This window comes from Triticum urartu, chromosome 3A (assembly GCF_056163025.1).
Source record: "Triticum urartu cultivar PI428250 chromosome 3A, HENAU_Tu73, whole genome shotgun sequence".
NCBI classification, from domain to species: domain Eukaryota; kingdom Viridiplantae; phylum Streptophyta; class Magnoliopsida; order Poales; family Poaceae; genus Triticum; species Triticum urartu.
In genome coordinates this window covers 368,962,448-369,034,536 of record NC_141875.1, presented here as the reverse complement: position 1 = coordinate 369,034,536, position 72,089 = coordinate 368,962,448, and the positions used below count along the sequence as shown (strand labels likewise).

Here is a 72,089-nt window from a genome sequence, read left to right as displayed (position 1 = left end):
CGGATAAGCTAAGCGTACGGGAGCCAACATAACCCTAGTTGCCAAGGGACGGCCCCGCACGGTGCTCTAGGTTGGACCAACACTCAGAGGAGCACTGGCCCAGGGGGGTTTTAAAATAAGATGACCCTTGAGTCCGCGAAACCCAAGGGAAAAGGCTAGGTGGCAAATTGTAACACCAAGGTTGGGCATTGCTGGAGGATTTTTATTCAAAACGGACTGTTAAGGGGTTCCCATTATAACCCAACCGCGTAAGGAACGCAAAATCCGGGAACATAACACCGATATGACGGAAACTAGGGCGGCAAGAGTGGAACAAAACACTAGGCGATAGGCCGAGCCTGCCACCCTTTACCAAGTATATAGATGCATTAAGATAACAAGATAATATAATGATATCCCAACAAGTAAATAAATGTTCCAACAAGGAACGGCCTCCAATCTTCACCTGCAACTAGCAACGCTATAAGAGGGGCTGAGCAAAGCGGTAACATAGCCATTCAACGGTTTGCTAGGACAAGGTGGGTTAGAGGTTTGACATGGCAATTTGGGAGGCTTGAAAGCAAATGGTAGGCGCCGTAGCATTGGCATAGCAAAAGAGCGAGCAAACTAGCATAGCAAAGATAGTAGTGATTTCGAGGGTATGATCATCTTGCCTACACAGTTGTCAGAGTTGACTAGATCCTCGAAAGCAAACTCAACGGGCTCCTCGTTAGCGAACTCGTCTCCCGGCTCTACCCAAACAAGACAAACAAGCAACAAGGACACAATCAACCACTTGCAAGGATCATACAAGATGATGCAAAGACGATATGCTATGCGGGATGCGATGCGGGATGCATATGCAAGATGTGACAAGGAAATGCATGAACCTGGACTTAACTTGGAAATCCAAGTGTGCCACTGGAAAGATGAGATGAAATCGCTTGAAAACGATATAAAGAACGTCGGAATCGGAGTTACGGTTTGGAAATGGCAAGAGATTCAAATATGACACCGGTATGCGATTTGCAGCAAGTAGACATCTAAATGCAATGAGATGAACATGCTACAGCACCCAAACATGACAACAAAATACATGGCAGGGATGCATTCAAGATGCTTAACAAAAGTCTAGCACTAAGCTATGGCCAATTCATCAATTAACAAGTTCAAACAAGCATGGCAAAAATGCATATGACAAACAGATTTCAGACTTAGTGAAATTAACACTTGTCTGGAATTTCAGATCAGGTAGCACTCTTCGGAGCAGCAAAACTACATGCTACAGGACCTGAACATGGAAAAGTAAAGCATGGCATGGATCTACTCAAAGATCTTAACAAAAGTCCATTAGTGACCTTGTGCCAAAAGGGATCAGAAAATACGATTGCAAGCATGTGAATCATAGCAAAAACATAATCAGTTTCCAGACAGTGAAAACTGGCACATGCTGAAACATAACTCAAGTAGGCATGTTTACGAGCTTGAAGCACTCACTACGGAGCAAGTCATGACCAACTAAGCATACATCTATCAAGAAAACACAAAATGCAAGCTAGACATGGCAAGAACAATAACATAGCATGCACGGATCAACTACAACATCATCGGCAAAATTGCAAACAAGTTGACAATCTGCCCAGATTCACAAAGTAGCAAAAATAGAGCTCGATTGACTCAAGCTAGGGTGCTCCATAATTGCAAACAAAGACATGGATGGATAGAGCACTACAAGATTAACAAAACATCCTTACTGATCATCCTCAAAAGAGGCATGGATCTCTAGGAAACAACATGAACATATGACAACATGAGATAAACAGATCAAGGACTTAGTGGAATTGCTAAGTCCCTGAAATCAGAATTAACAAGTGCACCACTTTGCAAGCTTGTACTAGTCACCACACACATCACAAAAATACCCGAGAAAATAAAATAACTTAACGCCTGAAGTGGCAAGAGTTGGAGTACAAATTGGGAAAGTTACATCCGGGGTGTTACACCTGCTTTCACAGAGGCTCATGAAGCTGAAGACTTTCCAGCAGCTGATCCCATCGCTGCTGAAGACGTTGGTCATCATGACCATGTTGAAGATGATGCAGCCCTTCCTCAGCTAGAACACCAACAGGTATCATCGCCTGTGCTAACGCACAGCGAACTCATCAGCATTGGTCGTCCACTGACGCCAATTGCACAGGATGCTTCATGGGCGGATCGCCCACAAGAGGAAGAAGACTTTGAGGCCCAGCCAACTCCAACTACACAGGCGTCGCCTACGTTGCGCAGGCTTCGCAAAGGACCAAGGCCTCCAGTCTCTGCGTCTGAAGCTAAAACTGCTGAAGACATTCCGGCTGCATCAGCCGCGGAAGAAGAAGTCCCACAATTGCCACTCCCCTGTCCCACCAAGAAGCAGTTCTCGAGGAGAACGTGATCGTGACCGATCCTCCTGCTCGTCAAGTGGAGGTTGAACATCTTGAGGCTGCCACCACCAACACCACTGAAGCCACTGACGCTGTCATGGCTGAAGCTAATGTGGAGCCCTCACCAACAAAAGCACCAGAAGTCAGCGAAGCCACTGATCCCGCCACTTCTGTTCCTGAGTCTGCTGCCGGTCCCCGGTTTGACTATCATGTTGAGCATAGGCCTCAGGTACAGAAGCCAATCCCAAGATTGCCAAGGTTCCCAGGTCCTGCATCAGCACCTGGCTCCTTCAATATCAATAGCTTCAGAGCAGACAACACATTCTTCAACAGCTCCAGGAACCCCTACTCCAGGGAAAGAATATCATCTGATCGGTTCTGGAGTTATCCGCAGCGAAGCTATTACTCATGCGTTCTTTACAACCAAGGTCGCATCTTCCCACACAAGCGCCTTGACATTGTAGCAATAGCTGGTCTGCCCTGTCTGGAAGAAGCTCTGGATTGCTTCAAAGAGGTTGGACTGCTGCCGTTCGTGACTGACCAAGAGCATTGGAATGAAGAGTTGCTGCTCCAATTCTATGCCACACTTCACATCCGCGGGTATAGCAGAGATCCGAAGACTTGGGTCCTGGAGTGGATGACAGGAAACGTTCATCACGAAGCCAAAGCCTTTGACATCATCGAGCTCACTGGTTTGCCCACTCCTGGCGATCTCTACGAGCATGGCTGTCAGCTTCATAGTGAAGCTATTGAGAGCATCTTTCAGAAGACTGAACCTAATATGAGTCAGATGCTCATTATGATGAAGCCATTGCCCCAAGATGCTTCTTATCCCACGGAGTTCTTCGTTGAAGACCTTGAGTATCTGCCAAGAACCATTTATCACATCATAAGGCGAACTCTCTGGCCAAGCAAAGGACATTCTCCCCATGCCAAGCTGGAAGGTGCAATGAAGACTTTGATCTTCTACATTCTTCACGGAAAATGCTTCAATACACAGGATTTCTTCATTCGCCAACTTGCTGCATCTGGCTCTGATCTGTTTGGTTTGAAGTTCTACGCCCCTTGGGTGATGCGACTGATCAAACTTCACTCCGCTATCTCATATCAGCCCTCGGCCCGCAACCATCGGATCTTTTTGCCTGATGTGGATATGTCTATTGAAGCCATCTATCCTGAGCCTGCCAAGGAACCTCTCAGTCTTCAGAATGTAGAGCATCAAAGTTTCACTCAGAACGTTGAAGGCGTTGAAGCCGTAACTCGTGTGTAGCCTTTGGCTGGCACTACACGTGCACCGCATCCTGCTCTCACTGAAGCCACTGACAGTACAACTGCTCCACGACCCAAGAAGCGCACTCGTGTTCTCAACGACCGAGAGCTTCTTGTGGCTCTTCATCAGAAACAAGATAGGCATCATGACTGGCTGAAGCGTGAGATGCAAAGCCTCTTGGTGGGTGTTAATCGCATTCGCAATCTTGCCACCAAGAATGCTTTTGTTTCCCATGAAACCTCTCGCCGCAGATGGAAAGGGCTAACGCTGATGTGTTCTGAAGATGATCTTCAAGAGGATGGCTTCACTGAGCGATTCAAGTTTGACTCCACACCTCCTCGAAGGGCAGTGCTGCGACGAACTCCATCCCTTGAAGACTCTGAGTTCTCTTCCTCTGCTGCAACTGTGAATGCCAGAGTAATCGAGGATGAAGACGATGCTACTTCAGCGCCACCTCCTTCAGCACGCTTCAACTCTGCTCCAAGCTCTTCAGCACCGCCAAACACAACCACCGACCCTGCTGCTTCACCTACTCCTCATGGGAACGAGTAGATGCTCTATGTCTTCAAACCTTTTTGGTCCTTACTGACAAAAGGGGGAGAAGCATATGAGGTTGATAGTCTTCAAGCGGGTCTATATGGGCGGGTGCTTTATATTTTGCTTCATGCTTACAACTCTCGTTTTGCTTTATATTTGGTTCTTTGAGTTGTAACACTTAAACTCGATGGTCGTCTGCTACTTATTTGCCACCTTGTGTTGCGATGATAAATTCCGCATGTGCGATGATAAATTCCGCACTTAGATCATTCTGCAGATGTCCATTTTCCCTTATGCATGTCATTATCTTCATATACTTTCACATGCATAGTGGATTGTCATCATAAGTTGAAGTGGATCTCCACAAGTACAACCTGCCATGTGCATTTGCATTCCAAAAGCAAATTACTTATATGCACATCTTCAGGGGGAGCCCTTGCAACTTATGAAGACAATTCCTTATCCTTTACAATTTCACATATTATATTCCCCGTTGAAAACCTCAACTAGTTTATCATCAATCACCAAAAATGGGGAGATTGTAAGTGCATCTAGTGCCACACCTAGTTGGTTTTGGAGTATTGACAACAAACCTAGTTGAGGGACTAATGTGTTTGTGAGAATTGCAGGATAACACAGGTAGAAGTCCCTCATTGATTCGGTTTTCCTACCAGAGATGACCCCTAAAAATGTATGAAGACATTGAAGTCAAAGGTGGTATATGAAGATATTCACATTGAAGACTATGACAAGAGAAGATACCACATGAAGCCTATGGAGCTCGAAGACTTAGATCTTTCGTACTTCTCTTTCTCCTGTGTTGAGTCATAGGAACCACCGTACTGTTAAGTGGGGTCCAAGAGAACGAGTCAGAATGATTGAAGTGATGCTTAAACAAAACCTATGTCTTCGAGTGAAGACTTTGAGAGCGAATCTTGTCCAGAGTCGGGCAAGTCAGCTTTGCTTGAAGCCCAAGTAAAGTTGCCGTGTGAGTTTGAAATCTGACCGTTGGAACACGTGTCAGTTCCTTAGTGACCCAGGGTCATTTCGGACAAATCAGGTCGGGTTGCCAAGTGGCTATAAATAGCCCACCCCCTACAACCATAAACGGTTGGCTGCTCAGATTGAAAGCACGGCTTTTGTCGTTTGAGAGCAACCCACCTCGAAGCCTTTGAGAGAGAATTCCTTGCGAGGATAAAGCCCTAACCACCCAGAGCCAAAGAGAATTAGGCATCACTTAAGTCTTCCTGTCTGTGTGATCTGAAGACTTATTACACTTGAGAACTATGCATCCTCCAACCGGTTAGGCGTCGCGTTCTAAGCATCCAAGAGACATTGTGGATTGCCGGTGAACGAAGTCTCTCAAGGTTTGGGAGTCTACCTTGAAGACTTACCAGAGTGATTGGGCGAGGTCTGTGTGACCTTAGCTCAAGGGGAATACGGTGAGGGCTGGGTGTCCTGAGCTGCGTGTTCAGGACTGGGTGTCCGGGACTGTGTGTCCTAAGGCTTAAATACCTAGCCGCCCTAACCAGACGTACAGTTGTCACAGCAACTGGAACTGGTCCAACAAATCATTGTCTTCAGCGAGTCACTGGTTTCATCTTCCCTTCTCTTTACTTACTGTTACTCCTTGTGAAGTCATTGTATGTTCGCACTATCTTTTGTCTTCACTGAGTGACTGCGTGTTCTGTGTGGCTTCACAATATCTTCCTACCTGATCCTTACTACATTGCTGCTATTAGTCATTGTGCTTTCACTCTATTGAATACTTGACTATGGCTTGCCTAGTGTAGTCTACCTTCCGCTGTAGGGTAATAGGTTTATTTCTATCGTTTGTCTTCATAACTTCCACGTTTTGAATACTTTCATAAAAATCGCCTATTCACCCCCCCTCTAGTCGATATAACGCACTTTTAGGTTGCTCATTTTTGGATAATAGCTTGGGATGCCTGGGCATCCCCAAGCTTAGGCTCTTCTAACCTTTATTCCTTCATCCATCGTAAGATAACCCAAAACTTGAAACTTGAATCACACAAAACTCAACAAACCTTCGTGAGATCCATCGGTATAAGAATAATAAATCACTACTATAAGTGTTGTATCAAACCAATTCATATTTTGTTCTTATATTATATCTACTGTATTCCAACTTTTCTATGGCAAAAACTCATCAAAGAAACCATAGAGCCATCAAAATAAACACACAACACAAAGAAAACAGAATCTGTCAAAACAGAACAGTCTGTAGAAATCTGACTATTTCAAATACTTCTGTAGCTCCAAAAATTCTGAAAAATTAGGATGGCCTGAGAAATTTCTATATTAATCTACTGCAGAAGGAATTAGTATTTTATCGCACTCTGGTTAAAAATGAAAATTATTTTCGCGAGTGCAAAAGATTCTGTTTTTTTAGCAAGATCAAACAACTATCACCCAAGAAGATCCTAAAGGCTTTACTTGGCACAAACACTAATTAAAGGCTTTACTCTATGTGCTTCACTTATATCTTTTAGAGCACGGCGGTGGATTTGTTTTATAGAAACTATTGATCTCTCATGCTTCACTTAGATTATTTTGAGAGTCTTAAATAGCATGGTAATTTGCTTAAATAATCCTAATATGCTAGGTATTCAAGATTAGTAAAAAAATTCTTACGAGTGTTTTGAATACTAAGAGAAGTTTGATGCTTGATGATTGTTTTGAGATATGGAGGTAATAATATCAAAGTCATGCTAGTTGAGTAGTTGTGAATTTGAGAAATGCTTGTGTTGAAGTTTGCAAGTTCCGTAGCATGCACGTATGGTAAACATTATGTAACAAATTTGAAACATGAGGTGTTCTTTGATTGTCCTCCTTATTAGTGGCGGTAGGGGACGAGCGATGGTCTTTTCCTACCAATCTATCCCCCTAGGAGCATGCGCGTAGTGCTTGGTTTTTGATGACTTGTTGATTTTTGCAATAAGTATGTGAGTTCTTTATGACTAATGTTGAGTCCATGGATTATACGCACTCTCACCCTTCCATCCTTGCTAGCCTCTTCAGTACCGTGCATTGCCCTTTCTCACATTGAGAGTTTGTGCAAACTTCGTCCGTGCATCCAAACATCGTGATATGATACGCTCTTTCACACATAAACCTCCTTATATCTTCCACAAAACAGCCACCATACCTACCTATTATGGCATTTCCATAGCCATTTCGAGATATATTGCCGTGCAACTTTCCACCATTCCTTTTATCATGACACATTCATCATTGTCATATTGCTTAGCATGATCATGTAGTTGACATAGTATTTGTGGCAAAGCCACCGTTCATAATTCTTTCATACATGTCACTCTTGGTTCATTGCATATCTCGGTACACCGCCGGAGACATTCATATAGAGTTCTTTATGACTAATGTTGAGTCCTTGGATTATACGCACTCTCACCCTTCCATCATTGCTAGCCTCTTCGGTACCGTGCATTGCCCTTTCTCACATTGAGAGTTGGTGCAAACTTCGCCGGTGCATCCAAACACCGTGATATGATACACTCTTTCACACATAAACCTCCTTATATCTTCCACAAAACAGCCACCATACCTACCTATTATGGCATTTCCATAGCCATTCCGAGATATATTGCCATGCAACTTTCCACCATTCCTTTTATCATGACACATTCATCATTGTCATATTGCTTAGCATGATCATGTAGTTGACATAGTATTTGTGGCAAAGCCACTGTTCATAATTCTTTCATAAATGTCACTCTTGGTTCATTGCATATCCCGGTACACCACCGGAGGCATTCATATAGAGTCATCTTTTGTTCTAGCATCGAGTTGTAATCATTGAGCTGTAAATAAATAGAAGTGTGATGATCATCATTTTCTAGAGCATTGTCCCAAGTGAGAAATTAAAAAAAGAGAAAGGCCATAAAAAAAGAAGGCCCAGAAAAAAATGAGAGACAAAGAGAGAAGGGACAATGCTACTATCCTTTGCCACAATTGTGCTTCAAAGTAGCACCATAATCTTCATAATAGAGAGTCTTTTGTTTTGTCACCTTCATATACTAGTGGGAATTTTTCATTATAGAACTTGGCTTGCATATTCCAACAATGGGCCTCCTCAAGTGCCCTAGGTCTTCATGAGCAAGCAAGTTGGATGCACACCCACTTAGTTTCTTTTGTTGAGCTTTCATACATTTATAGCTCTAGTGCATCCGTTGCATGGCAATCCCTACTCCTTGCATTAACATCAATCGATGGGCATCTCCATAGCCCATTGATTAGCCTCGTTGATGTGAGACTTTCTCCTTTTTTGTTTTCTCCATATAACCCCCATCATCATATTCTATTCCACCCATAGTGCTATGTCCATGGCTCGCGCTCATATATTGTGTAAAAGTTTATAGGTTTGAGATTACTAAAGTATGAAACAATTGCTTGGCTTGTCATCGGGGTTGTGCATGATGAGAGCATTCTTGTGTGACGAAAATGGAGCATGACTAAACTATATGATTTTGTAGGGATGAACTTTCTTTGGCCATGTTATTTTGAGAAGACATAATTGCTTAGTTAGTATGCTTGAAGTATTATTATTTTTATGTTAATATGAACTTTTATCTTGAATCTTTCGAATCGGAATATTCATGCCACAGTTAAGAAGAATTACATTGAAATTATGCCAAGTAGCATTCCACATCAAAAATTCTGTTTTGATCATTTACCTAGTCGAGGACGAGCAGTAATTAAGCTTGGGGATGCTTGATACGTCTCCAACATATCTATAGTTTTTGATTGCTCCATGCTATATTATCTACTGTTTTGGACATTACTAGGCTTTATTATCCACTTTTATATTATTTTGGGACTAACCTATTAACTGGAGGCCCAGCCCAGAATTGCTGTTTTTTTGCCTATTTCAGAGTTCCACAGAAAAGGAATATCAAACGGAGTCCAAACGGAATGAAACCTTCGGGAACGTGATTTTCGGAACAAACATGATCCAGGAGACTTGGACCCTACGTCAAGAAATAAAGGAGGAAGCCACGAGGTAGGGGGGGCTCCTACCCCCCCAGGCACGCCCTCCACCCTCGTGGGCCCCCTGTTGCTCCACCGATGCACTCCTTCTTCCTATATATACCTATGTACCCCCAAACGATCAAATACAGATCCAAAAACCTAATTCCACCGCCGCAACCTTCTGTATCCATGAGATCCCATCTTGGGGCCTGTTCCGGATCTCCGCCGGAGGGGGCATCCATCACAGAGGGCTTCTACATCAACACCATAGCCTCTTCGATGAAGTGTGAGTAGTTTACCTCGGACCTTCGGGTCCATAGTTATTAGCTAGATGGCTTCTTCTCTCTTTTTGTATCTCAATACAATGTTCTCCGCCTCTCTTGTGGAGATCTATTCGATGTAATCTTCTTTTTGTGGTGTGTTTGTCGAGACCGAAAAATTGTGGGTTTATGATCAAGATTATCTATGAACAATATTTGAATCTTCTATGAATTCTTTTATGTATGATTGTTTATCTTTGCAAGTCTCTTCGAATTATTAGTTTGGTTTGGCCTACTAGATTGATCTTTCTTGCAATGGGAGAAGTGCTTAGCTTTGGGTTCAATGTTGCGGTGTCCTTTCCCAGTGACAGTAGGGGCAGCAAGGCACGTATTGTATTGTTGCCATCGAGGATAACAAGATGGTTTTTTTTATCATATTTCATGAATTTATCCCTCTACATCATGTCGTCTTGCTTAAGGCGTTACTCTGTTTTCATGAACTTAATACTCTAGATGCATGCTCGATAGCGGTCGATGAGTGGAGTAATAGTAGTAGATGCAGGCAGGAGTCGGTCTACTTGTCTCGGACGTGATGCCTATATACATGATCATACGTAGATATTCTCATAACTATGCTCAATTCTGTCAATTGCTCAACAGTAATTCGTTCACCCACCGTAAAATACTTATGCTCTTGAGAGAAGCCACTAGTGAAACCTATGGCCCCCGGGTCTATCTTCATCATATTAATCTTCCAATACTTAGTTATTTCCTTTGATTTTTACTTTGCTTTTATTTTACTTTGCATCTTTACTACAAAAATACCAAAAATATTATCTTATCATATCTATCAGATCTCACTCTCGTAATTGACCGTGAAGGGCTTGACAACCCCTTATCGCATTGGTTGCGAGGAGTTATTTGTTTTGTGCAGGTACAAGGGACTCGCGTGGAGCCTCCTACTGGATTGATACCTTGGTTCTCAGAAAATGAGGGAAATACTTACACTACTTTGCTGCATCATCCTTTCCTCTTCAAGGAAATCCAACGCAGTGCTCAAGAGGTAGCAACGCGTCACGACATCAATGAAGAAGTGAAGGTGGCTGGCGTAGTCTTCTGCATGGGGATGAGGGGCGTGTTCATCACAAATGGTGCCCATCGCCTAGTTGGCCCTCGTCCTCAGGTCCTGGAGCATGGTGGCGTGCTCGCGCTGCACCGTCTGTCGCTAGAGCGCCTCCTCTCTGCTCTATTGCACAAGGGACTCCGCAGCAGTAACCCGCTGCTGCAGTGGGAGCAGCTCGGCACAGGTGCAGGCTAACTCAGCCTGCATGGAGATTAGGCCAGTTGCGGCGGCTTTCTCACGATGATCCGCCTCCGCCAGCCTTGGCCTAAGGGCGGTGGTCCTGTCCTCAGCTTCAGCCTCCATGAGCTTCAGCTTCAGGTCCTACCTACTGGCAAGATCAGCGTGAGCCTCCGCCACCCCGTGGTCCACTTCCTCCTGGATCCTGGCCTCGCGTGCGTTGGCGGCATCTTCCGCCTGAGCAACCTGACGCTCCCTCATATCCAACCACTCGAGCTCGAGGCTGCGCTCTGTGGCCTCCAGTATCAGCGCTTCCTCGCGCCTCAAGATCTCCCCCTCGTCGGATGGCGCCCCCTTCATCGATACCAAGGCAGCTCTATGCGCCTCCACTTGCTGCTCCAGGGAGGCATTCAGGGCCTGGAGCTCCCGCCTGCGCTCCTCGGCAACCTCGCGGCGGTGGTCTGCCTCCCAGGCCTCCTCCAAGGCTCGGGCGCTGGCCTCGCGCGAGGTTGCGAGGGATGCCTCGGCGTCCGCGCTAGCATGCTCATGCTGGAGGCGTCTGAGGTTGATGGCCACCTTCAATTGATGCCATTCGTCCACCAGCCGGAGGCCCTCAGTTTCAAGATGAGCGTCAACATCCACGACCTCCTCCCGAAGCCTGCTCAGTGCGCCCATCACCTCCCGGAAGAGCTCATGGAGGACGACACCCCACTTGCGCGCAAGCTCGTGCGCGCGACTGGGTCCGTTCTCCACGCCAGAGGATGTCGAAGGGGTCCGAAGAGGCTCGCTTCCTCCCAGCAGGGGGTTGGGGGCTGGCGCCTTCCAAGTCGCCCTTCGGGCCACAGCAGAGGCCGGGAGGGGCGAGGGCTCGTCGCTCGAAGAAGAGGCCAGGACCGAGCTGATCAGGCCGCCGTCAATAACTAGGGGAGGAGGCCTTGGCACACCTCCTGCCCCCAGGCAAGGCCACGAAGAAGGAACGGCAGGAACACAGGTTCGAGGCGCCAGGCGGGCACGCTTGCCTCTTTGGCAGACCTTGCGCCAAGCGCGACGTGCTGTCTAGGAGCACTCAAGACTGGCGGGGGACTTGAAGCAGGAGGAAGTGGCTTCTCGGGAGATTTCGCCGCCCTAGCAGAAGGCACCCTGAGGAACCATTGTCAGGAGGGGAAGCAACACTCGAGAAACTTCAAAGATAAGGTACTCACTCGTCTATGGCGATATACTTCCTCTGTTTCAATGGCCGGAAGGCATCACCGCTGCAGCTTGGAGACCCATTCCTCTTCCGGAGCGCATCAAAGTTCAGTCGGAGCCGGCCGAAGCCGAGGGCACGGTCACAAGCTCCGGGCGCAGCCGGGGTAACTCCTGAGGAGGCGACCTCGGGGGTGCCATCCTCCGCCTCGTGGCGATCCGTTGGGGCCTCGGGGGCTGTAGCCTCAGGAGTATCAGGCTGCGACGCCCCTCTGGCCGCTTCTTCAAGACAACTCTCTAGATGGCCATGCGATGGCCCTCCGGGAGCCCCGAGCAGCGCTCATTCCTCAGCAGCCGTGACACCAGTGGCCAGTGGTGGTTGCCCCCCTGCGCCCACTTCCGGGGGGATCGCCTCGCTGGTGGCCGGAAAGGGAGCCACGGGGACCGGGTTCTCGCGAGGCCCTTCAAGACCGGCCGGCGCAGCCCCCACTCATCGAAGGAGGGCATTTGCCTCGCGAAATCCACCTTGTTCGAGCAGAAATACAAGAGACAACCCTCCTCATGCATGCTGGCTGGTGACGGGTCGCCCGTCAGGATCCCAAGCATGGTTTGCTGCGCCTCAAGGGGAAGCCCGAACTCATGAAGCCTCATGCGGTCCCTATTGCCAGACAAGGTCCACATTGGTCGACAATGGCACTGAAGCAGGGCAACACACGCCGAAAGATCTCCTTCACCACCATGGGTGCAGACATGCCAAGATCCTTCAGCCTCTTCAAACTGGAGCCAGACGTAGGCAAGACGCGGGTCAGCGAGCCTCATGTGGCCCCAGCCAGAGCTGGGAACGGTGGGTGCCGAAGGAAGCGAGAGCAGGGGGCTGAGCACGCCGACGTCCACGAATACCCATCGCTTTCGGAACCCGCTTGTTGGCGGTAGGAGGTCAAACTCAATCCCCGAGCCGTCCGTCGCAACCACGGCCTGGAAGCTCAGGCATCCCGAGCACTGCTGAGGGTCGGTTAGGTGCAGTGAGAAGAAGTGGTGAAGTAGGGCCACGGAAGGAGCAATGCCCACCATGGCCTCGCAGACGAAGGCGAAGACAGCAAGGAGGGTGATGGATTGAGGATCTAGGTGAAGCATATGGATCTGATAATGAGAAAGCACGGCGTTGAAGAAGGTGGAGAAAGGGGGGATCAGACCGGCCCACAGGGCATCAAGGAAAACACGGACCTCAGTGATTGTCCTGTCAACGGAGGTGTGGGACGTGGGCCAGGCCACTGTCTTCCCCCACTCCTTGAAATCAGCGGCGAGCGCAAGGCGGACCTTGTCCATGGCTTCCTGGTTGAGCACCACCGACCGTCCGGCGGCTGGCCCGAAGGCCGGAGGTGGTTCGGCTGCGGGTTGGGGCTTCTTCTTCCCCTTCCTCGTCTGGATCGGCGCCATGGCGATGAAGAGGACGGAGCCCAGGACAGATTGGGAGAAGAAGCTGTCGTTGTGGGGAGGCAGAAGAGTTGGAGGAGTATGTCACCTACGACAAGGGAATAACTGTGTAGGTCGCGGTGGCCACCTAGCCAGGCGGATATCAAGGCTGCGTGGGGAAGTAGGGATGCCCACGTCTCATCAGTTTCCATGCATCAATCAAGGCCGCAGGCAGTTGGGGCCCGCGGTGCTCCGCACTTGCCCTTTGGCTTCGCCTCGAAGCCAAGTCCGAGCATGCCTTGGGCCCGGGGGCTACTGTCAGCGTTCTGGGAACGGGGGTCCCCAGACTTGCTACTAACTATGGACCCGAAGGTCTACAAAGAACTACTAATGCATCATCGGAGAGGCACCAATGGAGGTGGTAAACCCCATCCGAGATGGTGTCTAGATTGGATCTGGTGGTTCTGGACTCCGCGGTGGCTGGATGAATATTTCGTCGACTCCCCTAGGGTTCTAGAAATATTCGGGTATTTATAGAGCAAAGAGGCAGTCCGGGGGGCACCTGAGGTGGGCACAACCCACCAGGGCGTGCATGGGCCTCTTGGCGCGCCTCGGTGGGTTGCCGTCCCTCGGGGCACCCCGAGGCGCAGCTAGGGCCCGTTGTGTTCCTTCTGGCCCATAAAAATTCTCCCAATAGGTTATTACCAAAAAATGATATAAAATGATTATAAAACATCCAAGATTGATAATATAACAGCATGGAACAATAAAAAAATATAGATACGTTGGAGACGTATCACATGCCAAGTTTCATGAATTTCACACGAGTTTTGGATTCACTAGAATTGAAAAACCAAGCATCTCAACGTTTTGCCGGCAATCAATAGTGCCCTGGTGTTTGAATTTCATTCCCATATCTTGCATGGGACCTAAGCATGCACCCAAGGACACACATGTGATTTTTCAACCAACTTTGGTGCACTAGAGCATGTGCTTTTTGTTCAAATTTGAATTATGCACACAAAATGCCTAGAAACCCCAGTTAATGTATAAAAAAGGCCAAATGAACCCCGAAAAATTCCAAAACTTAACACAACACTCCTGTTGTTCTATGTTGGCACTAGAACTTTTTTGAAAGCAATAAGAGGAAATGGATATCGTTTCATCCCAAAGGTGGCACGTTCTGTACCGAAACCATATCGCTTGTTGTGAGAAGCTCTGGTTTGTGAGAAGCTTATACCCAAACCTGTTCTGAAATGGGACAACTTTTTTACCACGGCATGTTGATGATGCTCCATGATACCATGCCAAGTTTCATGAATTTCAGATGAGTTTTGGATTTACTAGCATTTAAAAACCAGGTATCTCAACATTTTGCCAGCAATCAACGGTACCCTGGTGTTTGAAATTCATTCCCATTTCTTGCATGGTACCTAAGCATGAACCCAAGGACACACATGTGATTTTTCAACCAACTTTGGTGCACTGGAGCATGTGCTTGTAGTTCAAATTTGAATTATGCATATAAAATGCCTAGAAAACATAGTTAATGTATAAAAAAGGCCAAACGAACCCCCAAAAATTCCAAAACTTAACACAACACTCCTGTTGGGGATATAGCTATCAGTCATGACCCGCCCAGGAGGGGCCGGGTCAGTCCCAATGACGGGTTACAAAGGAAGCCCAATAAACATTCAAGGTGATAGTTTATTAATGTTTATAGAAGGCCTAAGGCCCAGAGGCGGCTAAAGGCCCAATATTGTAAACCGCCGTATGTAAAGAAAGACTTGTAAGGAAAGGCCTGTAAAAGAAGTCACCGAGCCGGACACGCTTTATGAACCGCCCGGGACTCTGTAGGCCGCCAGGCGTCAACCCATGTATATAAGGGGACGACCCGGTGGCGGCTTAGGGCAAGAAACAAGAGATCGAGAACCAAGCCGGCGGATTAGCCTCTTGGTGATCGAAACCTCAGCAATTCCAACACAACTAGACGTAGGCTTTTACCTTCATCGTAAGGGACCGAACTAGTAGAAAACCTCTCGTGTCCTTTGTCCCGATTAACCCCTTTAAGCTTCCTAGTTGTGATGGCCCTACGATTAAGTCCTTCTGCTAGGACATCTGCCGTGACAATTCCACGATAGTAGGCGCCCGTCGTGGGGCCAGCGCACGGTGGATTTGAGTTCTTGAAGGGTATCTTCGAAGGGCTCAAGGGATACGTTGTGGGCCGGATGACCAACAGTCATCGTGGCAAGCTCTACATCACCAACGAAGGCTGGGGCCCCGAGGACGGCTCAATTCAGTACGGGTACCGGGTCCCCTTCGGCAGGATTCATGTCTTCATCGGCCGGATCGGCGAATCAGGCCCTGAGCCGGACATCTGCGCCAACATCATCGAGATGGCTCAGCGTGCGAGACCTACCCGTGCCCGACCCACCTTAAAACGTGCTTTTGTGGGTTTCATCCATGGAGGTGAATACTTGGAAGGATCAGTGGATGGCGGTGAGACGGCCATCTATTCTGACGCTACATCATCAACAGGCGAGACGGACTCGTTGTATTAGCTGCAGGATGGCATGCTTGGGGGCTGTTCCGATGGCAGCAGTATTCCGGACCCCTTTGAGCCGCCGAATCAAGCTGGAGTCTTCATGGCAGGCACCCAGCCCGGGCAGAACTCCACAGCTGCGGCAGCAATGACCACCGAGTCGGCAGCGGCTGGGTCAGGAGACCCCGCACGCTCCCCGGCTCAGATACTAATGGGCCTCACGGGTAAGCTGACGGCCCTGTTGACTGCCGTGGTGGTGCCGGCAGATAAAGTTCAGCATGATGCGGAGGTGGCACGGGTACGCAAAGAGATGGCACAGGCCAAGGAAGACTTAGCAGCTAAGGAGGTCAGGATGGCCGCGGAGCGGGCGGCTTTGGACGCTCGTGCTCAGCAGGTTCAAGTAGAGACTTTCCGGCTCTCGGTGGATCTGAACGCGTCAAACGAGGTCATGAGGAGAAGGCATCAAAAAACTCAATCATGTCTACCTCTGACGCTCGATCCTAGGAACCTTTTCCATACACCTGGGACCGGTCCAAGTAACCCGCCGGAAGCAAATCGGATCACGACACCGGGATCACCGGTTCAGCCGCGGGCCATGGAACCCCTTGCATGTATACCGCTCCGCCTCATTATGCGCCAACACCACCAGGTCACTTCTCCAATCCTTTGGAAAACCTCATCACCGCATCGGCCCGTTTGGCGGCTCTCCCGATGGAAGGCGACTCTCCGACAGCAATCGAAACACGAAGGGTGAGAGAGCTTCTTCAGACGGCTCTGGCACAGCAGGATGCGTACTCTTACAGTCGAGACAGAATCCATTCAACCCCTCGCCCGAGCTGGAGCCTGAGCTATAGTAGGCATATGGACTCAGCTGATATGTCAGGCAACTCTCCACGCTGCAACCAACCGCGCAGGCATGAGCCGGGGCAGGCGGGAGCCCTTAACTTAGCGGATCAGGAGAGGATTCAACAAGAGGCTGAGCGGGCGGTTCAACTGGCAGCTGAGCAGGCGGCTCATCAAACCTTTCCGACTTATCCAGCAACCTCTGTTGAGGCAGGAGTAGCCACAAGGACCGGAGGTGTTCCTTGCTTGGTGCCGGCTATATGTAATGAGCGCTTGCCTAAAGACTTCAAGGGGCCTCGTAAAGTGCCTAACTACACGGCCGATTCGCAGCCTGGGGCATGGATTGAGAGTTACAAGATGACAATGGAGCTATTAGAGGTCAGCGATGCAGCAATGGCTAAGTACTTCACCATGATGTTGGATGGAACGGCTCGCACTTGGTTGAAAGGGTTGCCGCCCAATTCCATCGGCTCATGGGCGAAGTTGAAGGCCCGGTTCATTCAGAACTTCAAAGACACATGTAAGCAACCTATCTCAATCGTGGACCTGACTAATTGTAAGAGGCAATAAGAGGCAACAGATATCGGTTCGTCCCCAAAGGTGGCACGTTCCGTACCGAAACCGTCACGCTTGTTGTGAGAAGCTCTGGTTTGTGAGAAGCTTTGGTTTATGAGAAGCTTATACCCAAAGCTGTTCCCAAATGGGACAATTTTTTTACCACGGCATGTTGATGCTTCTCCATGATACCATGCCAAGTTTCATGAATTTCAGACGATTTTTGGATTTACTAGAATTTGAAAACCAGGTATCTCAACGTTTTGCCGGCAATCAACAGTGCCCAGGTGTTTGAAATTCATTCCCATTTCTTGCATGGGACCTAAGCATGCACCCAAGGACACACATGTGATATTTCAACCAACTTTGGTGCACTGGAGCATGTGCTTGTAGTTCAAATTTGAATTATGAACATAAAATGCCTAGAAAACATAGTTAATGTATAAAAAAGGCCAAACGAACACCCAAAAATTCCAAAACTTAACACAACACTCCTGTTGTTCTACATTGGCACTGGAATTTTTTTTGAAAGCAATAAGAGGCAACGGATATCGTTTTGTCCCCAAAGGTGGCACGTTCTGTACTGAAAAAATCACGCTTGTTGCGAGAAGATCTGGTTTGTGAGAAGCTTATACCCAGACCTGTCCCCAAATGGGAATTTTTTACCATGACATGTTGATGCCACTCCATGATACCATGCCAAGTTTAATGAATTTCAGACGAGTTCTGGATTCACTAGAATTTAAAAACCAGGTATCTCAATGTTTTGCCAGCAACCAACAGTGCCTTGGTGTTTGAAATCCATTCTCATTTCTTGCATGGGACCTAAGCATGCACTCAAGGACACAGATTTGATTTCTCAACCAATTTATATGCACCGGAGCATGTGCATGTAGTTTAATTTTGAATTGTGTACCTGAAATGGCTAGACAACCAGTTTAATGTATAAAATGTCCAAACGAACCCTGAATAATTCCAATTCTTTTATGACACACATATAGTTGCATGTTCACTACAGATAAAAGGTCTAGAAATTCAAACAGCGTCCATTGCCGTCGTGACCCCATTATGTAATTCAAATCAAGTAGATCCCACACAGTTTATTATCACCAACCGTGTGAGATGTAGTACCAAATATCTTGGAGCATCGTCGGTGTATAGTATGCCTATGGCTTATGCGAGAAGGTGCGTCGGCTACAGTCCACAACCGGCGTGTCAAGCACACTAGCTCGCTCCCCAAACTCTCCCGCCTTTGTATCCCTCGCAATCTCGAAAACATTACTGCCTCGTAATCTCGAAAATATCTACCGCCTAGAAGGTTTTAATGTTTGATAGCACACGATTAGTATGTGCGGACCATGTGCGATGTCTGTTACTCCTGCTCTGCTTCAGTCCCTTGATTCAAATTTTCAGTAGCCCCAACATTTTACTCCCGCCTCTGCATCCCTCGCAATCTCGAAAATATCTTCTCGCCCTTGATCCAAATTTTCAGCAGCCCCGCCTTGTTACTCCCGCCTAGTAAAAATTTCAGTTGCCGCAGTATTTCCTCAAACACCACATTGCCCCACATCCCCTCCACACACACCCCAAAACCTCCGCTCACACAGACACACACAACCCTGGAAACCATTGGTAGGTCACCGCCATCGCCGGCGCCTCCATCCTCAACCTCTGCCTGTGTGCCGCGGAGCTCGAGGAGCCAATGGCCAAAACGAGGTTTCTCGCGGCCTTTTCAACCGACGCTGATACGTCTCCAACGTATCTATAATTTTTTATTGTTCCATGATATATTATATCCTGTTTTTGGACATTATTGGGCTTTATTATACACTTTATATTATTTTTGGGACTAACCTATTAACCGGAGGCCCAACCTAGAATTGTTGTTTTTTGCCTATTTCAGAGTTTCACAAAAAAATAATATCAAATGGAGTCCAAACGGAATGAAACCTTCAGGAACGTGATTTTCGGAACAAACGTGATCATAGGACTTGGACCCTACGTCAAGACATCAACTAGGAAGGCACGGGGTAGGGGGGGCGCCTATCCCCCCCAGGCGCGCCCTCCACCCTCATGGGGCCCATGTTGCTCCACCGACGTACTTTTCCTCCTATATATACCTACGTACCCCCAAACAACCAGATATAGAGCCAAAACCCTAATTCCACTACTGTAACTTTCTGTATCCACGAGATCCCATCTTGGGGCCTTTTCCGGAGCTCCGCCAGAGGGGCTATCGATCAAGGAGGGCTTCTACATCAACACCATAGCCTCTCCGATGAAGTGTGAGTAGTTTACTTCAGACCTTCGGGTCCATAGTTATTAGCTAGATGGCTTCTTCTCTCTTTTTGGATCTCAAGACAAAGTTCTCCCCCTCTCTTGTGGAGATATATTCGATGTAATCTTCTTTTGCGGTGTGTTTGTTGAGATCGATGAATTGTGGGTTTATGATCAAGATTATCTATGAACAATATTTGAATCTTCTATGAATTCTTTTATGTATGATTGTTTATCTTTGCAAGTCTCTTCGAATTATCAGTTTGGTTTGGCCTACTAGATTGATCTTTCTTGCAATGGGAGAAGTGCTTAGCTTTGGGTTCAATGTTGCGGTGTCCTTTCCCAGTGACAGTAGGGGCAGTAAGGCACGTATTGTATTGTTGCCATCGAGGATAACAAGATGGTTTTTTTTTATCATATTTCATGAATTTATCCCTCTACATCATGTCGTCTTGCTTAAGGCGTTACTCTGTTTTCATGAACTTAATACTCTAGATGCATGCTGGATAACGGTCGATGTGTGGAGTAATAGTAGTAGATGCAGGCAGGAGTCGGTCTACTTGTCTCAGACGTGATGCCTGTATACATGATCATACCTAGATATTCTCATAACTATGCTCAATTTTGTCAATTGCTCAACAGTAATTTGTTCACCCACTGTAATGCTTATGCTCTCGAGAGAAGCCACTAGTGAAACCTATGGCCCTCAGGTCTATTTTCCATCATATTAATCTTCCAATACTTAGTTATTTCCTTTGCCATTTATTTCTCTTTATCATAAAAATACCAAGCATATTATCTTATCATATCTATCAGATGTCACTCTCGTAGGTGACCGTGAAGGGATTGACAACCCCTTTTTCGCGTTGGTTGCGAGGAGTTTATTTGTTTGTGTACGTGCGAGGGACTCATGCATGGCCTCCTACTGGATTAATACCTTGGTTCTCAAAAACTGAGGGAAATACTTACGCTGCTCTGCCGCATCACCCTTTCCTCTTCAAGGGAAAACCAACGCAGTGCTCAAGAGGTAGCAAGAAGGATTTCTGGCGCCGTTTCCGGGGAGATTCGCGCCAAGTCAAGTCAAGATTTGACTCCCGACAATGAGCCATTTCTGGTGCCGTTGCCGGGGATCTACACAAAAGTCAACATACGAAGTACCCATCACAAACCCTTATCTCCCGCATTACATTATTTGCCATTTGCCTCTCGTTTTCCTCTCCCCCCACTTCATCCTTACCATTTTATTCACCCTCTCTCTCTCCATCCTCCTCCTCTTTCTCTATTCGCCTCTTTTTGCTCGTCTCTTGTTTGCTTGTGTGTTGGATTGCTTGCCTGTCACGATGGCTCAAGATAATACCAAATTGTGTGACTTTACTAATACCAACAACAATGATTTTATTAGCACTCCAATTGCTCCTCTTATCGATGCTGAATCTTGTGAAATTAATGCTGCATTGCTGAATCTTGTCATGAAAGATCCGTTTTCTGGCCTTCCTAGTGAAGATGCCACTACCCATCTAAACAACTTCGTTGATTTTTGTGATATGCAAAAGAAGAAACATGTGGATAATGATATTGTTAAAGTGAAGCTATTCCCGTTTTCGCTTAGAGATCGTGCTAAAGCTTGGTTTTCGTCTTTGCCTAAAAATAGTATTGATTCATGGAATAAGTGCAAAGATGCTTTTATCTCTAAGTATTTTCCTCCCGCTAAGATCATCTCTCTTAGAAACGATATTATGAATTTTAAGCAACTTGATCATGAACATGTTGCACAAGCTTGGGAGAGGATGAAATTAATGATACGTAATTGCCCTACACATGGTTTGAATTTATGGATGATTATACAAAAATTTTATGCCGGATTGAATTTTGCTTCTAGAAACCTTTTAGATTCGGCCGCGGGAGGCACTTTTATGGAAATCACTTTAGGAGAAGCTACTAAACTCCTAGAGAATATTATTGTTAATTATTCTCAATGGCACACCGAAAGATCTACTAATAAGGAAGTGCATGCAATAGAAGAAATTAATGTTTTGAGTGGAAATATGGATGAACTTATGAAATTATTTGCTAATAAAAGTGTTTCTTATGATCCTAATGATATGGCTTTGTCTAATTTGATTGAGAATAATAATGAATCTTTGGATGTGAATTTTGTTGGTAGGAATAATTTTGGTAACAACGCGTATAGAGGAAACTTTAATCCTAGGCCTTATCCTAGTAATTCCTCTAATAATTATGGTAACTCCTACAACAATTCTTATGGAAATTTTAATAATATGCCCTCTGGTTTTGAATCTAATATTAAATAATTTATTACTTCACAAAAGAATTTCAATGCTTTGATTGAAGAAAAATTGCTTAAGATTGATGAGTTGGCCAGGAACATTGATAGAATTTCTCTTGATATTGATTCTTTGAAACTTAGATCTATTCCACGTAAGCATGATATCAATGAGTCTCTCAGAGCTATGAGAATTTCCATTGATGAGTGCAAAGAAAGAACCGCTAGGATGCGTGCTAAGAAAGATTGCTTTATAAAAGTGTGTTCTTCTAGTTTCCATGATAACAAAGATGAAGATCTAAAAGTTATTGATGTGTCCCCTATTAAATATTTGTTTTGTAATATGAATCTTGATAATGATGGGAATGAATATGATCCTCCTTTACCTAGAAGGCGTTCCAAAAATTCGGAGTCTTTAGATCTTGATGCTAAAATTGTTAAAAGTGGGATTGAAGAAGTCAAAACTTTAAATATCGATGAACCCACTATTTTGGATTTCAAGGAATTTAATTATGATAATTGCTCTTTGATAGATTGTATTTCCTTGTTGCAATCCATGCTAAATTCTCCTCATGCTTATAGTCAAAATAAAGCCTTTACCAAACATATCGTTGATGCTTTGATGCAATCTTATGAAGAAAAACTTGAGTTGGAAGTTTCTATCCCTAGAAAACTTTATGATGAGTGGGAACCTACTATTAAAATTAAAATTAAATATCATGAGTGCTATGCTTTGTGTGATTTGGCTGCTAGTGTTTCCACGATTCCTAAGACTTTGTGTGATTTGCTAGGTTTCTGTGATTTTGATGATTGCTCTTTAAACTTGCACCTTGCGGATTCCACTATCAAGAAACCTATGGGAAGAATTAACGATGTTCTCATTGTTGCAAATAGGAATTATGTGCCTGTAGATTTTATTGTTTTTGACATAGATTGCGATCCTTCATGTCCTATTATTCATGGTAGACCTTTCCTTAGAACGATTGGTGCAATTATTGATATGAAGGAAGGGAATATTAGATTCCAATTTCCGTTAAGGAAAGGCATGGAACACTTCCCTAGAAAGAAAATTAAATTACCATATGAATCTATTATGAGAGCCACTTATGGATTGCCTACCAAAGATGGCAATACCTAGATCTATCTTCGCTTTTATGCCTAGCTAGGTGCGTTAAACGATAGCGCTAGTTGGGAGGCAACCCAATTTTATTTTTATTACTTACTTTCTGATCCTGTTTAGTAATAAATAATTTATCTAGCCTCTGTTTTGGTTGTGTTTTTTGTGTTTAATTAGTGTTTGTGCCAAGTAGAACCGTTGGGAAGACTTGGGGAAAGTCTTTTTAATCTTGCTGTAAAAACACAGAAACTTTAGCGCTCACGAGAATTGCTGTCATTTTTATTTGGGAAGTGATATTTAGTTAATTATTTTTTACGATGATTAATAGATAAATTACTCATGTCCTTAAATTTATTTTAGAATTTTTGGGGTTCCAGATCTTGCGTTAGCAACATATTACTAGAGACTATTCTGTTTTTGACAGATTCTGTTTTTCATGTGTTGTTTGCTTATTTTAATGAATCTATGGCTAGTAAAATAGTTTATAAACCATAGAGAAGTTGGAATACAGTAGGTTTAACACCAATATAAATAAAGAATGAGTTCATTATAGTACCTTGAAGTGGTGTTTTGTTTTCTTTCGCTAACGGAGCTGACGAGATTTTCTACTTTAAGTTTTGTGTTGTGAAGTTTTCAAGTTTTGGTAAAGATTTGATGGATTATGGAACAAGGAGTGGCAAGAGCCTAAGCTTGGGGATGCCCATGGCACCCCCAAGATAATCTAAGGACACCTAAAAGCCAAAGCTTGGGGATGCCCCAGAAGGCATCCCCTCTTTCGTCTACTTCAATCGGTAACTTTACTTGGAGCTATATTTTTATTTACCACATGATATGTGTTTTGCTTGGAGCATCTTGTATTATTTGAGTCTTTAATTGTTAGTTTTCCAAAATCATCCTTGCTGTACACACCTTTTGAGAGAGCCACACATGATTCGGAAATTGTTAGAATAATATATGTGCTTCACTTATATCTTTTGAGTTATATAGTTTTTGCTCTAGTGCTTCACTTATATCTTTTAGAGCACGTTGGTGGATTTGTTTTATTGAAACCATTGTTATCTCATGCTTCACTTAGATTATTTTGAGAGTCCTACAAAACAGCGAGGTAAATTGCTTTAATTATGTTGGGCATTCAAGATTAATAATAAAATTTTCTTATGAGTGTGTTGAATACTATGAGAAGTTTGATTCTTGATAATTGTTTTGAGATATGGAGATGGTGATATTAGAGTCATGCTAGTTGAGTAGTTGTGAATTTGAGAAATACTTGTGTTAAAGTTTGTGATTCCCATAGCATGCACGTATGGTGAACCGTTATGTGATGAAGTCGGAGCATAATTTATTTATTGATTGTCTTCCTTATGAGTGGCGGTCGCGGACGAGCGATGGTCTTTTCCAACCAATCTATCCCCCTAGGATAATGCGCGTAGTACTTTGTTTCGATAACTAATAGATTTTTGCAATAAGTATGTGAGTTCTTTATGACTAATGTTGAGTCCATGGATTATATGCACTCTCACCCTTCCACCATTGCTAACCTCTCTAATACCGCGCACCTTTCGCCGGTATCATACACCCACCATATACCTTCCTCAAAACAGCCACCATACCTACCTATCATGGCGTTTCCATAGCCATTCCGAGATATATTGCCATGCAACTTACCATCGTTCTGTTTACTATGACACGCTCCATCATTGTCATATTGCTTTGCGTGATCATGTAGTTGACATTGTATTCGTGGCAAGGCCACCATTCATAATTCTTTCATACATGTCACTCTTGATTCATTGCATATCCCGGTACACCTCCGGAGGCATTCACATAGAGTAATATTTTGTTCTAAGTATTGAGTTGTAGTTGTTGAGTTGTAAGTAAATAAAAAAGTGTGATGATCATCATTTTTAGAGCATTGTCCCAAGTGAGGAAAGTATGATGGAGACTATGATTCCCCCACAAGTCGGGATGAGACTCTGGACTAAAAAAAGAGGCCATAAAAAAGAGAAAAGGCCCAAAAAAATGATGAGAGAAAAAGAGATAAGGGACAATGCTACTATCCTTTTACCACACTTGTGCTTCAAAGTAGCACCAAGATCTTCATAGAGAGTCTCCTATGTTATCACTTTCATATACTAGTGGGAATTTTTCATTATAGAACTTGGCTTGTATATTCCAATGATGGGCTTCCTTAAAATGCCCTAGGTCTCTGTGAGCAAGCGAGTTGGATGCACACCCACATAGTTCTTTCTGTTGAGCTTTCATATACTTATAGGTCTAGTGCATCCGTTGCATGGAAATCCCTACTCACTCACATTGATATCTATTAATGGGCATCTCCATAGCCCATTGATACGCCTAGTTGATGTGAGACTATCTTCCCCCTTTTTGTCTTCACCACAACCACCATTCTATTCCACCTATAGTGCTATGTCCATGGCTCACGCTCATGTATTGCGTGAAGATTAAAAAAGTTTGAGAACACTAAAAGTATGAAACAATTGCTTGGCTTGTCATCGGGGTTGTGCATGATTTAAATACTTTGTGTGGTGAAGATGGAGCATAGCCAGACTATATGATTTTGTAGGGATAACTTTCTTTGGCCATGTTATTTTGAAGAGACATAATTTCTTAGTTAGTATGCTTGAAGTATTATTATTTCTATGTCAATATTGAACTTTTGTCTTGAATCTTTCGGATATGAATATTCATACCACAATTAAGAAGAATTACATCGAAATTATGCCAAGTAGCATTCCACATCAAAAATTCTGTTTTTATCATTTACCTACCCGAGGACGACCAGGAATTAATCTTGGGGATGCTTGATACGTCTCCAACGTATCTATAATTTTTGATTGTTCCATGCTATATTATATCCTGTTTTGGACGTTATTGGGCTTTATTATACACTTTATATTATTTTTGGGACTAACCTATTAACCGGAGGCCCAGCCCAGAATTGCTGTTTTTTGCCTATTTCAGAGTTTCGCAGAAAAAGAATATCAAACGGAGTCCAAACGGAATGAAACATTCGGGAACATGATTTTCAGAACAAACGTGATCCCGAGGACTTGGACCGTACGTCAAGACATCAACCAGGAAGGCACGAGGTAGGGGGCGTGTCTACCCCCCCCCCCCCCCCGCAGGCGCGCCCTCCACCCTCATGGGGCCCATGTTGCTCCACCAACGTACTTCTTCCTCCTATATATACCTACTTACCCCCAAACTACCAGATTCGGAGCCAAAACCCTAATTCCACCGCTGTAACTTTCTGTATCCATGAGATCCCATCTTGGGGCCTTTTCCGGAGCTCCGCCGGAGGGGGTATCGATCACGGAGGGCTTCTACATCAACACCATAGCCTCTCCGATGAAGTGTGAGTAGATTACTTTAGACCTTTGGGTCCATAGTTATTAGCTAGATGGCTTCTTCTCTCTTTTTGGATCTCAATACAAAGTTCTCCCCCTCTCTTGTGGAGATCTATTCGATGGAATCTTCTTTTGCAGTGTGTTTGTTGAGACCGATGAATTGTGGGTTCATGATCAAGTTTATCTATGAACAAGATTTGAATCTTCTCTGAATTCTTTTATGTATGATTGGTTATCTTTGCAAGTCTCTTTGAATTATCAGTTTGGTTTGGCGTACTAGATTGACCTTTCTTGCAAAGAAGTGCTTAGCTTTGGATTCATTCTTGCGGTGTCTTTTCCCAGTGACGGTAGGGGCAGCAAGGCACGTATTGTATTATTGCCATCGAGGATAACAAGATGGGGTTTATATCATATTGCATGAGTTTATCCCTCTACATCATGTCATCTTGCTTAAAGCGTTACTCTGTTCTCTTCAACTTAATACTCTAGATGCATGCTGGATAGCGGTCGATGTGTGGAGTAATAATAGTAGATGTAGGCAGGAGTCGGTCTACTTGTCTCGGACGTGATACCTATATAAATGATCATACCTAGATATTCTCATAAATATGCTCAATTCTGTCAATTGCTCAACAGTAATTTGTTCACCCACCGTAATACTTATGCTCTCGAGAGAAGCCACTAGTGAAACCTATGCCCACCGGGTCTATTTTCCATCATATTAATCTTCCAATAGTTAGTTATCTCCTTTGCCATTTATTTTACTTGCATCTTTATTTCTCTTTATCATAAAAATACCAAAAATATTATCTTATCATATCTATCAGATCTCTCTCTAATAGGTGACCGTGAAGGGGTTGACAACCCCTTTTTCGCGTTGGTTGCGAGGAGTTTATTTGTTTGTGTAGGTGCGAGGGACTCGTGTGTGGCCTCCTACTGGATTGATACCTTGGTTCTCAAAAACTAAGGGAAATACTTACGCTGCTCTGCTGCATCACCCTTTCCTCTTCAAGGGAAAACCAACGTAGTGCTCAAGAGGTAGCAGACGTCGGCGAGGTGTCCGCCAAGGTGTCCCCGTCGTCCTCCGCGGGCTCGATCCGCCGTCACCGGTCCCCCGATCCACCCGTCGCCGCGCCCCTACGCTGGTTCGAGGACTTCCCCGTCCTCACTCGGACCCGACAGCCGACGAGGTCCTACCTCGGGGTCTGGCAGCGGCAGTGGGGGACGTGGGTCGCCGAGATTACAGATCGGGAGACCCACACCCGCCGGTGGCTCGGTAACTTCCACACGACCGAGCTTGCGTCCATGGAGTACGACCACTGGCAGGACCGCTACCACGGCGCGGCGGCTAGGCTCAATTTCCCCCTTGGCACACGTTCGGTCGACCTCATTCCGCTGGAGCCAGGGTGGTGAGCTCGGCTATGGCGCGGGAGGACCACGAGGCATGGGAGCGCCTCGAGGCCGAGGCCGCCGACGAGGCCTACATGCAAGAGCTCCGCCGGCAGCACCAGGAGCTCGTGGAGGCGGAGCGGGCAAGCTTTGTCGGTGCGGAGGGCGGCGAGGTTATTGTGCTCTCCTACGATGACGAGGTCGAAGGCGGCAAGGATGGCGACACAGAGGGCGGCGAGGTTATCACTCTCTCCTCCGATGACGAGGTCGAAGGCGGCGGCAACAGTGGCACGGAGGGCATCTAGGTGGGCCCCGAGGACGAGGAGATCGACTTCGACGAGTGGAGGAGTGCCTTCCCCGATGACGGTACCGGCCCGGACCCGGCTCGCGGCACACCGTACATGACGAGGAAGGATTGGCTCGACCTCTACTTCGACTGAAAGTAGTTTAGCTTAGTTTAAATTTATGTTTTATGTTTGGTTATGCAAAACTATCTATGTTTCTGTTTGAATGCATGCTACTTTCGGCTGAACCTGCTTTGAACTTGATCAAATTGAATTTTACAACCTTAAGTTTAGGGGATCGACTAGAAAAGGCCAAAAATTGCTGGAGTATATATATCCACTAAGGGTTTTAGTCCCTTAATTTTTAAGGATCGCCTAGAGATGTCCTTATGACTTGTTTATTTTAGTTCTTCACAATGTGATGCTCTATATGTACAACTATTTTCCATGCAGTTCAATTTCATCAATAACAGTTTCAACAATACCGCTATGAATTACGATATTTGGTTGTTGTTAAGGATATTGCAGTTAACATGCATTTTCGTTTTTTAACAATAACTAGTGTACTGTAGACCTGCACAATACCAGTTTGAATGACTATTTGCTTGTTTCTAAATGTTATGTCTGATGCAGTTAACACACATTTCCACTTCTTGTTTTGCTTAACTAGCGTGCTTAAGCCTGCACATTGAAGCTGTCATTTGTATATTATGTTGTCTACCATGGATATATTTGGTTGATGTTTAGCCTGTTGTGCTTAACATGCCTTTATATGTACTTGTCGGAGTAATGGGCCATGTGTAGCCTAACCTGAGCCCTTGAACCTTTCAAGACAACAGGGCTGGTTGCGCCCCTCAAGACGTCAAGATAGGTCTCCGCCTTCTGGTGGCCGGTTGGCAGAGCGGCCGACTGGCTGAAGGCGGCAGAGTTCCAGAAGACGGCATCACGACAGGCCGACTCCTAGTGACCAGCCTCAAGAGAGGCCGGCCCCTAGCAGTCGGCCCGTGGTGCCCTCAAAGTCTGCGCCCTCATCAAGGAGACAAGACCGGGCATGGCTACGGCATAGCCCATCCCATCGAATCCAGGGCCGGGGGTGGCCATAGTGCCCTGTACAGGCGGAGATCTCCGCATGACACGACACTGTTGCCTCTCCCCCCAAACGTCACCCCTGACAGGCAGAGCCCTGTTCCCATGACAGCCTGTCAGTACGGCTTGCAGGAGGTGGGCCCTACCAGGTAGTGGGAGCCCTGAGGGCGGAAGAAGCCAAGGCAGCCGGACCTAAGGGAAGCCGGCTTCCGGCAGGCGGCTTATCCCTCCCTCGGGCCCCGTGCGCCATCAACCAAATGGGACGCGGTTTGGCTACAGTAAATGCCCACCAGGCGGCGGAGCTGTAGCCACGCTCCCCCGACCAAGCATGCATCATTAGCATCACGGCTACAGTGATCAGCAGCCGGCAAGACCCTGACCAGTCGGCGGAGCCCACCCGGCGGTGGGCCCCAGCAGCCGGCGGAGAAGCCGGCGGCCGAAGACACTGACAGCCGGGTCCTACACCCGGCAGATTACCAATGTACCCCTGGGAGGGGTAGGCCTATATAAACCCCCCCAGGGCACCCATGCAAAGGGTTCCAACCTGTTAGAACTAGACCCACACCTTGAGGAGGAGAGAGCGTGCCTGCCTTCTTCCACCTCTAGCAAACAGCTCAAGGAGCACCATTATACCACTTGTGCCTTAGTGACCATGCGGAGACCCCGCAGAGCAGGACTAGGGGTGTTATCTCCTAGGAGAACCCCGAACCTGGGTAAAGTACGCCGGCGTTCGTGTCTACGCCTCATCCCGCTTCCAGGCACCGGCGACGTTCTACTCGCCCCCACCATGATAAGCCATCTTTTGGCATATGTCGCACCCAACCCCCGATATTTGGCGCCCACCGTGGGGCAAGGTGCACCGTCTCCCGGAGACCTGCTCTGGACGGGAACCTTGTTCCTTCCTGGCGAGCGCAGCCGGCCCGGCACGCCAGACGGCGTCTGCACCGACGCGCTGCGCGGTGCGGAGGCCGCCTGTGTGGCAAGCTGCCTCGCCAACCTTGTTGGTGAGATTCGCCTCTCCGACGAGCCCGCGTCTGATGCGGGCACCAATGGCCCTGAGAGCCGCCTCGTGAGCCTCCTCGATCAGCTCCACGTCGCCAGCGAGCCTGCTTCTGACTTGGAGTCGGTTGGCTCCACCGACCCGATGTTGGTCGACTCCGACAGGGCATCGCTCGATGCGTTCCCCTCTAACGTGGTGGTCTATGATGAGCCGCTTCCTCGCGCGAACAGCGACGACAGCACCGTCACGGAGGTGCTCGTCATCAGCCACGGCGAGCACTCTGGCGGAGGTGGCCAGGACCCGTTGCAAACGGCAATGCAAGACTTGGCTGCGCCTATCCCGGAAGACGCCGATGCCGAGACGCTGGAAGCGCGCCGCGTCCAGCTCGTCGAGAGTGCCAACCAGCTGGCCTACCAGCGGGAAATGGACCGTGCTGTCGGCGGCACGCCAGCTCCTGGCGGACCCAACCGCATTGGCTTGGTTAGGCAGCATGGTGCGACCATCGCCAGCATGTTCGGGACAGATCTTCCCCTCTACGCCATGCCCGCAGAGAACATACGAACTGCCCAGGCGGCAGCAGACGAGTTAGACAAGCTCGAGGGTGATGTGCGTCGCCACATGACAGAGCGAGTTCAGCAGCTCCTCGACGCGGCTCCTGAGCAGCAAGATGTCGGGTGCCGGACTGAAGCGCCCAATCGGCGAGACAATGATCTGCCTCCTCAACGAGACCAAGGCACGACATCCCGGACGCCGACTGGTGGCGTCCGCGACAGAAGAAACAAGGAGCCGGCTGCCAGCCGCAGCCGGACTGACATCACCATCGAGCGCAACCAAGACGGTCGCCCAAGAGCAGTACGGCGGCGAGACGACTGTCCGCCTCCTCCTCCCCGCAGGGAGAGGCGCATTTCCCCGCCGCCTGTTGATCACCCGTTACTCGGCGACCGCCTTGGCCGCCCAGAAGGAATTGGGGAAAATGATACCCGCCACCGGATCGATCCCCTCAACCGATCCCTGGCGCTAGAAGAGGAAGATGAGTTGGGTCCGCCTTGTTTTGGCCCCCGCATCCGAGATGAGCCCTTCCCCATGGATTCACTCTCCCGAGAGACACACCCAAGTACACCGGCTCCGTGAAGCTGGAGGACTGGCTCGTCGACTACTCCACAGTGGTCAGCATCGCCAACGGCAACAAGCGTGTTGCCATGAAGTATGTCCCGCTCATGCTCCAGGGCACGACCCAGACGTGGTTGAACAGCCTAAAGCCCAGCAGTGTCAACAGCTGGGTTGATTTCACCGAAGCATTCATCCGCAACTTCACCAACATGTACAAGCGGCTTCCCAAGGAATCGGAAGGCAAGCAGCCAGAAATGTCACCCAACCCTAAGGAATCGGAAGCCGAGGGCTCGTTCAAGCCAGCCAAAGAAACAAAGAAGATAGCCTTGGACCCCGAGCACCCGGAGAGGTATGCTGTCATAGGTGCAAACCTTGACGGTAAATAGGAAGGTGAGCTCGTCGATTTCCTCCGTGAGAATCGGGACATCTTCGCATGGTCCCCCAAGGACATGCCGGGCGTTCCGATGTATTTCGCCAAGTACAAGCTACACGTCTGACCTGATGCCAAGCCAGTCCGGCAGCACTTGCGCTGCCTGTCAGAAGAGAAAAGAAGAGTTGTTGGACAAGAGATAGCCTGGCTTCTGGCAGCCGGCTTCATCATGGAGGTGTTCTTTCCAGAGTGGTTAGCCAACCCGGTCCTAGTGCTGAAGAAGAACAAGAAGTGGCGCATGTGTATTGATTATGCCAGCCTCGACAAAGCATGCCCCAAAGACCCATTCGCTCAGCCAAGAATCGACCAGTGATTGACTCTATAGCCGGATGCGAGCTGTTGAGTTTTTTGGATGCATACTCTGGGTATCACCAGATCAAGCTGGACCCAGCCGACAGGCTGAAGACCGCCTTCATCACGCCATTTGGAGCCTTCTGTTACCTGACCATGACATTCGGCTTGAGAAACGCCGGCCCCACGTTTCAACGATGCATGCAGAAGTGTCTCCTCAAGCAACTCGGCAAAAACGCTCATGTCTATGTGGACGATGTGGCGGTGAAGACGGAGAAGCATGGGACGCTACTAGAAGATCTCAAGGAGACCTTTGAGAATCTGCGCCAATTTCGGATCAAGCTCAACCCAGAGAAGTGTGTCTTTGGAGTACCAACCGGCCAGCTTCTTGGCTTCTTGGTCTTAGAGCACGGCATAAAGTGCAACCCTGTGAAGATCAAGGCCATTGAGAGGATGGAGGTGCCCACCCGACTGCTGGAAGTACAAAAATTCACCCGCTGCTTGGCATCCATCAGCCGTTTCATCAGTCCGCTGGGCGAGAAGGCTCTTCACCTGTATCAGCTCATGAAGAAGACCACTTTTTTCGAGTGGAACGACAAGGCGGATGAAGCTTTTTTTCAGCTCAAGAAAATGTTGACCACTCCGCCTGTCCTAGCAGCCCCGACTCCTAAGGAGCCCATGCTCCTCTACATCGCCACTACTAGCTGGGTGGTCAGCATAGTCATAGTGGTGGAAAACAAGGAAGAAGGAAGAGCTCTACTAGTCCAGAGACCGGTGTATTACCTGAGCGAAGTACTATCCACCTCCAAGCAGAACTACCCCCACTACCAGAAGATGTCCTATCACGTTCATTTTGCTGCCAAGAAATTGAAGCCATATTTCCAAGAGCACCCCATCACTGTGGTCTGCACAGCCCCACTTGCCGAGATCATTGGAAGCCGGGATGCCTCAGGCCGAGTGGCCAAGTGGGCCATAGACTTGGCCCCCTACACCATCTACTACCAACCTCGCACTGCCGTCAAGTCGCAAGCGATGGCCGACTTCCTCGTCGACTGGGCCGAGACCCAGTACCTGCCGCCAGTGCCAGATTCCACCCATTGGCGGATGCATTTTGATGGTTCAAAAATGCGCACCGGTCTAGGAGCCGGCATCATCCTCACCTCTCCCAAAGGCGACAAGCTCATATATGTGCTGCAAATTCACTTTGCCGCTTCCAACAACGTAGCTCAATACGAAGCACTCATACACAGGCTCCGGCTTGCCAAGGAACTCGGCATTCATCGGATCCTATGCTATGGAGACTCCGACTTGGTGGTCCAGCAGTCATCGGGCGACTGGGACGCCAAGGATGCAAATATGGCCAGCTACCGATTCCTCGTACAGCAACTCAGTGGATACTTCGAAGGGTGCGAGTTCCTCCACGTGCCAAGAAATGACAATGAGCAAGCCGGCGCCTTAGCACAAATTGGCTCCACCCGGCAAGCAATACCAGCCGGCGTCGCCCTGCAACGCCTCCTCAAGCCGTCTGTTAAACCATCGCCAGAGCCGGATTCCATCTTTCTGCCGGCTCCTCCTAAAGCAGTCGGATCCGACTTAAGAGCCCCAACAGTCGGCACGGGAACTTCGGCAGGCGTCCCGGGGACTGTAGCAGTCGCACCTGGCCCTGGAACCTCAGAGCCCGGCCCGGACTGCGGCAGTCGGCCCCGGGGACTTCATCAATTCAGCAAGTGACGGCAGACTCCAACCCACCGCCTCCTAGCCCAACCACCCTCGTGCAAGTGGCAGTCCTGGCAATCGAAGAAATTGCAGCACCTTCATGGGCCCACCCCATCCTCAACTTCCCGGTGAACAAAAAACTACTGACTGATGAGATCTTGGCCCGGCAGGTGCAACGCCGGGCAGCAGCGTACACAATCGTCAACAGAGAACTTGTGAGGCGCAGCGTCACTGGTGTTTACCAGCGCTGCGTGGAGCCGGAGCAAGGCCAAGCAATCCTTAAAGATATCCATCAAGGCGAGTGTGGTCACCATGCGGCTTCAAGGGCACTTGTTGCCAAAGCTTTTCGCCATGGTTTTTTCTGGTCGACTGCTCTAGAAGACGCCAAAGACTTGGTCCAGAAATGCAAAGGGTGCCAGAAGTTCCGCTCCAAGCCTCATCAGCCGGCTTCTGCACTCAAGACTATCCCCATTGCTTGGCCCTTTGCTGTCTGGGGCCTGGACATGGTGGCACCATTCAAAATAGCACGAGGTGGCATGACTCATCTGCTTGTCGCGGTGGACAAGTTCACAAAGTGGATAGAAGCAAAACCAATCAAGAAATTGAATGGTCCGACTGTTGTGACTTTCATCTCCGACATCACCATCCGGTATGGCATACCACACAGCATCATCACCGACAATGGCACGAACTTCGCCAAAGGCGCCTTGGCCCGTTTCTGCGCGACGTAGGGCATCTGACTGGACTTAGCGTCTGTAGCCCATCCGCAGTCAAATGGCCAAGTGGAGCGAGCAAACGGCCTTATTTTGTCCGGCATCAAGCCCTGACTGGTCGAGCCTCCGGAGCGTTCGTCCGGCTGCTGTCTTGACGAGTTGCCGGCCGTCCTCTGGAGTCGGCGCACAACCCCGAACAAATCAACCGGCTTCACTCCTTTCTTCCTCGTCTACTGTGCCGAAACCGTCATCCTGACGGACATAGATTCTGACTCCCCTCGAGTCACCATGTACACTGAAGAGGAGGCAGAAGAATCACGACAAGATGGTGTCGATCTGCTGGACGAGGGTCGGCTGTTGGCACTCAGTCGGTCCACCATCTACCAGCAGAGTTTGTGCCGATACTACAACCGAAAGGTCAAGCCAAGATCCTTCCAAGAAGGAGACCTTGTGCTCCGGCTGATCGAGCGAACAGCCGGCCAGCACAGGCTCTCGGCACCTTGGGAAGTCCCCTTCATCATCAGCAAGGTGTTGGCCAACGACTCCTACTACCTCATCGACGCTCAGAAGCCTCGAGCACGCAAAAGAGATAACTCCGGCAAGGAGACGGAGCGACCATGGAATGTGAATATCCTTCGAAGGTTTTATAGTTAAAAGCAGTATGTATCACGCCAACTTTTGTATTAAGTACGAAGACTCTTAGTCCCCCAAGAAGAGCTCGGGGACTGCCCTCTTTTATCTATATGATAAGTATTACGCCTGTCATTTGTGTTATCTGATTAAACCGTCTAGCACCGGGTTCGACCAGTCAACCTGGGGGCTTGCCGCTTTGTACTATGAAATGCTTCCTGCAGCCGGACAAGTAGTGTGTTGGCACCTTAGCTTTCTCCTGCCATAGGACGTAGTTCGCAGAGCGACTGTTCGGTTGGCAGGAGCTAAGGCGAAAAGGGCGACTGCACGAAAAATGGCTAAGGACCTAAAGCATACACATAGTCCAAGCCGGCTTCTCGCCTCACCGACCGGCTGCCGAGCAGCCGGCCAGCCGGCTTCTACTTAACTTGCTAGAAAACTCTAGCCGGCTAAGTATTTGCCTTCCCAAAATTGGCCAAGTACTTGACCCAGCCACAGTCCGCAGAGCAGCTGTTCGGCTGGCAAGACGGCAACCAAGGGAAGGCGGCAAAGGAAAAAAGCCAAAAGAGCAGAAGGCAAGGAAAGATAGATCTCGGATAAGATATTTACACATCAAAAGGACCTTGGCCGGTATCCAACATGAGTTTGAAAAACACCCCGCGGGTGGAATTGTGCAAAGTTAACAAAGTTTCTTGAGACTAATAAGCAGGATGAAATAAAGGGAAAAAGGCAGCTTAGGAAGCAGCAGGCAGGTTCGACGGAATGGTGGAGTCGGTGGTGCCATCTGGTTGGGCGGTCGACTGGTCGGTCTCTGCTCGGTCACCTTCAGCAGGAGCCGGTTCGCCTGGGCATGGCTCGTTGCTGGAGGCACGGTCGAGTTGAGGTTGGTCGTCCGCTCCGACCTCTGGCACCTCCTCTTCGGTTTCTTCCTCCTCGTCGTCTTCTCCTTCGTCACTGGAGTCGATCACCTCGGTCGAGTCCTCGCCATCCTCCGGGTTCAGCCCGAACCATTCTGGTGGTGCCTCGGCACCGTTCTAAGCCAGCTCCGGGATGAAGACGCCGCTGTCGGTGTACTTGGCGATTGCTGCCGCCCGCCTGACAAGCTCACCCTCCGCCGCCGCCAGCTCCTCCGGGGCTTCCTGGAGAAACGTGGTCAATTGGGCTAGATCTAGCCCAGGGTACCACGCCTTGACGAATTCCAAGGCCCGACGCACTCCAGCCCGGACCAAGGAGCCCTTCCACGCCTCAAGGAGGCCGGCCGCCACCTCCAGCCAGTCGGCAGTCCGACTGGGGGTGCGCGGAGCTGGCATGTCGGGCCACAGGGTGGCGATTGCCTGGGCGCTGACCCGCTGAAGGCGGCGCAACATCCGATGAGTCAGCTGAAGACGAGCCTGGATGCTGAGAAGCTACTCGCAGAGAATGCGAGGGGCATTGGCGGCGATCTCCTCACCTTCCGCCCTTCGTCCTTCGCGGTCGGCCTCAATAGCCTGGTTGGCGGCACCAGAGTGACCGGGAAGAAGTCTGCCAGGACCAAAAAGCAAAGAGTTAGAACAGAAGTGAGAAGTCGGCTTGATCAGAAGCTGGCAGTTTGAAGAAAGAGTAAATAAGGCGGCTTACCTTCGACCATGTCCTCGATCTTGCCAAAGCCGGTCGTCAGCATCGCCTCCTTGTCGGTCCAGGCGGAGCGTTCGATCTCGAACTCAGCAAGGAGACCTGCCTCATTGTCCTCCGCCTCCTTCTGAGCCTTCTTGAGAAGCTCCGCCAGTTGCGCGGCCAGCCGGTCGTGCTCTTTGGCCAGCTTGCTGTAGTCCACCTCCTTGGCATGCAGCTCGGTGTTGGCTTCGCCCAGCTGCCCATTGAAGGGTGGCGTTGGCTTCTACAAAAGAAGAAAAAGAAAGGACGTCAACAATCAGCGAAGAAAGATGAAGTTGCCAGGAAGATCCGGCTCGACTGCTCAGCAGTCAGCCCGAATCTCGGGGACTATAGCCCGCGGGTGCGCCAGCGCGCCCTCGCAGAGAAAGAGGGAGACGTACTCCGGTTCTCCGACAAGTCGATGGCACGCTGATCCAACTCCTGGACTCTAGAGTTGAAGGCGGCCGCACGGAGGTTATGATAGTCCTGCAGCAAATATATTAGTACACGGAGCTTGCTAATTCAAGTTCCGGGCCACCTGCTCGGCAGCCGGCCCGAAACTCGAGGACTACACCTAGTGGGTGCGCTGGCAGGCCCCCACGAAGCAATACAAGAATTAAAAACGACGAAGCAAGAAGCGTACCCGGATGGCCTCTCGCGAGTCCAGGAATGCCTTGTTGCGGACCTTGAGAGCGTCGGCCTCGGCGCGAAGTTTGGCTTGAACGTCTAGGATCGCCTTGTTCAGAGGGCCCATCCCCCTCCCCGCATCCACCCAGTGGGCGCGACGCTGGTCGCCTCGGTGTCCGGGATCAAGGAGGTTGCGGTGCCGGGCTCCAGCGGGCGTGGCACCGAGGCCGCCTTCGCGTGCCGACGGCATAAAGGTGTGCGGACCTCAAGAGTTGGGCCCATCACCATCTCGTTTCCGGCTGGTGGCACCGGCGGGTCGGCCGGCCGCTTGCCCCGCACCTCCTCAGAAGGTGGTGGCGGGGGCACGATTACGTCCGGCATGGCGACGTCGCCGTTGTCCCTCCACATGGTAGGGAGCTCACCGCCGGTTTCCCCAGTCTGTGCCATGAACTCCGGTGGTGGTGGTGCAGAGTTCACAAGGGTAACAAACACCGCCGACTGACGGCGCGCGGCTTTCTCAGCCTGCTTCTTCAGCACAGTTGCGGCTTCGGCCTCCGCCAGCTTCTTCAAGGCGGTGGCTTCCGCCCTGTCTGCTTCCACCTTCTCCAGGCAGGCGGCTTCCCGCTCTTCGCATGCTTCCCGCGTGTTCCGCTCCGTCGCCTCCCGGTGGTCGGCGGCCAGATCAATTCGAAGGGGGGTGGTGGAAGTCTCCGCCCACCCCACGATGCAGGCGGCGGCCGACTTCTCAAGAGAGAACGGGGCTCTAGATCAAGGGAAACAAGGCAAAGAAAATCAGACAAGATCAGCAAGAAAGGAGAAAGTACGAGAGGAAGGCAGTACTTACGTGGAAACCAACTGCGGCTCCTTCACCGACTTGCGGAAGCGATTGGCTTTCTCGGCCGCTTCATCCCGCTTGGTCGCCGCGGCCGAGCCCCTGGGCTTCTTCGGCCGGCTGCCGAATAGGCTCGGCGCGGCCCTGCTCTTATGCGCACCACCTCGGGCTGCCGGTGCGGCAGATGAGCTCGCGCTCGGCTGGTCGGACCCTGGCTGGCGGCGCGGGACGACTTCCCCTGCGTCATCGTCTGGCTAGTCCTCGAGGCTGGCTCCGAGCCCCGTGCCACCCATTGCGCCGCCCCCTCCCTCGGCGTCGTCCTCCAAGGCTGTCGCCCCCAAGTCGGGGTCATCCACGTCGCTCTCCGCTCAGTTGGGGAGAAATTGACACTCCGGCCCCGTGGCGCCGGCTGCCGGCTGGAGGAGGGCGCTCTATTCAGAGGGCCGGTTGGTCAGGTTAGGCAAACGAAACTCGGCAAAAAGAACGGGAGAGAGAGAGAAGGAAAGGAAATTCACCATAGGCGGGGGGTTGGCATGATAATACGGCTCCCTGCCGAACCGCCACTCTTCCATGAGCTTGCAGTTTGCAAGGTAGTGCAGCATATGGGCTACCTCTGCGTGAGGCATCTCCTAGGTGCACAACCGGCTTGGGAACCGATGCCCGCTCATTTGACAGATCATGTGAGGGTGGCCCTGGAGCGGGAGCACCCGGCGCGCCATGAAGGAGGAAAGCAAGTCGGGCCCGGTCAGGCCCTCCGACTGTACCAACACCCGGAGCTGCGCGATGGCGGCGGCTCCAAAAGGCAATAGTGTCTTGGCCCGGTATGACCAGTTGGGCCGCCTCCCGGCCGGCGGGCCGGCAACATAAGCCGGCAGGTTGACCCAGTCACCTTCCGCGAAGATGCTCTTCACGTAGAAGTACGACTGCTGCCACATCTTCACCGACTGGATCGGCGTGATTGGAGGAAATGGGTTGTCGCCTCCTAGCATCCGCACCACGATGAAGGCACCGCATTGAGCCAGCACGCCCGCGACAACGGTGCCGAGCTTGGTGTAGAAAAACTCCCCCCAAAGCTCGATGGTGGGGAGGACGCCGAGGAAGACTTAGCACAGAGTGACGAAGGCGGACAACAACAACACCGTGTTCGGGGTGAGGTGGTGCGGCTAGAGGTTGTAGAATTCAAGGAAGGCTCGGAAGAAGCCGCTCGCCGGTAGGCCGAGGCCGCGCAGGCAGTGCGAGCGGAAGACGACCCGCTCGCCCTCCTCCGGCGCCGGCGAGATCTCCCCCTCTGGCGCGAGGTGAACCCTCACGTAGTCCTGGCAAGGCAGTCACCGCGTCTGGCAGAGGAAGTCGATGTGGTCTTCATGAACTGTGGAGTCGTCCCAGGCTCCAGCGCGCACCATGGGGACGAGAGGTTTACGGACGAGCTCGACGGAGACGAACTGCGTCAGCGCTTCGGTGGGGCTCAGGGCGCTGCGGCGAGAAGAAGAAGAGGAAGGGAGAGTGGGGTAGAGGGGCGCGCGTGCTTCGCCGCTCCCTCTCCTCCCCCTACTTATAGCCTACGGGCTATGAAGCCGAGGGGGTGGGCATGGGATCGTGGGATTTACTGTGCCCACGACCCCATGCTCCCGCCTTTACCACGCGGGTACTACGCGTAGTAACTCCGCGGGAAAACCCAACCGCCCCGCCTCGGTCGCAGTGGATCCGCTCGCGGCCCGAGGCCTGGTAGTGGCAGGCGCGGCCTGCGGTCATGTCCCGTCACGCGCGTGGGCTGGTAGGCCGACCCGACTGGCCGGCACCATGTGGCACGCCCACGACGGGCGGTGGGCAGAGAAGCTTAGCAAGCACGCCACCTCGTTCCCACCCGATGCATTCGAGATCCCAGAAGGATCCGACTGGACCTATCCGCCTCCTGCCAACCGGCTCCCCAGGAGTCGGATGGAGTTTCCTTCAGAGCACCCGGAGGAGGAAACTGTTGAGGCTCCCCGATTTAGTGAACCATGGTCCCTCACCAGCTTCGGGAACTACTGTCAGAGTAATGGTCCACGGGTAGCCTAACCCGAGCCCCTGAACCTTTCAAGACAACAGGGCTGGCTACGCCCCTCAAGACGTCAAGATAGATCTCCGCCTTCTGGCGGCCGGTTGGCCGAGCCGCCGACTGGCCGAGTTCTAGAAGACGACATCACGACAGGCCGACTCCTAGTGAGCGGCCTCCAGAGAGGTCGGCCCCTAGTAGTCGGCCCGTGGCGCCCTCAAAGTCTGTGCCCTCATCAAGGAGACAAGACTGGGCATGGCTACGGCGTAGCCCATCCCCCCGAATCCAGGGCCGGGCGTGGCCACAGCGCCCCGTACAGGCGGAGATCTCCGCACGAGGCGGCACTGTTGCCTCTCCCCCCAAACTTCTCCCTGACACACGGAGCCCTGTTCCCATGACAGCCTGTCGGTACGGCTTGCAGGCGGCGGGCCCTACCAGGCAGTGAGAGCCCTGAAGGCGAAAGAAGCCAGGGAGGCCGGACCTGAGGGAAACCGGCTTTCGGGAGACGGCTTATCCCTCCCTCGGGCCCCGTGCGCCATCAACCAAATGGGACGTGGTGTGGCTACAGTAATCAGCCACCAGGCGGCGGAACTGTAGCCACGGTCCCCCGACCAAGCCTGCGTCATTACCATCACGGCTACAATGATCAGCAGCCGGCAAGACCCGTAGGCGGTGGGAGCGGCCTGTCGGCTCCGTACTAGACCAGTCGGCGAGGCCCACCCGGTGGCGGGCCCCAGCAGCTGGCGGAGAAGCCAGCGACCGGAGACACTGACAGTCGGGTCCTACACCCGGCAGATTACCAATGTACCCCTGGGAGGGGTAGGCCGATATAAACCCCTAGGGCACCCATGCAAAGGGTTCCAACCTGTTAGAACTAGACCCACACCTAGAGGAGGAGAGAGCGTGCCTGCCTTCTTCCACCTCTAGCAAACAGCTCAAGGAGCACCATTGTACCACTTGTGCCTTAGTGACCATGCGGAGACCCCGTAGAGCAGGACTATGGGTGTCATCTTCTAGGAGAGGCCCGAACCTGGGTAAAGTACGCCGGCGTTCGTGTCTACGCCTCATCCCGCTTCCAGGCACCGGCGACGTTCTACTCGCTCCCAGCATGATAAGCCATCATTTGGCATATGTCGCACCCAACCCCCAACAGTACTCATGCAGGACAATACTGAGAACAGTGTTGTTTTCCATCGAGGTTAGTTTCATCGCATTGCTTATATGTACTCATTGTTTAGGATATCGGTAGCTGGTACCATATAGCCTGGGGCTGATAAGGGATTAATTGTCGAATCGAAAATTTCACTGAATATATCTGTAACCCATTTATCAGTAGGTTAACTAGGAACATATTTAATATATCTGAGGCTACATAGCAACATGCATGTTACTAAATGACTAAATATGCAATCCCAGGCTACATAGCAACAAGGAATAGTGTTACCTTAATGTTCTGCTGATGTCTAGATATACATGTAATAAAATCTTATATAATGGGATGGAGGGAGTGTTGTACTACATCATTTTTCAAGTGTTGTTTCGCTTCTAATATTTACTTGGTGCTTTTAGGTACATATATCATTGCCAAAGATCCACACTTCGACCCTTTCTATGTATGGGGCAATGAGATATTCATGAACCAGCATCAAGTGGCGAAACTGATAAAGATTGTTATTAAAATGGGACAAAAGATGTCAACCGAACTATTTGTTTACACTTTATCCAAGACAACAGTGAACTACAGGATGGTAAGTAAGAACCCTATAGCCTTCTTTTTACTGCCCGCAATGAGTTGTGTTAGATGACAATATCTGAATCTTTTTTCTTTTGCAGTGGATCCTGAAGCAGTTTACTCAAGATTACCTCTCAAACTACATGATTGGCGGCCGGCCATCACAAGGGGTTGGACTAGAGTCCTGCATGCCTTCTGCATCCAGGAGAGCACAATAGGGCCATTCCGCTTCACCTTGTTCAGCAACCGGAATGTCTATCACCTCTTTCTTTACCATCTGTAATAGTACAAGTATAGAACCCTGGTACATCATTCTTTATTTGGTGCTTATGTAATTCTTAAACATATGTACCTGTAAATCGAATAATGCATTGGTTGTTTGAACCTAATGGATCTGAATAAAGCTATAGCCTACTTTCAAGTTTAAATTTGGTACAATTTTAAATAGCGGCAATTAAATTAGGGCGAAATTACATTGTGCAGGTCATTATGGCACACACGGTTGGTAAAACACAAACGTTTGTGATATACACCATAATCCGAGACGGTTCATAGAGAGGAAACGTGTGCAAGCATGCACACAGTTGCCATTTGCAAAGCATATGTGATGTCAGACACTATCAAATATGGTGCGGGGAAACTAAATGTGTGTGATTGTCTTCCTATCGTACACGGTTTATAATCATGAACTGTTTGTGATGTGCTAGGCATCATAAAACTCCCATGCCTAAATCTTCCTGGAAAGCTCCCGTGCCTGGAATCTGCTTGGTTTTAGGTAAAACCACAAAACTCCGACTGTGATGGCAATGCGAGCACAAACGAGAAGCAAGGATGACGCATTTGGGATATTCGAGAAATCAGAAATGTTTATATAGGGACAACTATATGCATCAAGGCTCCCTATCCCCGACGTTTTTTGGGTCGTGTGGGAAGGACCCTCTATCGCCCACACTCACTTGGCGACGGTTCCAAATGCCATCACGGAAAGGGGTTAAAAACCAATTGTATAGCACCGACGCGTACTAGTAGTGGGATGGCTTCGGCATCGCCATTTAGCCCACGTCAATATGAGATCTTTGCAAAGTCTTCTCAAGGGGTAGCATGTCCGTGGACTAAAAAGTGTTAGTTTTGCCAAAGATCGTGCTTGCAGTTCTTGAATCAAAGGAAAGCTACATGAGAAGGCTCACCCACCCACGACTAGCATCTACTCGAAGAGGCCCTTGGAGCTCCTTCACATGGATCTCTTTGGGCCCTCATCCTTTGATAGTCTTGGGGTAGAAAGTATTTCTTGGTGATTGTGGATGACTATTCAAGATACACTTGGGTATATTTCTTCAAGAGGAAGAGTGAGACCCAACAAACCGTCATCAAGTTTGCAAATGAAGCTCAACGTCAACACAATGCAAAGATCTTGACAATAAGAAGTGACAATGGCACCGAGTTCAAGAACTACACCTTGGATGAGTTTCCTAGTGATGAGGGGATCGAGCATCAATATTCCGCACCTTACACCCCTCAACAAAATGGTGTAGCGGAGAGGAATAACCGGACGTTGATGGATGCGACAAGGACCATGATGGCGGAGTTCAAGTCTCCTTACAACTTTTGGGCCGAAGCCATCAACACTGCTTGTCATGCATCCAGTCAGCTCTATCTCCGCAAAGGCTTGAACAAGACTCCATATGAGATACTCATCGGCAACAAGCCCAACCTCAAGTACTTCCGGGTGTTCGGGTTAAGTGTTTCATTCTCAAGAGGGGTGTTCATTTGTCTAAATTTGAGGCTAGAGCTCATGAGGGCGTATTTGTTGGTTATGGTACAAACTCGCATGCTTACCGTGTCCTCAACAAGTCCACCAGACTCATTAAGGAGACGTGTAACGTGGAGTTTGATGAGAATAACGGCTCCCAAGTGGAGCAACGTGGTACTTGTGATGTAGGTGATGAAATTCCTCCCCAAGCCATAAGAAGAATAGGTGTTGGCTATATCCTACCCATTGAGGAACCCCTTGTGGTCGAAGTAGAAGGACAACGTTCTACTCAAGTGGAACCATCACCAACCCGAGACCCACATGCTTCCGAAGAACAAAGTGAAGCCCCTCAACCAAATGAACAAGATCAAGGGCAAGATCAACCTCAAGATGATGGTGAACCACCGAGTGATCCCAAGGTCAAGTTCTTTCCACCAAGCAAGTTCAAGATCAAGAGCAAGCTCAAGATCAAGAACAAGCTCAAGACGACACTCATGATGGTCAAGTTACCGCTCCTCAACTCTCTCTTGAGGAGGAATTGGAGCATCGTGCCGCCAAGATTGCATCCAAGATCACTACCAAAGATCATCTCATGAAGAATGAACTTGGAAGCTTAAGAAAGGGGGTAAGCACTCGTAGACAATCGGAAAACTATAGTGAACATCACATGTTTGTTTCTTGTGTTGAACCCCAAAAGGTCTATGAGGCGCTCGAGGATCCGGATTAGCTTAATGCCATGCATGAAGAACTCAACAACTTCAAGCACAACATGGTGTGGAGATTGGTGCCAAGGCCAAAGGGGAACCATAATGTCATTGGAACCAAGTGGATATTCAAGAAGAAGCAAGATGCTCATGGGATTATTGTTCGCAACAAGGCTCGTTTGGTAGCACAAGGCTACTCCCAAGTCGAGGGTATTGACTACAGTGAAACCTTTGCTCCCGTTGCCCGCCTTGAATATATTCGTTTGTTGATTGCTTATGCTTCTCATCATAACTTCAAGTTGCAACAAATGGATGTGAAGAGTGCTTTTCTTAATGGTCCTATTAATGAGTTGGTGTATGTCAAACAACCCCCGGGGTTTGAGGATCCCGAGTTCCCCAATCATGTGTACCAACTCGATAAGGCACTATATGGACTTAAACAAGCCCCACGTGCGTGGTATGAGCACCTTACCGAGTTGTTGCAAGGTCGTGGGTTTGAAATTGGGAAAATCAACCCCACTATTTTTACTAAGAAGGTCAAAGGGGAGTTGTTTATATGCCAACTATAGGTTGATGATATTATCTTTGGTTCTCCTAACAAAGCTTTCAGTGAGGAGTTTGCCACTCTCATGACCTCGAAGTTCAAGATGTCCATGATGGGCGAGTTGAAGTTCTTTCTCGGGTTCGAAATCAAACAAAGAAGAGGAGGAACCTTCATCAACCAAGACAAATACACTCAAGACATGCTCAAGAGATTCAAGCTAAGTGATGTCAAGCCGGCTTCCACTCCAATGCCTGTCAAGTGCCAACTTGACATAGAGCCCAATGATAAAGCGGTGGATCAAAAGGTATATCGTTCCATGATTGGCTCCTTGGTTTACCTTTGTGCATCTAGACCTGATATCATGTTGAGTGTGCGAATTTGTGCACGGTTTCAAGCCGCACCTAAGGAAATCCACTATGTGGCGGTCAAGCAAATCTTTCGATATTTGGCTCATACCCCAAACTTTGGCTTATCGTACCCAAGAGGATCACTTCAACCTTGTGGGCTTTTCGGACTCGGATTGGGCAGGAGACAAAGTGGATAGGAAGTCAACTTCCAGAGGGTGCCAATTTCTTGGTTGCCCTTTGGTGAGTTGGTCTTCTAAGAACCAAAGTTGTGTGTCTCTCTCGTCCACCGAAGCTGAATATGTGGTCCTCGGTAGTTGTTGTGCTCAACTTCTATGGATGAGGAAAACTTTAAAGGATTACAGTGTCATTTGTGACAAAGTGCCTCTTTGGTGTGACAATTAAAATGCCATCAAGATTTCTCTCAACCCGGTGCAACACTTCAAGAGGAAGCATATTGAGATTCGGTATCACTTCATCCGGGATCACATTAGGCGAGGGGAGATCGATCTCAACTATGTCAACACTCATGATAAGCTTGTAGATATTTTCACGAAGCCCTTGGATGAAGCAAGATTTCATGAGTTAAGGAATGAGCTAAATATCATTGATTTGAGCAATGTGGCTTGAACCTTTGCAGACCCACCATACTCATCTTGATGTCTTGTTTAGGTGTAGGCATGGACATAGGGGGAGTGTTGTTCTCTCAATGAACTCTCCCTCCCCCCATTGTGCATAAATTGATCAACTCTTTCACATTAGCCATTTTTGATGGTACTTGTGCTTCAAAGATGAGTTTTGGTCATGGGCCCAAGGATAATTCTTTGTGGTGCCATACCAATTGATTCAAACATAGTTGGCTCTGGCCGCTACCCTCTCTCTTTGAGAGGTTTTGGTTCGTGTTTGGTCCATGTTGTCTTTTGCCTTCTATTAAGCCATGTTTGTGTTTGAGTTGCCTCGTGTGTGTGCTTGTTTGCGTGTCCGGTTGCTTGAAGATTGCATTGTAAAGGTCGTGTTTTTCTATTTTTGTCGAAACATGCACTTTCTTGGGTGTGCAATACTACCGTGGCAAGCCACGGTACTACCGCTAGAGATGGGTTGCTCCTGTGCTTGCACAGCTGCGCCCACGGCACGGTACTGCCGCTTCCATCGTGGAAGTAATTTTGTGCTGCCGCTGGAAGACCGGTACTACCGCCCCGTGTGTGGTACTTCCGCCCGGGCGGTACTACCGCGATGACCTGCGGTACTACCACGCTGTCGCGAGCGTGTGGGGGTTAAGAGCGGGCAGGGGGGTTCCAACTCCCCCATACCCATTCATCTCTTCCCCTCAGAGCGTCTCCCTCTCCTGCCCAAGAACGGCGCCGGAGGACCTCGCCAGATCTCCTTCTCCGGCCGCTCTCCTCGCATTCCAACCGGTGGGATCGATCCCCACCTCGCCCTCTTGCCATGGAACCCATTATCTCCCTTAGTCCCTCTCTTTTTGCCCCGTTGTTGTGCTTCTAGGTTTTGGGAGATGCATGTGTAGTTCTTGTGATTTTTGGCCAATTTTTACAAGAGGAGATTGTTGGAGAGTGCTAGTGCAATAGATGTGCTATTTGGTGTGATGCAACAATGTAGTTTTGATCAACAGTAGCACCGATCTATTTTACAGATGTTCCTGGATCCGTTTTTGCGAGATGGAGTTCCGTGCGGTACTACCGCTCCTCCTAGAGCGATACTACTGCCCGCTCTTGCGAGAACCGCCCTGTGCCGTACTACCACTCCGCTGGAGCGGTACTACTGCCTGTGGCGTGGAAGTAAAAAAATTCTTCCGCTCCAGGCACGGTACTACCGTGCCATCCTGGCGTAGTACTACCGCGGCTTCAGCAGATACAAGTTTTACTTCCGCATCTTGGTCGAGTACTACCGTTGACTTAAAAATTACTTTGTTTTTCACACTCAATCTCATTTCTACATGTTTCCTTTGGTTTTGGCCTTGGTCTTTTAAATAATCCTTATCGCTCTTCTCGCGTGTTTGTGTTTGTGTGTCATAGGTGGTGGCTCTATTGGGGAATGTAGCAATAATTCAAAAAAATTCTACGTGTCACCAAGATCAATCTACGAGATGATAGCAACAAGAGAGAAGGAGTGCATCTTCATACCCTTGAAGATTGCTAAGCGGAAGCGTTACAAGAACGCGGTCGATGGAGTCGTACTCGCGGCGATTCACATCGTAGAAGAGCCGATCAAGCGCCGAACGGATGGCGCATCCATGTTCAACACACGTACAGCCCGAGGACGTCTCCGCCTTCTTGATCCAGCACGGGGAGAGGGGAAGTTGAGGCCTCCAGCAGAACTACGATGTGGTGGTGGAGCTTTCGGTTCTCCGGCAGGGCTTTGCCAAGCACTACGGAAGAGGAGGAGGAGGTGTTGGAGGAGGGACGGGCTGCGCCTGGGGAAGGGGTGTGACTACGGAAGAGGAGGAGGAGGTGTTCGAGGAGGGACGGGCTGTGCTGGGGAAGGGGTGTGTGGCTGCCGTCTCTCTCCCTCACTATATATAGGGGGAAGGGGGAAGGAGGAGGCGCCCTAGGGTTTCCCTAGGGGAGGGGTGGCGTCCATAGGGGAAACCCTAGATGGGTTTGGGCGCCCCCACCCCTAGGAAACTTGCCCCCCAAGCCAGGAGGGTTGGCTTCCCTAGCGGAGGCACCCCCACCTCTCTAGGTTACGTGAGATGGGGTGGGAGGGGCGCATAGCCCCTTAGTGGGCTGGTGTGCCCCCTCCCCTTGGCCCATAAGGCCCCCAACTCTTGTCGGGGCCTCCGAAACTCCTTTCCGTCACGCTGGTCGTCACCCGGTACTCCCAGAACAATTCCGGACTCCAATACCCTTCATCCAATATATCAATCTTCACCTTCAGACCATTCCGGAGTTCCTCGTCACATCTAGGATCTCATCCGGGACTCTGAACAACCTTCAGTAACCACATACTATTCCCATTACAACTCTAGCGTCACCGAACCTTAAGTGTGTAGACCCTATGGGTTCGGGAACCATGCAGACATGACCGAGATACCTCTCCGGCAAATAACCAATAGCAGGATATGGATACCCATATTGGCTCTCACATGTTCCACGATGATCTCATCGTATGAACCACGATGTCGGGGATTCAATCAATCCCGTATACAATTCCCTTTGTCTATCGGTATGTTACTTGCCCGAGATTCGATCATTAGTATCCCCATACCTCTTTCAATCTCGTTACCGGCAAGTCTCTTTACTCGTTCTGTAACGCATGATCGGGTGGCTAACTCTTTAGTCACACTGAGCTCATTATGATGATGCATTACCGAGTGGGCCCAGAGATACCTCTCTGTCATACGGAGTGACAAATCCTAGTCTCGATTCATGACAACCCAATAGACACTTTCGGAGATACCTGTAGTGCACCTTAATAGCCACCTAGTTATGTTGTGACATTTGATACACCCAAAGCACTCCTACGGTATCCGGGAGTTGCACAATCTCATGGTCTAAGGAAATGATACTTGACATTAGAAAAGCTCTAGCAAACGAACTACACGATCTTGTGCTATGCTTAGGATTGGGTCTTGTCCATCACATCATTCTCCTAATGCCGTGATCCCATTATCAACGACATCCAATGTCCATGGTCGGGAAACCATAACCATCTATTGATCAACGAGCTACTCAACTAGAGGCTTACTAGGGACATGTTGTGGTCTATGTATTCACACATGTATTATGGTTTCTGGTTAATACAATTATAGCATGAACAATAGACAATTATCATGACCAAGGAAATATAATAATAATCATTTTATTATTGCCTCTAGGGCATATTTCCAACAGTCTCCCACTTGCACTAGAGTCAATAATATAGTTCACATTTCCATGTGATTAACACTCATAGTTCACATCTCCATGTGACTAACACCCAAAGAGTTTACTAGAGTCAATAATCTAGTTCACATCGCCAGGTGATTGACACCCAAGAGTTTACTAGAGTCAATAATATAGTTCACATCACCATGTGATTAACACTCAATGAGTTCTAGAGTTTTATCATGTTATGCTCACGAGTGAGGTTTTTGTCAATGGGTCTACAACATTCAGATCCGTGTGTTCTTTGCAAATCTCTATTTCATATTGTAGATGTTGCTACTATGCTCCATTTGGAGCTATTCCAAATGGTTGCTCCACTATAAGTTTGCGGTTTGCTACTCAAAGTCATCCGGATAGGTGTTAAAGCTTGCATTGATGTAAACCTTTACGCCGAACTCTTCATCACCTCCATAATCGAGAAACATTTCCTTATTCCTAAGGACAATTTTGACCGTTGTCCAATGATCCAATCCTGGATCACTCTTATACCCCCTTTGCCATGCACGTGGCAAGGCACATCGCGGTACACAACATGGCATATCGCAGAGAGCCTATGGCTAAGGCATAGGGGACGACTTTCGTCCTTTCTCTTTCTTCTGTCGTGGTCGAGCTTGAAGTGATAACTTCACACCTTACAACTCAGGCAAGAACTCCTTCTTTGACTGATCCATCTTGAACTCCTTCAAGATCATGTCAAGGTATGTACTTTGTGAAAGTCTTATCAGGCGCCTTGATCTATCTCTATAGATCTTGATACCCAACATGTAAGCAGTTTTACACATGTCTTCCTTTGAAAAACTCCATTCAAACAACCCTTTATGCTTTCCAGAAATTCTACATCATTTCCGATCAACAATATGTCATCCACATATACCTATCAGAAATGTTGTAGTGCTCCCACTCACTTTCTTGCAAATACAAGTTTCTTGCAAACTTTGTATAAACCCAAAAGCTTTGATCACCTCATCAAAGCATATATTCCAACTCCGAGATGCTTGCTCCAGTCCATAGAAGGATCATTGGAGTTTGCATACCTTTTAGCATCCTTAGGATCGACAAAACCTTTTGGTTGTATCGCATACAGCCTTTCCTCACGGAAACCGCGAGGAAACTTTGTTTTGACATCTATCTGCCTGATTTCGTAAATGAAAATGCAGCAACCGCTAACATAATTCTAACAGACTTTAGCATCGCTATGATTGAGAGAGTCTCATCACAGTCAACTCCTTGAACTTGTCGGAAACTTCTTTGAGAAAAGTTGAGCTTCACAAATGGTGATATTACCATCAACGTATGTCTTCTTCTTAAAGATCCATTTATTCTCAATGGTTTGCCGATCTTCGGGCAAGTCCACCAAAGTCCATACTTTGTTCTCATACATGGATCCTATCTTGGATTTCATGGCTCCTAGCCATTTGTTGGAATCCGGGCCCACCATCGCTTCTTCATAGCTCATAGGTTCATCGTTGTCCAACAACATGACCTTTAAGACAGGGTCACCAGTCCGAAGTTGTACACACCCTTTTCGACCTACGAGGTTTGATAGTAATTTGATCTGAAGCTTCATGATCATCATCATTAGCTTTCTCTTCAACTGACGTAAGTGCCAAAGAAACATCTTTCTGCGATGCGCTACTCTCTGGTTGAAGTGAAGGTTCAACAAACTCATCAAGTTCTATCTTCCTCCCACTCAATTCTTCTGAGAGAAACTCTTTCTCGAGAAAGGACATGTTCCTAGCGACAAACACTTTGCCCTCAGATCTGAGATAGAAGGTATACCCAATCGTCTTGTTTGGGTATTCTATGAAGACACAATTTTCTGCTTTGGGTTCGAGCTTTTCTGGCCTAATCCTATCGACATAAGCATCGTAGTCCCAAACCTTAAGAAACAACAACTTAGGTTTCTTGCCAAACCATGGTTCATACTATGTCGTCTCCACAAACTTAGATGGTGCCCTATTTAAAGTCAATGTAATTGTTTCTAATGCATAACCCCAAAATGATAGCGGTAGATCGGTAAGAGACATCATAGATCGCACCATATCCAATAGGGTGTGATTACGACATTCAGACACACCATTACGCTATGGTGTTCCAGGTGGCGTCAACTGTGAAACGATTACACCTTGTCTTTAGTGATTGCCAAACTCATAACTCAGACACTCTCCCCTTGATCAGATCGTAGGGACTTGATCTTCTTGTTATGATGATTCTCAACTTCACTTTGAAAATTGCTTGAACTTTTCAAACGTTTCAGACTTATGCTTCATTAAGTAAATATACCCATATCTACTCAATTCATCGGTGAAGGTGAGAAAATAATGATATCCACCACGTGTGTCAACACTCATCGGACCGCACACATCAGCATGTGTGATTTCCAACAAGTCACTTGCTCGTTCCATTGTTCCAGAAAACAGGGATTTAGTCATCTTGCCTATGAGGCATGGTTCGCAAGTGTCAGGTGATTCAAAATCAAGTGACTCCAAAAGTCCATTAGTATGGAGGTTCTTCATGTTCTTTACACCAATATGACCTAAGAGGCAGAGCTACAAGAAAGTGGTACTATCATTATCAACTCTACATCTTTTGGCATCAATGTTATGACCATGTCTATCACTATGACCGAGATTCAATAAACCATTCACATTGGGTGCATGACCATAGAAGGTATTATTCATGTAAACAGAATAACCATTATTCTCTGACTTAAATGAATAATCGTATTGCAATAAACATGATCTAATCATGTTCATGCTCAACGTAGACACCAATACAAACAAAATTTATCTGGGTTCAACACTAATCCTGAAGGTATAGGGAGCGTGCGATGGTGATCATATCATCCTTGGAAACACTTCCAACACACATCGTCACCTCGCCCTTAGCTAGTCTCCATTTATTCCGTAGCTTTTGTTTCGAGTTACCAATATTAGCAACTAAACCGGTATCTAATACCCATGTGCTACTAGGAGTACTAGTAAGGTACACATCAATAACACATATATCAAATATACTTTTGTTGAAGTTGCCAGCCTTCTTATCTACCAAGTATTTGAGGCAGTTCTACTACCAGTGACAGTTCCCCTAATAGAAGCAATTCGTCTCGGGTTTGGGTTCTTGGGTTTCTTCACTGGAGCGGCAACTGGCCAGCCATTCATGAAGTTTCCCTTCTTGCCCTTGCCCTTCTTTGAAACCAGTGGTCTTGTTAACCATCAACACTTTGATGCTCCTTCTTGATTTCTAACTTTACGGCCTTAAGAACGACGAACAGCTCCGGGATCAGCTTCCCTTGCATGTTATAGTTCATCATGAAACTCTAGTATCTTAGTGATAGTGACTGGAGAACTTTGTCAATCACTCTCTTATCTGGAAGATTAACTCCCACTTGATTCAAGCGATTGAAGTACCCAGACATTCTAAGCACATGCTCACCGGCTGAGCTATTCTCCCCATCTTATAGGAAAAGATCTTGTTAGAGGTCTCAAACCTCTCAACACGGGCATGAGCCTGAAATACCAATTTCAGCTCTTGGAACATCTCATATGTTCCATGGCGTTCAAAACACTTTTGGATCCCTGAATCTAAGCCGTAAAGCATGGCGCACTAAACTATCAGGTAGTCATCAGAACGTGTTTGCCAGATGTTCACAACATCCACAGACGACGCCAGAGGGGTTGGCACACCAAGCGGTGCATCAAGGACAGAAGCCTTCTGTGTAGCAGTGAGGACAATCCTCAGACTACGACCCTAGTTCGCACAATTGCTTACAATATCTTTCAACTTAGTCTTCCTCTAGGAACGTATTAAAACAAGGAGCTAAAGCGCGAGCTATTAATCCACAACATAATTTGCAAAACAATTTAGACTATGTTCATGATAATTAAGTTCATCTAATCAAATTATTTAATGAATTCCCACTCAGATAAACATCCCTCTAGTCATCTAAGTGATACATGATCCGAATTGACTAGGCCGTGTCCGATCATCATGTGAGACGGACTAGTCATCAACAGTGAACATCTCCATGTTGTATCTACTATACGACTCATGTTCGACCTTCCGGTCTCTTGTGTTTTGAGGCCATGTCTGTATATGCTAGGCTCGTCAAGTCAGCCTAAGTGTTTCGCATGTGTAAATCTGGCTTACACCCGTTGTATGTGAACGTTAGAATCTATCGCACCCGATCAACATGTTTTGGTGCTTCGAAACAACGCACCTTCACAACGGTGCATGGTTAGGGGCAACACATTTCTTGAAATTTTTAGTGAGGGATCATCTTATTTATGCTACCGTCGTTCTATGCAAATAAGGTGTAACCATGACAAATGTCACATGCAAATCATAAAGTGACATGATATGGCCAATATCATCTTGCGCCTTTGATCTCCATCTTTGAGGCGCGACATGATCACCTTCATCACCGGCATGACACCATGATCTCCATCATCATGATCTTCATCATCGTGTCTTCATGAAGTTGTCTCGCCAACTATTACTTCTACTACTATGACTAACGGTTAGCAATGAAGTAAAGTAATTCCATGGCGTTTTTCATTGACACGCAGGTCATACAATAAATTAAGACAACTCTTATGGCTCCTGCCAGTTGTCATACTCAGCAAAATGCAAGTCGTGATTCCTATTACAAGAACATGATCAATCTCATACATCACATATATATAATTCATCACATCCTTTTAAACATATCACAGCACATAGCATACCTGCAAAAACAAGTTAGACGTCCTCTAATTGTTGTTGCATGTTTTACGTGGCTGCTATGGGTTTCTTACCTATGCAAAATCCACAACGGCGATATGCCAATTGCTATTTACCCTTCATAAGGACCCTCTTCATAGAATCTGGTCCGACTAAAGTGGGAGAGACAGACACCCGCTAGCCACCTTATGCATCAAGTGCATGTCTGTCGGTGGAACCAGTCTCACATAAGCGTACGTGTAAGGTCAGTCCGGGCCGCTTCATCCCACAATGCCGTCGAATCAAGATTAGACTAGTAACGGTAAGCAAATTGAACAAATCATCGCCCACAACTACTTTTTGTTCTAGTCGTGCATAGAATCTACGCATAGACCTAGCTCATGATGCCATTGTTTGGGAATGTAGAAATAATTCAAAAAAATTCCTACGTTTCACTAAGATCAATCTAGGAGATGCTAGCAACGAGAGAGAAGGAGTGCATCTTCATACCCTTGAAGAACGCTAAGCAGAAGCGTTACAAGAACGCGGTCGATGGAGTCGTACTCGTGGCGATTCCAATCACGGAAGATCCGATCAAGCACCGAATAGACAGCGCCTCTGCGTTCAACACACGTACAGCCCGGGGATGTCTCCTCCATCTTGATCCAACAAGGGGAGAGGAGAAGTTGAGGGAAAGCTCCGGCAGCACGACGGAGTGGTGGTGGAGCTTGCGGTTCTCCGGCAGGGGTTCGCCAAGCACTACGGAGGAGGAGGTGTTGGAGGAGGGAGGGGCTTTAAGGAAATATGCCCTAGAGGCAATAATAAAGTTATTATTTATTTCCTTGTATCATGATAAATGTTTATTATTCATGCTAGAATTGTATTAACCGGAAACATGATACATGTGTGAATACATAGACAAACAGAGTGTCACTAGTATGCCTCTACTTGACTAGCTCATTGATCGAAGATGGTTATGTTTCCTAACCATAGACAAAGAGTTGTCATTTCATTAATGAGATCACATCATTAGGAGAATGATGTGATTGACTTGACCCATTCCGTTAGCTTAGCACTCGATCGTTTAGTATGTTGCTATTGCTTTCTTCATGACTTATACATGTTCCTATGACTATGAGATTATGCAACTCCCGTTTACCGGAGGAACACTTTGTGTGCTACCAAACATCACAATGTAACTAGGTGATTATAAAGGTGCTCTACAGGTGTCTCCGAAGGTACTTGTTGGGTTGGCATATTTCGAGATTAGGATTTGTCACTCCGATTGTCGAAGAGGTATCTCTGGGCCCTCTCGGTAATGCACATCACTTAAGCCTTGCAAGCATTGCAACTAATGAGTTAGTTGCGGGATGATGTATTACGGAACGAGTAAAGAGACTTGCCGGTAACGAGATGGAACTACGTATTGAGATACCGACGATCGAATCTCGGGCAAGTAACATACCGATGATAAAGGGAACAATGTATATTGTTATGCGGTCTGACCGATAAAGATCTTCGTAGAATATGTGGGAGCCAATATGAGCATCCAGGTTCCGCTATTGGTTATTGACCGGAGACGTGTCTCGATCATGTCTACATAGTTCTCGAACCCGTAGGGTCCGCACGCTTAACGTTTCGATGACAGTTATATTATGAGTTTATATGTTTTGATGTACCGAAGGTTGTTCGGAGTCTCGAATGTGATCACGGACATGACGAGGAGTCTTGAAGTGGTCAAGACATGAAAATTGATATATTGGAAGCCTATGTTTGGATATCGGAAGTGTTCGGGGTGAAATCGGGATTTTACCGGAGTATCGGGAGGTTACCGGAACCCCCCGGGAGCTTAATGGGCCATAGTTGGCCTTGTGGAGAAGAGGAGAGGCGGCCGGGGCAGGGCCGCGTGCCCCTCCCCCTAGTCCGAATAGGACAAGGAGAGGGGGGCAGCGCCCCCCCTTTCCTTCCTCTCCCCCTCCTCTTTCCCCCTCCTCTCCTAGTCCAACAAGGAAAAGGTCGTGCATGTTGTGATGTGATATGGTGAAGACATGATGCTAAATTTTATTGTATGAGATGATCATGTTTTGTAACCAAGTTATCGGCAACTGGCAGGAGCCATATGGTTGTCGTTTTATTGTATGAGTAGCCGGTAGGAGTAGGACTCCTCCTGGCGCGCCCCCTCTAGGCTGGCCGCACCTCCCCCCTTGCTCCTTTATATACGGGGGCAGGGGGGCACCCTAGAGACACAACAATTGATCTCTTGATCTTTTAGCCGTGTGCGGTACCCCCCTCCACCATAGTCCACCTCGATATTAATATAGCGGTGCTTATGCGAAGCCCTGCGTCGATAGAACATCATCATGGTCACCACGCCGTCGTGTTGACGAAACTCTCCCTCAACACTCGGCTAGATCGGAGTTCGAGGGACGTCATCGGGCTGAACGTGTGCTGAACTCGGAGGTGCCGTGTGTTCGGTACTTGATCGGTCGGATCGGGAAGACGTACGACTACATCAACCGCGTTGTGCTAACGCTTCCGCTTTTGGTCTACGAGGGTACGTGGACAACACTCTCCCCTCTCATTGCTATGCATCACCATCATCTTGCGTGTGCGTAGGAATTTTTTTGAAATTACTACGTTCCCCAACAGTGGCATCCGAGCCAGGTTTTATGCGTAGATGTGATATGCACGAGTAGAACACAAGTGAGTTGTGGGTGATATACGTCATACTGCTTACCAGCATGTCATACTTTGGTTCGGCGGTATTGTTGGATGAAGCGGCCCGGACCGACATTACGGGTACGCTTACGCGAGACTGGTTCTACCGACGTGCTTTGCACACAGGTGGCTGGCGGGTGTCAGTTTCTCCAACTTTAGTTGAATCGAGTGTGGCTACGCCCCGTCCTTGCGAAGGTTAAAACAGCACCAACTTGACAAAGTATCATTGTGGTTTTGATGCGTAGGTAAGAACGGTTCTTGCTAAGCCCGTAGCAGCCACGTAAAATTTGCAACAACAAAGTAGAGGATGTCTAACTTGTTTTTGCAGGGCATGTTGTGATGTGATATGGTCAAGACATGATGCTAAATTTTATTGTATGAGATGATCATGTTTTGTAACCGAGTTATCGGCAACTGGCAGGAGCCATATGGTTGTCGTTTTATTGTATGGAATGCAATCGCCCTATAATGCTTTACTTTATTACTAAGAGGTAGCGATAGTCATAGAAGCTTAAGGTTGGCGAGACAACAACGGTGCTACGATGGAGATCAAGGTGTCGCGCTGGTGACGATGGCGATCATGACGGTGCTTCGGAGATGGAGATCACAAGCACAAGATGATGATGGCCATATCATATCACTTATATTGATTGCATGTGATGTTTATCTATTATGCATCTTATCTTGCTTTGATTGACGGTAGCATTATAAGATGATCCCTCACTAAATTATCAAAGTATAAGTGTTCTCCTTGAGTATGCACCATTGCCAAAGTTCTTCGTGCTGAGACACAACGTGATGATCGGGTGTGATAGGCTCTACGTTCAAATACAACGGGTGCAAAATAGTTGCACACGCGGAGTACTCAGGTTAAACTTGACGAGCCTAGCATATAACAGATATGGCCTCGGAACACGGAGACCGAAAGGTCGAGCGTGAATCATATAGTAGATATGATCAACATAGTGATGTTCACCATTGAAACTACTCCATCTCACGTGATGATCGGACATGGTTTAGTTGATCTGGATCACGTGATCACTTAGAGGATTAGAGGGATATCTATCTAAGTGGGAGTTCTTAAGTAATATGATTAATTGAACTTAAATTTATCATGAATTTAGTACCTGATAGTATCTTTCTTGTCTATCTTGATTGTAGATAGATGGCCCGTGCTGTTGTTCCATCGAATTTTAATGCGTTCCTTGAGAAAGCAAAGTTGAAAGATGATGGTAGCAATTACACGGACTGGGTCCGTAACTTGAGGATTATCCTCATTGCTGCACAGAAGAGTTACGTCCTGGAAGCACCGCTAGGTGTACCACCTGCACCAGCAACTGCAGACATTGTGAATGCCTGGCAGTCATGTGTTGATGACTACTTGATAGTTCAGTGTGCCATGCTTTACGTCTTAGAACCGGAACTTCAATGACGTTTTGAATGTCATGGAGCATATGAGATGTTCCAGGAGTTGAAGTTAATATTTCAAAAGAATGCCCGGATTGAGAGATATGAAGTCTCCAATAAGTTCTATAACTGCAAGATGGAGGAGAATAGTTCTGTGAGTGAGCATATACTCAAGATGTCTGGGTACTGCAATCACTTGATTCAACTGGGAGTTAATCTTCTGGATGATAGCGTCATTGACAGAATTCTTCAATCACTGCCACCAAGCTACAAGAGCTTCGTGATGAACTATAATATGCAAGGGATGGATAAGACAATTCCCGAGCTCTTCGCAATGCTAAAGGCTGCAGAGGTAGAAATCAAGAAGAAGCATCAAGTGTTGATGATCAATAAGACCACCAGTTTCAAGAAAAAGGGCAAACGGAAGAAGAAGGGGAACTTCAAGAAGAACAGCAAGCAAGTTGCTGCTCGGGAGAAGAAACCCAAGTCTGGACCTAAGCCTAAGACTGAGTGCTTCTACTGCAAGCAGATTGGTCACTGGAAGCGGAACTGCCCCAAGTATTTGGCGGATAAGAAGGATGACAAGGTGAACAAAGGTATATGTGATATACATGTTATTGATGTGTACCTTACTAATGCTCGCAGTAGCACCTGGGTATTTGATGCTGGTTCTGTTGCTAATATTTGCAACTCGAAACATGGGCTACGGATTAACCGAAGATTGGCTAAGGACGAGGTGACGATGCGCGTGTGAAATGGTTTCAAAGTCGATGTGATCGCGGTCGGCACGCTACCTCTACATCTACCTTCAGGATTAGTATTAGACCTAAATAATTGTTATTTGGTGCCAGCGTTGAGCATGAACATTATATCTGGATCTTGTTTGATGCAAGATGGTTATTCATTTAAATCAGAGAATAATGGTTGTTCTATTTATATGAGTAATATCTTTTATGGTCATGCACCCTTGAAGAGTTTTCTATTTTTGTTGAATCTCGATAGTAGTGATACACATATTCGTAATATTGAAGCCAAAAGATGCAGAGTTGATAATGATAGTGCAACTTATTTGTGGCACTGCCGTTTAGGTCATATCGGTGTAAAGCGCATGAAGAAACTCCATACTGATGGTCTTTTGGAACCACTTGATTATGAATCACTTGGTACTTGCGAACCGTGCCTCATGGGCAAGATGACTAAAACGCCGTCCTCCGGAACTATGGAGAGAGCAACAGATTGTTGGAAATCATACATACAGATGTATGTGGTTCGATGAATATTGAGGCTCGTGGCGGATATCGTTATTTTCTCACCATCACAGTGATTTAAGAAGATATGGATACATCTACCTAATGAAACATAAGTCTGAAACATTTGAAAAGTTCAAAGAATTTCGGAGTGAAGTTGAAAATCATCGTAACAAGAAAATAAATTTTCTACGATCTGATCGTGGAGGAGAATATTTGAGTTATGAGTTTGGTCTTCATTTGAATCAATGCGGAATAGTTTCGCAACTCACGCCACCCGGAACACCACAGCGTAATGGTGTGTCCGAACGTCGTAATCGTACTCTACTAGATATGGTGCGATCTATGATGTCTCTTACTGATTTACCGCTATCGTTTTGGGGTTATGCTTTAGAGACAGCCGCATTCACGTTAAATAGGTCACCATCGAAATCCGTTGAGACGACGCCTTATGAACTGTGGTTTGGCAATAAAGCAAAGTTGTTGTTTCTGAAAGTTTGGGGCTGCGATGCTTATGTGAAAAAGCTTCAACCTGATAAGCTCGAACCCAATTGGAGAAATGTGTCTTCATAGGATACCCAAAGGAGACTATTGGGTACACCTTCTATCACAGATCCGAAGGCAAAACTTTTGTTGCTAAATTTGGAATCTTTCTGGAGAAGGAGTTTCTCTCGAAAGAAGTGAGTGGGAGGAAAGTAGAACTTGATGAGGTAACTATACCTGCTCCCCTATTGGAAAGTAGTTCATCGCAGAAATCGGTTTCTACGACACCTACACCAATTAGTGAGGAAGTTAATGATGATGATCATGGAACTTCAGATCAAGTTGTTACTAAACCTCGTAGGTCAACCAGAGTAAGATCCGCACCAGAGTGGTATGGAAATCCTGTTCTGGAAGTTATGTTACTAGACCATGACGAACCTACGAACTATGAAGAAGCGATGGTGAGCCTAGATTCCGCGAAATGGCTTGAGGTCATGAAATCTGAGATGGGATCCATGTATGAGAACAAAGTGTGGACTTTAGTTGACTTGCCCGATGATCGGCAAGCAATTGAGAATAAATGGATCTTCAAGAAGACTGACGCTGACGGTAATGTTACTTTCTATAAAGCTCGACTTGTTGCGAAAGGTTCTTGACAAGTTCAAGGGATTGACTACGATGAGACCTTCTCACCCGTAGCGATGCTTAAGTCTGTCCGAATCATGTTAGCAATTGCCGCATTTTATGATTATGAAATTTGGCAAATGGATGTCAAAACTGTATTCCTAAATGGATTTCTGGAAGAAGAGTTGTATATGATGCAAACAGAAAGTTTTGTCGATCCAAAGGGAGCTAACAAAGTGTGCAAGCTCCAGTGATCCATTTATGGACTAGTGCAAGCCTCTTGGTGTTGGCATAAACGCTTTGATAGTGTGATCAATGCATTTGGTTTTGTACAGACTTTTGGAGAAGCCTGTATTTACAAGAAAGTGAGTGGGAGCTCTGCAGCATTTCTGATATTATATGTGGATGACATATTTTTGATTGGAAATGATATAGAATTTTTGGATAGCATAAAGGGATACTTGAATAAGAGTTTTTCAATGAAAGACCTCGGTGAAGCTGCTTATATATTGGGCATCAAGATCTATAGAGATAGATCAAGACGCTTAATTGGACTTTCACAAAGCACATACCTTGACAAAGTTTTGAAGAAGTTCAAAATGGATCAAGCAAAGAAAGGGTTCTTGCCTGTGTTACAAGGTGTGAAGTTGAGTAAGACCCAATGCCAGACCACTGCAGAAGATAGAGAGAAAATGAAAGATGTTCCCTATGCTTCAGCCATAGGCTCTATCATGTATGCAATGTTGTATACCAGACCTGATGTGTGCCTTGCTATAAGTCTAGCATGGAGGTACCAAAGTAATCCAGGAGTGGATCACTGGACAGTGGTCAAGAACATCCTAAAATACCTGAAAAGGACTAAGGATATGTTTCTCGTTTATGGAGGTGACAAAGAGCTCATCGTAAACGGTTACGTTAATGCAAGCTTTGACACTGATCCAGACGATTCTAAATCGCAAACCGGATACGTGTTTACATTGAACGGTGGAGCTGTCAGTTGGTGCAGTTCTAAACAAAGCGTTGTGGTGGGATCTACGTGTGAAGCGGAGTACATAGCTGCTTCGGAAGCAGCAAATGAAGGAGTCTGGATGAAGGAGTTCATATCCGATCTAGGTGTCATACCTAGTGCATCGGGTCCAATGAAAATCTTTTGTGACAATACTGGTGCAATTGCCTTGGCGAAGGAATCCAAATTTCACAAGAGAACCAAGCACACCAAGAGACACTTCAAATCCATCCGAGATTTAGTCCAGGTGGGAGACATATAAATTTGCAAGATACAAACGGATCTGAATGTTGCAAACCTGTTGAGTAAGCCTCTTCCACAAGCAAAACATGATCAGCACCAAGGCTCCATGGGTGTTAGAATCATTACTGTGTAATCTAGATTACTGACTCTAGTGCAAGTGGGAGAATAAAGGAAATATGCCCTAGAGGCAATCATAAAGTTATTATTTATTTCCTTATATCATGATAAATGATTATTATTCATGCTAGAATTGTATTAACCGGAAACATGATACATGTGTGAATACATAGACAAACAGAGTGTCGCTAGTATGCATCTACTGGACTAGCTCATTGATCGAAGATGGTTATGTTTCCTAACCATAGACAAAGAGTTGTCATTTGATTAATGAGATCACATCATTAGGAGAATGATATGATTGACTTGACCCATTCCGTTAGCTTAGCACTCGATCGTTTAGTATGTTGCTATTGCTTTCTTCATGACTTATACATGTTCCTATGACTATGAGAGTATGCAACTCCCATTTACCAGAGGAACACTTTGTGTGCTACCAAACGTCACAACGTAACTAGGTGATTATAAAGGTGCTCTACAGGTGTCTCCGAAGGTACTTGTTGGGTTGGCGTATTTCGAGATTAGGATTTGTCATTCCGATTGTCGGAGAGGTATCGCTGGGCCCTCTCGGTAATGCACATCACTTAAGCCTTGCAAGCATTGCAACTAATGAGTTAGTTGCGGGATGATGTATTACGGAACGAGTAAAGAGACTTGCCGGTAACGAGATTGAACTAGGTATTGAGATACTGATGATCGAATCTCGGGCAAGTAACATACCGATGACAAAGGGAACAACGTATGTTGTTATGTGGTCTGACCGATAAAGATCTTCGTAGAATATATGGGAGCCAATATGAGCATCCAGGTTCCGCTATTGGTTATTGACCGGAGACGTGTATCGGTCATGTCTACATAGTTCTCGAACCCGTAGGGTCCGCACGCTTAACGTTTCGATGATAGTTATATTATGAGTTTATATGTTTTGATGTACCGAAGGTTGTTTGGATTCCCGAATGTGATCACGGACATGACGAGGAGTCTCGAAATGGTCGATACATGAATATTGATATATTGGAAGCCTATATTTGGATATCGGAAGTGTTCTGGGTGAAATCGGTATTTTACCGGAGTACCGGGAGGTTACCGGAACCCCCCGGGAGCTTAATGGGCCATAGTGGGCCTTGTGGAGAAGAGGAGAGGCGGCCAGGGCAGGGCCGCGCGCCCCTCCCCCCTAGTTCTAATAGGACAAGGAGAGGGGGGCGCCCCCCCTTTCCTTCCTCTCTCCCTCCTCTCCTAGTCCAACAAGGAAAAGGGAGGGAGTCCTACTGCCGGTAGGAGTAGGACTCCTCCTGGCGCGCCCCCTCTAGGCCGGCCGCACCTCCCCCCTTGCTCCTTTATATACGGGGCCAGGGGGCACCCTAGAGACACAACAATTGATCTCTTGATCTTTTAGCCGTGTGCGGTGCCCCCCTCCACCATAGTCCACCTCGATAATACTGTAGCGGTGCTTAGGCGAAGCCCTGTGTCGGTAGAACATCATCATCGTCACCACGCCGTCGTGCTGATGAAACTCTCCCTCAACACTCGGCTGGATCGGAGTTCGAGGGACGTCATTGGGCTGAACGTGTGCTGAACTCGGAGGTGTCGTGCGTTCGGTACTTGCCTGGTCGGATCGTGAAGACGTATGACTACATCAACCACATTGTGCTAACGCTTTCGGTCTACGAGGGTACATGGACAACACTCTCCCCTCTCATTGCTATGCATCACCATGATCTTGCGTGTGCGTAGGACATTTTTTGAAATTACAACGTTCCCCAACAGGGCTACGCCTGGGAAGGGGTGTGTGGCTGCCCTCTCTCTCCCTCACTATATATAGGGGGAAGGGGGAAGGAGGAGGCGCCCTAGCGTTTCCCTAGGGGAGGGGCGGCGGCCACAGGGGAAACCCTAGATGGGTTTGGGTGCCCCCACCCCTAGGAAACTTGCCCCCAAGCCGGGAGGGGTGGCTGCCCTAGGGGAGGCGCCGCCACCTCTCTAGGTTACGTGAGATGTGGTGGGAGGGGCACACAGCCCCTTAGATGGCTGGTGTGCCCCCTCCCCTTGGCCCATAAGGCCCCGACGCTTGTTGGGGCCTCCGAAACTCCTTTCGGTCACGCTGGTCGTCACCCGGTACTCCCAGAACAATTCTAGACTCTAATACCCTTCATCCAATATATCAATCTTCACCTGTAGACCATTTTGGAGTACCTCATCACGTCCGGGATCTAATCCGAGACTCCAAACAACCTTCGGTAACCACATACTATTCCCAATACAACTCTAGCATCACCGAACCTTAAGTATGTAGACCCTACGGATACCCATATTGACTCCCACATGTTCCACGATGATCTCATCGGATGAACCACGATGTCGGGGATTCAATCAATCCCGTATACAATTCCCTTTGTCTATCGGTATGTTACTTGCCCGAGATTCGATAGTCGGTATCCCCATACCTCATTCAATCTCGTTACCGCAAGTCTCTTTACTCATTCCATAACGCATGATCCTGTGGCTAACTCTTTAGTCACATTGAGCTCATTATGATGATGCATTACCGAGTGGGCCCAGAGATACATCTCTGTCATACGGGGTGACAAATCCCAGTCTTGATTCGTGCCAACCCAACAGACACTTTCGGAGATACCTGTAGTGCACCTTTATAGCCACCCAGTTACGTTGTGACATTTGATACACCCAAAGCACTCCTACGGTATCCGGGAGTTGCACAATCTCATGGTCTAAGGAAATGATACTTGACATTAGAAAAACTCTAGCAAACGAACTACACGATCTTGTGCTATGCTTAGATTTGGGTCTTGTCCATCACATCATTCTCCTAATGATGTGATCCCTTTATCAACGACATCCGATGTCCATGGTCAGGAAACCATAACCATCTATTGATCAACGAGCTAGTCAACTAGAGGCTTACTAGGGACATGTTGTGGTCTATGTATTCACACATGTATTATGGTTTCCGGTTAATACAATTATAGCATGAACAATAGACAATTATCATGAACAAGGAAATATGATAATAACCATTTAATTATTGCCTCTAGGGCATATTTCCAATAGGCTCCGGTTCCAATGCAAGGCGCTCGAATCCCAACCGTGACACAAGCTCCAAGTGTGTTCACAAGCAAGAAGCCCCTGAGGGCTCCGGTGCCCCACAACGCCATGTCAAGACCACAGCTAGCAAGATCAAGGAGCCATCTGTGGGCATGGATGAAATGCCTCAAGCAGAGTTTCTGATTTGAAGAAAGCTCAATCCCTATGTCAGGCCTAGGGAAGTCAGCAGGGGAAATGACTTGTTTTGGACAAAGAAATAGAATCTCATCTACCTAGACGTGTTCAATGCCAAGCAGAACATCTATGTACTAGTTCAATGGATTGACATGGAACATCTGAAGAAGAACCGAGCATATTTTGGTGAGCCTCTAGACTTGGTGGAGCAATTTGGTATTGAGGACATCATCACTTTCCATCTTGACTTTGACCCAGAGCTGGTGGCTCAGTTCTTTGCCTCTGTCTACTTCCACACGGATGAGAAGTGGACCATGACATGGATGACAAATGGCAAGATGATGTATGCTGAGTGGAAGGAGTTCATGGCTATGTTGAACATTCGCGATGAGGGGCTTGATGTGCCCGTTGGTGACCGCCCAGATGCCAACCCATAGTCTGCTGACAAGAACAAGCTTCAACCGTTTCTTGTTGAGAAGACCCTCCTTAGTGGCAAGAAGTCGTTTGTGCTGAACCGGTTTATTGACATCATGCACCGGATCTTCCGCAACTCTCTGTTTCCTCGCATAGGCGACAAGGACAAGGTGCACTATTATCTCATGGACATGATGCTCATGTGTGAGGAAGCCCATCATCAACAACCTGAACCACTTGATATCTCTCACATCATGTGGAGTGAGCTTCAGTTTGCTGTGTTCCATCGTAAGGTGCCAATCTATGGACCTTACTTGTTCCTCTTGATCTCGAAGACTTGGGAGAAGCTCTTTTTGGGCGAAGAGTTTCTTGCTCCCTACTGGATTCGCCATGGGCCCATTAAGCTGCGCTGGAAGAACAAGTGGGCTAACACCACTACCCGGGCTGAGGCCGAGGCTACACGCATGGATGTTGATGAGGATGAGTTTGAGGAGGAGGAGGCTGAGGATGGTTCTACGGGGTATTCACCTCCATCTACTGAGCCATCTTGGGCTAAGAAGCTCAAGGCCAAGGTGAAGTCTCTATTCTGCATGCAAGCCAAGGGTCAGTACCAGGCCCACGTTGCTCAGAAGGAGAGCCGCACTCCTGAGGCTGCCTGGATAAGAGGATCTTGAGGAAGCTTGGCGAGCTAGTCTCGAGCAGGTCCGAGAAGAACATCACTCCTGAGGCTGCCTGGATGATGAAGCAAGGATATCAGTGGGAGTCAGAAGATGAGTCCATTCCTTCTACTGAGACACATGAGGAGCTTGTTGGGTGATCTCGTCAGTGGGAGCTACCACCTATGTCGTAGGTGTCCTCTTTTCCTTTTTGGTGTCTCGATGCCAAAGGGGGAGAGAGTGTAGGATTTGCGAGTCTTGTGTCTCTTTGCTTTCATTTCGTTGAACCTTTGTTGCTTTGGTTTGTTGGTTTGTGTTGGTGTGCATGTGAGACCAGGAGGCTTACTCTATCATATGGTGTGAGACATATGCACTCAAGCTTATCTTATTGTCTAGTATGTTTAGTAGATTGTGAGCTTATGTTATCTTGTGCCCTTTACTTCATCCTCACTTACTTTACCTTGCCTCAATGCTTATTGTCACTTATATTGTTGCAGGTTTTGCCTTGTCTATAAAATATAGTGGGAGTGTTGATCCTAGTATGTGTGCCGTGTAGTCCAAAGCATATCTATAGAGTGCACACATCTAGGGTGAGCCTTTCTATTTTTATAGATGTTGGGTTTGCTTATGTTCATTTCATATCCTTATGTGCAAATCCCGTATTGTCATCAATCCACCAAAAAGGGGGAGATTGTAAGGGCATATTTCTCCTTATGTGGTTTTGGTGATTGATGATAGTACATTTGTGGACTAATCGTGTGCATTCAGCATTTCAGTTATCCCATGCCTAGGTACAAGACGATTCGCTGCCCCTCGAAGCCTATCGAAGACGACGGTTCTCTACATTTCTTTTCGGTGGATTTGAGTCGTAGGAAAGCCGTACTATTAAGAGGGGGTCCGTTGCGGAAAGGTTAGGGTGGAATCAACACATACACATCTGTTCCTTTGCACCACCTTTCCTTCGCTTCATTGGAGCACCATCCATTTATCCTTGTCGCTACGAGATGAAGGCCTCCAAAGTGCTATAGGTTATGTGGCATGCAGAAGTACTTCTCAAGGGAGCAGTAGTACCACAGGGGCCCGTGGTAGTACCACCCTGGCTTGTGGTAGTACCGCGCCACACGGTAGTACTGCTCCTCACGAGCGGTAGTACCCTGCCTCTAGCCTAAAACACTGGCGCACGCGGAAGTAGGCGCGGAAGTAATTTTTTACTTCCGCCCCTACGCGGTAGTACTGCTCCCTGCGAGTGGTAGTACCGTGCCGGATTTTCACACTTCCCAAACTCAGCAGAAGTAGTCACGGACGAAATTTATTTAGTCAGTGCTTTTTCCCAGCCCAGTTGAGCCCTGCCCTGTGGTAGTATCGCAGGAGCGCGCGGTAGTATCGCTCTGGCGGTTCTACCGCTCGTTTCCTAGTGCAACAGGACCTCACCCGGCTTGTATCGCACGAGCGGTAGTACCACAACAAGGTGCGATTATATCGTAGCGCCGTGCGGTAGTACCTCGAGCGTGTGTGGTAGTACCGCGTCTCGCAGGCTGAGTGGGTGGATAACAGTTGGATCTTGTCCCCCACTATATAAAGGGGGTATTCTTCCCCAAGAAGACCGCCTCTTCCCTCCCCAAGCTCCATTGTTGCTCAAAGCTCCATTTTCACTCGATCTCTCTCCCTAGCCAATCAAACTTGTTGATTTTCTAGGGATTGGTTGAGAAGGCCCCGATCTACACTTCCACCAAGAGAAATTTGATTCCCCCACTAATCCCTTGCGGATCTTGTTACTCTTGGATGTTTGAGCACCCTAGACGGTTGAGGTCACCGCGCAGCCATGTTCCATTGTGGTGAAGCTTCATGATGTCGTTGGGAGCCTCCGATTAAGTTGTGGAGATTGCCCCAACCTTGTTTGTAAAGGTTTGGCCGCCTTCAAGGGCACCAATAGTGGAATCATGGCATCTCGCATTGTGTGAGGGCGTGAGGAGAATACGATGGCCCTAGTGTCTTCTTTGGGAGCATTGTGCCTCCACACCGCTCCAATGGAGACATACTTCCTCTCAAAGGGAAGGAACTTCGGTAACACATACTCGTCTCCATCGGCTCCACTCTTGGTTATCTCTTACCTTTACTTGTGCAAGCTTATATTGTGTTGTATCCATTGCTTGCTTGTGTGCTAGTTGTTGTTGCATAATATAGGTTGCTCACCTAGTTGCATATCTAGACAACCTACTTTGATGCTAAGTTTAATTTGGTGAAGAAAAGCAAAAAATTGTTAGTTGCATATTCACCCCCCCTCTAGTCAACCATATCGATCCTTTCACATAGGGAATCACAAACCTTAACACCAATATTCTTACTAAAGCATAATTACTCATCAACATGACTCACATATCACATCATCATATCTCAAAACTGTTACAAAGAATCAAGTTGATTTTGTCCAATGATCTTCATGAAAGTTTTTATTATATACTTCTTGAATATCTATCACTTTGGAACTAATTTTCATGTGTTGCTTTTGATAAGCTCAAACAAATATAAGTGAAGATCATGAGCATAATATTTCTTTCTCTCAAATTAATTAGTGAAGCAAGAGAGAATTTCTTAAATATTTTACTAACTCTCAAATAAATCTAAGTGAAGCATGAGATTATTTCTTCAAAAATACTAAAGCACACCGTGCTCAAAAAGATATAAGTGAAGCACTAGAGCAATTCCATAGCTCATAAAGATTGAAGTGAAGCATAGAGATTAATTCTAACAAGTCATGGCATAATTTTGGCTCTCTCAAATAGGTGTGTCCAGAAAGGATTCAAGACCTAAAACACAAGCAACACAAGCAAAGACTCGTATCATAATAGGCACTCCAAGAAAAACTCATAGTATGTGATGAATAAAAATATAGCTTCGAGTAAAATACCGATGGTCGTTAGAAGAAAGAGGGGATGCCACTCGGGGGATCCCTAAGCTTAGTTGCTTGCTTCTCTTAATATCTTGGGATGCCATGGGCATCCCCAAGCTTAGGCTCTTCTTACTCCTTATTCCTTCATCCATCGTAACATCACCCAAAACTTGAAAACTTCAATCACACAAAACTGAACAAAACCTTCGTGAGATCCATTAGTATAAGAAAACAAATCACTACTATAAGTACTATTGCAAACCAATTCATATTTTATTCTTGCATTATATCTACTGTATTTCAACTTTTCTATGGCAAAAAATCTTCAAATAAAACCATAGAATCATCAAAATAAGCACACAACGCAAAGAAAACAGAATTTGTCAAAAACAGAATAGTCTGTAGCAATCTGGGTATTTTGAATAATTATGTAACTCCAAAAATTCTGAAAAATTAGGACAAGCTGAGCAATTTGTATATTAATCTTCTGCAAAAAGAATTGGTATTTTATCGCGCTTCTGTTAAAAAATGAAAATTATTTTCATGAGCATGAAAGTTTTTGTTTTTCAGCAAGATCAAATAAACTATCACCCAAGAAGATCCTAAAGGCTTTACTTGGCACAAACACTAACTACAACACAAAAACACAATCATAACAGTAGCATAATTGTGCTAACACTAAGGAAAAAATAAATTTTATTCATTGGGTTGCCTCCCAACAAGCACTATCGTTTCACGCCCCTAGCTAGGCATAAAGCAAGGATCTAAGTTTTGTCATCTTTGCCCTTAATTTCCTTAGAGGTGTTTTTGTCATGAGGTCTTGTAAAAACAACATAAAACATATTGCCCATAGAAACTTTAGCACTACTAAGTTGCTTATCATCATAACCCCTTTGATTTCTGGCAACAATCCAAGAGTATTGTTGATTAACATTATTTAAAACTTGTTGGATTACATCTGAAATGGGGACTTCCTTTTTAAGATTCTCATCAAAGATTTGATTATCCCCAAGCAAATTCCTTAACACATAATCATTATTACAAAGAATTTCATCTATCACGGGCTTTTCACGATTCATACCATAAAAACAAAGATTTCCCTAGCTTCCTGTATTATGTAGTCAAATTCATTCATAAGAACAAGAGTGGCCAACTTTTTAGCCTTAGGATTCTTTACAATGGGAAGCTCAAAAAACAACCTTTGCAAAGTAGGATGAGTACGGATAAATTTCCTTTCAAGTTTCAAAACTAGTGCTGAAATAGCATCCACATAAGATCTAGTGTTTCTAAGTATAGGAGCATCATCAAGACTTAGATTTCTAACACAATTGAAAAATTCTTGGATAAGTTCTTTCACCATAACATTCCCTTGCCCCAAGATAAAAGTTTTAGCATCCAGATTGCCCATTCGTCCAATCTTAGGAGTTAGGCCATCATCTGTTGCTGCCATACCAAAATCACTCATGATTGCAAGCAAAGGATAACTGACGAGGAAACGACAAACAAAAAAGAGGCTGAATAAAACGGCAATTTTTTTTGTGAAGTGGGGGAGAGGAAATGGAAAATAATGTATATTGCAAGGAGATGAGATTTGTGATTAGGAACCTGTTAGATGTCGATGATGTCTCCCCGGCAATGGCACCGGAAATTCCTTTTGATGTCTGCTAGAACTATGTCGGTATTTCCCCAAAGAGGAAGGGATGATGCAGCACATCAACGGTAGGTATTTCCCTTAGTGATGAGACCAAGGTTATCGAACCAGTAGGAGAACCAAGCAACACTACGTAAATAGCACTTGCACACAAATAACAAATACTCGCAACCCGACGTGTTAAAGGGGTTGTCAATCCCTTTCGGGTAACGGCGCCAGAAATTGGCAAACAGACATGAGAGAGTTGTAATAGTTTGATAGATCGAATGCCAAATAAAATAAATTGCAGCAAGGTATTTTTGTATTTTTGGTTTAATAGATCTCAAAATAAAAGCAAAGGAAAATAGATTGCAAAGGCAAGTACATTAAGGAAGAGACCTAGGGGCCGTTGGTTTCACTAGTGGCTTCTCTCGAGAAAAATAACAAATGGTGGGTAAATGAATTACTATTGGGCAATTGATAGAACTTCAAATAATCATGATGATATCGAGGCAATGATCATTATATAGGCATCACGTCTAATATTAGTAGACCGACTCCTGCTTGCATCTACTACTATTACTCCACACATCGACCGCTATCCAGCATGCATCTGGTGTATTAAGTTCATATAGAAATGGAGTAATGCAATAAGAATGATGACATGATGTAGACAAGATCTATTTATGTAGAAATAGAGCCCATCTTGTTATCCTTAATGGCAACGATACATACGTGTCGGTTCCCCTTCTATCACTGGGATCAAGCACCATAAGATTGAACCCATCACAAAGCACCTCTTCCCATTGCAAGATAAATAGATCAAGTTGGCCAAACAAAACCCAAATATCAGAGAAGAAATACGATGCTATAAACAATCATGCATATAAGAGATCCAAGAAGACTCAAATAACTTTCATGGATAAAAAGATAGATCTGATCATATACTCAAAGTGCATCGGATCCCAACAAACACACCGCAAAAAGAGTTACATCATATGGATCTCCAAGAGACCATTTGTATTGAGAATCAAAAGAGAGAGAGGAAGCCATCTAGCTACTAACTACGGACCCGTAGGTCTACAAAGAACTACTCACGCATCATCGGAGACGCACCAATGGACATGATGAACCCCTCTATGATGGTGTCTAGATTGGATCTGGTGTTTCTGGAACTTGCGGCGGTTGGAATTGATTTTCGCCGACTTCCCTAGGGTTTCTGGAATATTGGGGTATTTATAGAGTAAAGAGGCGGTTTGGGGGGCACCCGAGGTGGGCACAACCCATCATGGTGCACTACAAAAAAAGACACATCCGTGACATTTTGGGCCGAACGAAAAAAAATTGTCATACATATGACACTTCTATGACGATAATTGTGACAAAACCCGGTATCATCATAGATGTGGTGGGCTCCTACTTCTATGACAAAAAATCATAATAGAAAATGGGCTTTTTGTCTTAGGCGGGCCAGAGACGCAGCTGCATGACATTCTTTGGACCGCCCATGACGGAAAAAAACGTGGTAGAAGCGAGGGGTAGGAAAATTTCGGGGAGTTCCCGGTTACGGTGGGAGGTCGGGGGCCGAGCGACGCGCGTTTCTCTTGTACACGTACGCGCATGTGT

The 72,089-nt window shown here is 47.2% G+C and overlaps 1 protein-coding gene and 1 pseudogene across 1 annotated transcript; both read left to right on the top strand.

The window, feature by feature from the left end:
* The first annotated feature begins 33,075 nt into the window (after positions 1 to 33,075).
* On the top strand, positions 33,076 to 36,175 carry LOC147979732 (uncharacterized). The gene is made up of 3 exons (XM_087515326.1): positions 33,076 to 33,600; positions 33,675 to 34,240; positions 35,842 to 36,175. The coding sequence occupies exons 1-3, from the start codon at positions 33,076 to 33,078 to the stop codon at positions 36,173 to 36,175; spliced, it is 1,425 nt and encodes a 474-aa protein (XP_087371452.1).
* A 28,850-nt stretch (positions 36,176 to 65,025) lies between these two features.
* LOC147979731 (uncharacterized) lies at positions 65,026 to 65,961 on the top strand (annotated as a pseudogene).
* The last annotated feature ends 6,128 nt before the right edge of the window (positions 65,962 to 72,089 follow it).

Excerpts from the sequence above, each read along its gene's own strand:
- LOC147979732 (XM_087515326.1), top strand. The coding sequence starts at position 33,076 with ATGCGCACCGGTCTAGGAGCCGGCATCATCCTCACCTCTCCCAAAGGC. Across the intron at positions 33,601-33,674 it reads GCGTCCCGGGGACTGTAGCA|CAAGTGACGGCAGACTCCAA; the intron begins GTCGCACCTGGC and ends TCATCAATTCAG. Across the intron at positions 34,241-35,841 it reads GCGGTGGACAAGTTCACAAA|GAGCCGGTTCGCCTGGGCAT; the intron begins GTGGATAGAAGC and ends CACCTTCAGCAG.